The following is a 60948-nucleotide window of genomic DNA, read 5'->3' as shown; positions in this document are numbered from 1 at the left end:
TATGCACAATATTCACATAAGAATGAAATATGAATCAGTGTTCACAAGGCTCTGTATAGGCAAGTATGTATTCATATAATTAAAATTTGGTTTTAACAGTGTGATCTCATTAGTCAAGGTGATTTGGAGGAGAAAGTTGGAAGAATTTACCTGAAATACTTTAATTCATTGTCTCCTCGTTTTAGGATTACATTTTAAAGACGATTTCTGTGATTGAGTTGTCATTTGGAAGATTAAACCCATTTCAAGAGGACGTGGAGCTTGTCCTTGCCTTGAGGAAGCAGTGGCTTGTTTTCAAGAAGCCATTTCTGTTCTAAGGATCTACCCAGCATGTCTAATCAAGGAGAAGACTGCTATTTTTTTTTCTATTCTACATGTACCAAAGTAAGAATTGGCATCTCTAAATCAGTTCTTTCTGTGATTTCCCTAATAAAATTAGATAAAATTTTCACAAAATACTAAGTTGTTTTTATGTTTTGTTTTGCTCATGAATGGGTGGGTTGTATTGTACTTGTAGAAACTGTCATGGGTTGAATTTGACTTTTTTCTTCCAATTTCCTGCTGAGTACTAAAGCCATCTTATTTCTAAATATGCTTTTGTAGCTTTTTATTTTGTCAAAACTTCTTGTTTTTCTGCTTGATTCTCCTGCAGCTGCATTTAGATCTGTCTGCTGTTTTCTGTGACTTTATGACTAATTGTATAAGTGTATATTTTGTTAGAAAAACTTTTCTTAAGTCATCTTGGTACTATGTTTGAAATCAGTAGTTTGAGCAAAGCTCTGATCTCATATAGCAGTTTGCACAACAGTAGCATTTTGTTTCACATTATTACCATTGTATAAAGTATACAGTGAAGCCTGGAAGTATCCTTAAATCCTCATCTATTAATTTACTTTCTTATTTTCCATCAAAAGCTAGTTACACAAGTCGGGATATATGAAACTGTTTTAAAGATAAACTGTAAAACATATTTTTAAATAGTACCTAATACTCCCACTTTTCTTTTTCAGCCCCATCTCCCAGCTTGTGTCACTCATGTTGTCATATCAGATGAAGGGTGCTGTCAAGAAATAGGTTGTAGGAAATTATAAATTTGTTGACCTCAGATTGTTCTTGTCATCCCATCTCAGTTATTTTCTACCTTGCCTGTCTCTCCTTACCCTTTTGTGTTTGTCTAGATGCCAGGAAACTCTTAATAATCAGCATTTTTACCTGGGATCTACTTTGGTACCGTAGTTCTTTTCTGTACTGTTTTTTTTGTTTACAGGGTGACAGCTGTCAATTTCGTCACTGTGAAGCTGCACTAGGAAATGAAACTGTTTGCACATTATGGCAAGAAGGGCGCTGTTTTAGACAGGTGTGCAGGTTTCGGCATATGGAGATCGATGTAAGTTTTCAATTTGTATTACGATAAGTAGTCTGGTGTCATTATGGGCAAATAAAAAACGGGAAAAATGACATTTTATGTAACACGTGGGTTAAATTTTTCTTAATGACCTAGTGAAATTTCTGTGATTATTGTAATGCTCACTTAATATCTAGATGTTATGGGATATGAATTGATATCATTTTTCTGGAAGGCAGTTTGGTAATATATCTAAAGTGTAAAAATTATATATGTATATTTGGAGAGTATTTGTATTTCTGTGTTTATTTTAAAACAGTCTCAAACTTAGAGAAAAGTTGCAAATACAGTATAAAACTTATTTTTCTAAGCCATTTGGGAGTAAATTACTGACATTGTCTATCACCTTCAAATACTGTAGTGAGTATTTCCTGCAAACAAGAAGGACACTCTCCTGCATAACCATAATACAAATGTCAAAATTAGAAAATTAACATTGATATATTACTTTCGTTTAATCCTCAGATCTCATTCAAATTTTGCCATTGTACCAGTAATATCCTTTATTGCAGGAGGAGCGAATCCAGAATCAAGTGTTGCATGTAGTTGTCATGATTCTTCAGTCCCCTTCAATCTAAAACAGTTGCTCAGTCTTTCCTTGCCTTTTGTTGGCATTGACACTTTTGGTAGTTATAGGCCAGTTATTTTGTAGAATGTCCCTCAATTTGTGTTTGTCTGATATTTCCTCATTACTGAATTCAGGTTGTGTATCTTGGGCAGGACTATCACAGAGGTGATATTTTTCTCATTACATACCATTAGGTGGCATACAATTTTAATTATACCATTACTAGTGATGTTAACTTTGATCACTTCATTAAGGTAGTATCTACCAGATTCCTTCACTATAAAGTTATTCTTTTTGTGATTAATAAGTATTTTGTGGAAAGGTACTTTGAGACCTCTGATTATTTCATTTCTCATCAAACTTTTAATTTTTTTCCAGTTATTTGTATTTGTGTGAACTCATGGTTTCCTATTTTATTCAATGTGTTGTACCCCATTACTGTCATTATTTTTTATTATCTTCAAATTGACCCAGATTTGGCCAGCAAGAGCCCTCCAAGCTGGTTTTTTGTATCCTTTTGATGTTTCCGCCATTTTTTAAACACCTCTTAGCTTTCTGGCCAAGAAGATTTTCCAGGCTCATCCTGTACTTTTCCTCCTCCTCCCTTGGAATCAGCCATTTCTCCAAGGAGCCCTGGTTCCTTTTAGTGAAGAATGGTATGTAGAAATAAGATTTGGGCTGCTCCTGGAGTGTCACTGCTTCCAGGCCCACAGTGAACAGAACAAGGGAATATATAAATATGTATACATACACACATTTACATCATTATTTATTACTTTATGTACTGAAAATCATGAGTTCACATAGATGCCTCCAATTCACCAGCACTACAGAGTTTAGTCTGGGCTTCTCCTTTTCCATGCTTGTAACTCTCTTCTCCAAAAGTGAGAAACTCAGTTCCCATTGTCCTTAATATTATTTATTCGATTAGTCCCCTAATTGTGTAAACCAATATTGTATCACAGCCTCTTCCTTCCTCTCAGGCTGTGACATCACACATGAGGCTACCCTTCCATGGGGACATCGTTCTCACCTTGTTTCAATTCCAACACCCTGTGCCAGGCCTATCCCTTTGCTCCACTTTGAGGACTCCTTTCTTACGCTGCTTGGACTCCAACATCCAACTCTGGACTGCTCTTCCCCCCGATGGATGCCCTTTTCACATGCTTTGGTTCTGGTACTCTGTGTTGGGAAGCCCTCCCATGTGAGCTACTTTCTCTCACCCGGCTCATTCTTCAGCTCTGCACCAGGTCCCCACTTCTGCCTTCCTAACCCTGCATTAAGATCCCTTCTGCACAGAAGCCTTGCTCACCCTCCTCAGGCTTCAGCACTGCACTAGGCCACCCTCCTATGCAAATGCCCTGCTAAAACCCCTCATGGGTTCTGACACCTTATGCCGGTTCCACTTTGTCACGTGGACACCTTCCTCATCGCAGTCAGGCTCCAGTACCCTGCTCTCAGCCACATACCCTTTCCTCTCCCGCTGTGAATGCCTTCCTCTCTCAGCCTCACCTAATGACTTCAGACTGAATTGTTTGAGAGGGCGTGGGGAAAGAAGGAAGAGACTAAATATGCAATTTGTATGCCTGGGATCAGACAGCTACTCCAGTTTGGTTCCAGATTGGTAGTTTCTTAACTTCATTCTATGCTGCCTGTCTCCAAATAGCAGGGAATTCGCTAAGTCCATTCAGAGAAAGAAATACTCTGCAACTTTTGGAAATCCTGTTGTAACATTGCTGGCAGAGTGTAAATTGGCACAACCCCTAGGAAAGGTATGTCAGAGTCTCTGAGAACATCTACATTTAAGATTCTCTAGACGAACTCATGGGACTCAGCATATAGTTGTATTATTCATGGTTAAGATTTATTACACTGACATAGTAAGGATACACTGATCATAAGAGAATAAGATACCGGCAGAGTCTGGAGGCATCCATGTGTTGGTTTCTTTATGGTCTTTCCCTCCCACAAGGGGTCACGCAGAGTACACACTACCCCCAACGATGAAAATGCAGCAGCGTGGGTGGGATGTTTCTGCCCAGGGAAACCCATTAGAGATTCAGCATCCAAGGTTTTTATTGGGCTGGTCACATAGGCACTCTCTATTTAACACATACCAAAGCTCCAGACTCCTAGAAGAATGGCAGGTGTTCAGCATAAGCCATATTGCTTGCACAGTGTAGGTACAGTGATCAGTTGACTGACTAGGAACATTCTGAGAGCCAAGTTCCCACATGCCAGCCAAGGACCAACCTTGTAAGGAGGCTGTCTAAGAATAGCAGTCATAAAGCTGCTCTATTAACTCCTTTCTGCACAGGATTATTTGGTTGCATCTTTAAAAACTACTAAATGGTTATGCCTTTGTCTCATCTGTACTCCTATGTGCAGAATGAGATATATGCAGAATTACTAGTTATAGCATAATTTGTAATAGTAAAATATATGGAACAGCCTAACTTTCATTTAAAATAAATTTTACTACATTGATACAGTGGAGTGCTGGGCAACTGTTAACAAAATTTTAAAAGGGAGACTACTTATTAATTGATATGGAAAGATCAGGACATATTGTCCGTGAAAAAGCAAGGGGCAGAATAAGGTGTGTAAATATGCTAACATTTGTGTAAAAAAGAGGGAAAAGAATTTATATTTGTTCTTCACTAGCATATGCATTTTAAAAATCTCTGGAAGTATAAAGGAGAGACTTAAACAATGACTATAGGGCAGTGGGGACAGGAATGGGAAGGAGCCTTTCTACTGCATACTCCTTCTGTATGCAGTTGATTTTCATTATTTGTGGGTTCCACATTTGCAAATTCGCCTAAACTTACTCGCTGAAGTTTATTTATAACCCTCAAGTCAATACTTGCAGTGCTTTCATAGTCATTCACAGACACGTGCAGAGCACGGAAAAATTTGAGTCGCCTGATATACATACACACTCCCAGCTGAGATCTGAGATCAAACAAGGAGACACTGTGCCTTCTTCAGCTCTCATACTGTAAACAAATGTCCTTTTCAAGGTCCAAGTAATGCCATATTTTTTTGCAGTTTTGTGCTTTTTGTTGGTTATTTTGCTGTTTAAAATGGCCCCCAAGTGTAGTGCTGAAGGGCTATGTAATGTTCCTAAGCGCAAGAAAGCTCTTATGTGCCTTATGGAGAAAATACATGTGTTAGATAAGCTTCATTCAGGCGTGAGTTACAGTACTGTTGGCGTTTAGTCTAATGTTAATGAATCAACAATATTTATTAAATGAGCAGTGTTTAAACAAAAACACACAGAAAACAAGGTTATGTAGTGACCAGTTGATGAAAATATTGTGACCAAAAGCTTGCAGGAACCTAGCTCTTGATTTTCCTTAGGAGCAGTCTGGTTCAGCATTCACTAATTCAGTATTCATGGTGACTTTAGAGAACATAACTACTGCAAATAATGAGCATCAACTGTATATCTTTGGACCATGTGCTGTAATACCTATTAAAAGTTTAAAGAAATAATCATGTAGGAGAATGTTAAAGTGAAAGAATTCTATACCAAATAAGTGATTCTCTTTGAATAGTAGCATAACAGGCATTTATTTCCATTTTCCAAGTTGTCTTCATTGCTTGTTTATAACTTTTCATTTAAAAACAAAATCCAGTAAGTATTAAACAGATCAAATAAATGTCATGTGACTCCTGTATATAGAGGCTATTATTATAGAAGTTATCCAAGAATTTGAAATTTACTTCCAGGAAAGAAGTAAAAACTTAAGCAAAGACAGACCCAAGAGCAAGGAAGATAGGCGTTAGGTTGTGCCTTGAGGAAGGAGTAATCAAGGAGTTATTGCTATTCCTATCTTAAAAACAATGGTAGCTGTTATACCTATGTTTTGGGTATGATTAATAAATTCTATATAATTCTTTGGAAGGTAAAGATATTTTGCTGTACTTTTAAAAAATAGATAATCATGCATGTGGCAATAAACTCTGGACATAAAATTTTTAAATAGTTTTTACCAAATTGCCTTTCAGAGATGTTAAGCTAACCCGCATCTCTGTTATATGGGACTGCATGATTCTTCCACACCCCTACCAACACAGTGTATTATCAAATTATCAGTCTCTCAATATAGTAGATTTTGGTCTTTATCCTATTTGATACATTTAAGGATCTTTTTGTGATGGTCATTGTTTCTCTCCTCCATATTTTTAAATTTCTGAAGTAATGCGCTGTTCTTTCCTGAAATTTTAAACTTAGGCTACTTGTTATGATGAGAGATCCAACGTAATGCAGGTTATTAATCAGAGATTAGTTACTTTTTGGAAGTGCTTATCGGGTCTTTTTTTTTTCTTTATTGAACTATTTGTTAAAGTATATATAGAAATGTGCACAAATCATAATCTTACAACTTGAAGAATTTTCACAAAGTGAGTATACTTACTTGACCAGCACCCAGATCAAGAAATAGAGCATTTCCAACGCTCTGTCTTCCCCCTCATCCCTTCATTGTCACTAACCACACCCTGAAAGCTAATTACCATCCTGACTATTCTTTCATAGAGAAGTTTTGCCTGTTTTGATTTTTACATAAATGGAATCATACAGTATATGCTCTCTTGTATCTGGCTTCTTTTACTCTACATCTGTGGTATTAAGTGTAGCAATTGTTTATTCCTTCTCATTACTACGTAGCATTCTATTGTATGAGTACACAAGGATGTATTTATCCAGCCTAGTGTTGATGTACCTTTGGGTTTCCATTTTGGAGCTGTTACAAATAGTATTGCTTTGAACATTCTTTATACACATCTAATGTATATATTAGAACTAATGTGTATATTTGTTGGACATATATCTTATGATCCAGCAGTTTATTCTAGATGTGCAAGTATTCTTTTTTTTTTCTCATTCTCTTTCATAAGAGGTAGCTTGGGAAGGAAAAATACCATCCTCAGTGTGTCGCATGTGCCTTACTTTGAGAAGTCACGAATGGGCAAATTTTTCTCAAAGTCGAACTCTCAGCTTCAAATAGCTACAGTTTATCGGTCCTTTCTGTGTGTTAATAAATGCTTTATGTATATTATTTCATTTAATCCTCATAAGAAACCAATTAGATTGCTACTGTTATTCCCATTTTATAGCTGAGAAAAGTGAGACTCAGAGGCATTAAATTGTTTGTCCAACATCACATGGCCAATAAGTAGCATACTAGAGATTCAAACCCGGTTATCTTTGATTCCATAATTTTAACCAGTGTCTTATCCTGCTTCTTTAAATTAAGTGTAGACATTTAGGGGCTGCAGGATAAGGGCAAGGAGGAAAGAACAGCAGATAAACTACTTCTTTGCTCCCTTTATCTTTCCGTCATGCTAGAGTACGTCACTTTCAGCAGCTCTTCTTCCTCCTGCTCAGAATCATCACACATGCCTCAGATTTTTGAACCCTGTATGAACTTTGCCCAGAAAACAAATCACCACATTAATGCAGGTCACACTTCTTTTTTTTTGGTTAGGAAGATTGGCTCTAAGCTAGCATCTGTTGCCAGTCTTCCTCTTTTTTTTTTTTTGTGAGGAAGATCAGCCCTGAGCTAACATCCATGCCAATCCTCCTCTTTTTGCTGGGGAAGACTGGCCCTGAGCTAACATCCATGCCGATATTCCTCTTTATGTGGGACGCCGCCACAGCATGGCCTGACAAGTGGTGCGTCACTGCGCACCCGGGATCCGAACCTGGGCCGCCAGCAGGCGGAGCGCGCGCACTTAACTGCTACGCCATGGGGCCGGCCTGCCAATCTTCCTCTTTTTGCTTGAGAAGATTCGCCCTGAGCTAATATCTGTACCAGTCGTCTTCTGTTTTTTGTATGTGGGATGCTGCCACAGCATGGCTTGCTAAGCGGTGTGTAGGTAGGTCCACACCCAAGATCCAAACCCACAAACCCTGGGCCGCTGAAGCGGAGTGTGCGAACTTAACCATTGCGCTACCAGGCCAGCCCTACACTTTGTTTTTTTATTTGAAAACAATGTATTTTTCCCTCTTACAGAAAAAACGAAGTGAGATTCCTTGTTATTGGGAAAATCAGCCAATGGGATGTCAAAAACTAAACTGCGCTTTCCATCACAACAGAGGACGTTATGTTGATGGCCTTTTCCTACCTCCAAGCAAAAGTGAGATTCATTTTTAATTTTAAAAGAATATTATATATATAATGAACACATACTATGCACACTGTACAAAGTACTTTATATATATTGCCTTTTTTTAGTCTTGTGAGAGAGTGGTATTATTTCCACTTTACAGATGAGGGAACTGAACTTTATTAGGATTAAATGACTTTTACGTAGTCATAAACCAGTAAGTAGCAGAGTCATGATTAAAACTTTGTTGCCAAAAGCCATACTGCCTCGCAAATGTTTCTTGGCACACAGTTTAGATTATTATAGTTTACTTCATTCCCATTTTCTTATCAGAACCATAGAGGTTTTCAAAAGAAACTTGATTTTTCAGGCCAGGGGTTGGCAAATCTAGTCCTCTGTTTTGTAAAATAAAGTTTTATTGGAATGAAGCCATGCCATTCGTTTATATATTTTCTATGGCCAAATTTTATGCCACTGCTGCAAAGTTGAATAGTTGAGACAGAGATCTGTGAAGCCTAAAATATTTATTATCCAGCTCTTTATAGAAAAAGTTTGTTAACCCTGCTCTAGGCTGTAATTTAAAATAAAACTTACAGTACCAAAAGCTAGTATTTATTTCCTAAGTCCCTTTAAAAGTAATTTCCTAGTGAAATGATCAGCTACTTAAAAGCCACATGTGCCATGTGATAAAATTTGATGGCTACATATTTTCACCTCTAAAGGAAAAAAGTAGGCTCACTCCTTTCTGGTTTGGTTCAAAGTGTTACCTACTATTTCTTAAAAGCCATTTTTTGCTGAGCAGAAAGCCTAGAATTTCAATATTAAAATTAAATGTCTAGAATTTGCGAATAGTTACTATGCATCTAGCCCTCCCGTTTATTCTATGTTTTGAGTGCCCAGTTTGAGTGTGTTTACGTACAGTGAAGTTATTAGCTAAAAAGCCACATTTTCCCTCCCTGGGAGTTTAGAACCTAATTGGGAAAATGGAGAAATTAGGTAAAAAGACAAATGCTCGTAAGGAAAATGCACCAAACTTATCATAGGTAGTTGTGGATTTTTGGTGAATTGAGACTGTATCTTCTATTTTTAATTTATGACTAATTTTGTACGTCTAGCTCTGTTGCCCACTGTGCCTGAGTCACCAGAAGAGGAAGTGAAGGCTAGCCAGCTCACAGTTCAACAGAACAAATTGTCTGTCCAGTCTAATCCCTCCCCTCAGCTGCGAAGTGTTATGAAAGTAGAAAGTTCAGAAAATGTTCCTAGCCCCACACATCCACCAGTTGTAATCAATGCTGCAGATGATGATGAAGATGATGATGGTAAGTTGTAGCTTTTTCTTTAAGGCAAATAAATGATCTGGGTCACTTAGTGAATTAGACAGAGTGAGGATTAAAGCTCTAGTCCTCCTTGTAATTGTAAATTTGCCTTAAATGTTGATAATATAGATCAGTTTTCTGAGGAAGGTGATGAAGCCAAGACACCTACCCTGCAACCAACTCCTGAAGTTCATAATGGATTACGAGTGGCTTCTGCCCGGAAACCTGGCGTCAATTTAAAACAAGGTAAGAAGAGGCAATGTTGATGCTGGTTTTCGCTCATAAATCTTACAGCACTATTGAATGTGTCCAGACTATTTTAAATACTTTCGAAATTTAGTTCACGATCACCAGCACCTCCCTCTTCCCTAGCCCCTTTGTGCGCACGCGCGGGGCGCACACACTCTCCCCCTCCCCTCCCCCTCCCTCTCTCTCTCTCTCTCTCCCCCTCCCTCCCTCCCTCCCTTCCTCCCCCTCTCCCTCTCTCTCTCTCCCTCCCTCCCTCCCTCCCCCTCCCTCTCTCTCCCTCCCTCTCTCCCTCCCTTCCTCCCTCCCTCTCTCTCTAGCATGCTTTCTTTTATTCAGAAAACATTTGAGTGCCTGCTGGGCACAAATAAAATATGAAGGTGAAAAGGTGCTAGTTCCTCATGTGATTTCTATTTGCATTTCTCAGGTGAATGTTTGAATTTTGGAATAAAAACTCTGGAGGAAATTAAGTCAAAGAAAATGAAGGAAAAAAATAAGAAGCAAGGTGGTGGTAAGTCATTAGGAGTTTTGACAAGGATGAATGTTGCTAGAGGAGAATAATAAGGACACTTAGGATAATAAGGACACTTGGCAGTAGCCAAAATAAGCAAATAGATTTTTGACTTCTGTGGCTTGTTTGAAGTAAAACACGGACTTATTTAAATCATACTTTTTTAATTTATTGCAGCTGTTTCAGTCTCTTAACTTCAGAGGCAGGCACATACAATAATCTGAAAAAACTTGTTTATCTTGAAAAATATAACATTACAGAACAGCATATAACACAGCATATAAACTATATTAAAAGAGGGAAAACTTTATTTTGTAGTAGATGAATTCTTCCTCAAGAGGTGCTACGATTTTTTTCTGGAGATTGCCTCAGCCCGGTTGATATATATCTCCAACCCTCAACGTGATAGAGAGAGTATGAAAGGTAGTATTAGAGAGAATCACACTATTGGTTCTAAGTACCCTTTTGCTAAAGCTTGTTCTGTAGGAACCTTGGAGTTGTGTTTTGCAGATGACTGAATATAGATAAAAAGGTTGACTTGAAACACCTGATGGTGGTGTGTTTCTGAGTATTCTAACATTTTAGCATAATGTTAGCCTTATGGGTAAATAAAAGTAGATTGAGTGCTTAAGTCATTCAAAACAATTTTATATTTTATTTTCACATCATGCCTAAGGCAGATAAAAAATAGAGATTATCTCCACTTCCTCCACTTCCCCCACCACACCACATTTTGCTGTAGGCAAACAGGAACAGAAAGACTGATTGGCTTGTAGTTGTGCAGTTGTCTCTGTTGGACTTCCCTGGTCCCCAAAACAAAATTTCTTGATTTGTGATAGCTTTATTTTCCATGAATTATTTACTGTTCTTTGACTTGCTTTATTCAGAAGGTTCTTCAGGAGTTTCCAGTCTTTTACTCCAGCCTCAGCCCATTCCAGGTCCTGAAAAAGAGAATGTCCGGACTGTGGTGAGGACAGTAACTCTGTCCAACAAACAAGGTGAGGTATAGTTAGGTCTTAACAGTTGTCGGGCTACTGCTTTTAAATAACTGGGATAGCAAAATCCTTGGCAGTATTTTACCTTTGGTGGATTTGCTGGAAGACTTCAGTATGTCGATCAGATAGAAGGATGAAAAGACAAGTTAGTGCATTTGACTCTACCATTTAAAAGGTTGAAATTCTTATTCCAGCAGCTCTCACATTTATGTATATCTAATTTTTACATTTACTGTTTATTTGTATCTATTCAGCAAATTATTGACTGTCCATTGTGAGTAAAGAACTGTAAAAACCCTTTGAGTTATAGAAAATGTAAGAGTCTTTTCACTTAATAGTTTTAAATCTAGTAAGGAATATGACACTAGTAATTGTAGTATGCAGATACATTTAAATGTTTGTGCCATTCAAAGAATAAAGAATCAGGAAAGAGCGCACTTCCTGCTGGAGTGGTCTGGGAAGGTTAGCGGTGGAGTAGAGTGTGATTTCATTTAATGTATTGCAGTGCACAAGCAAAAGTAGAGCTTGGCTTTTATTAGCAATTGGTTAGAATACAACCTGTCTGTGTATACTTGGCTACTATTAATAATTAGGACTGTGCTGTTGCTTCCCTCTGGGCTGTGTGCTTGGCTATTTAAATTATTATTTAATAGGTTAATTTTTTTTTTTTTTGTGAGGAAGATCGGCCCTGAGCTAACATCTGCCAATCCTCCTCTTTTTGCTGAGGAAGACTGGCCCTGGGCTAACATCCATGCCCGTCTTCCTCCACTTTATATGGGACGCCGCCACAGCATGGCTTGCCAGACGGTGCATCGGTGTGCGCCCAGGATCCAAACCGGCGAACCTCCGGCCGCCGCAGCGGAGCGTGCGCACTTAACTGCTTGCGCCACGGGGCTGGCCCCTACTTTTTTTTTTTTTTTTTTTTTAATGTTAGTCTTCCTTAATACTGAGATCTGATTTTCAGGAAACTTTCTGGGTGGATGGATTCATTAATTATCTCAGAGCATACTTTGTACCCATTAGTAGTTACCTGAAAACAGAAAAATTGGCTAATGGTAGAGAAATTGTGTTTTTGCCATTTCAGGAGAAGAACCCTTGGTAAGATTGAATCTCGCTGATAGACTGGGGAAACGAAAATTTTCAGTAGGTGAGATAAGTTTTGTGCGTATCCTTTGTTTTCTGCTTATTTGTGTGTTAACATGATACCTCCTCCAAAACTATCAAAATATTGACAAACGCCCTGTCAATATTGATTTGTCAGTCCCCTATATTCTTGGCTGAAAGCACTTATAAAATTTCTTCTGGTTTTTCACATGTGCATTATACATTTTTATTAAAGTCATAGAAATTTATAGTGTTACAATTTAAGTAGATTATGGCCTACTTTTTAGAAGGTACTTGGTTTGAAAGTGTCTATTGACGAAATTTGAGTTTTTAGAGGGAAGATAGTGTCCAGTTATTTTAATTAGGTCCCTGAATTTATTAGTGCTATTTTATATTTAGGAAAGTATTTTACCATATTTCTGAATTGTCATGTACTTACCCTAGTATGTCTGTCTCAAAAGAATTATTTTGAAAATCTTCTCTGACTTCAGAGGTTGTGTACTTGCAAATACGAAATCTGTTTTTTGTTTTAACACCATTCTCACTGCCTGAGAAGTTTTAGGTAAAAAATTTAGAAAGCTTTTAAGCTATTTTAATATCAGCATACGTGTAAACTTTGTGATTTTTGGTTTCGTGTTTAAATCATAAATGAGAGGAGAGAGAAGATTATACTCTGTGTAGGGTCTTTCAGGTTTTTCATGGGACCCTGGAAAGATTATATCTTCAATCAAGCACTCTGAAAAACAGTTTTTAAAAACTTATGACATTTAAACTACTTGTCTTGAACAGATAAATGTAATAAACCAAGAGTCAAGAAGCTTGGTTCAGGTCTTGGCTCTGTCACTAATTGGTGACTTGGGTAAGATACAGAATCTTTCACAGCCTTAGATTTCTTATCTGGAATTGAAGAGAGGGGCTGTTTGGCCTTTGGAATCTTCACATCACAGGAAAATCTAAAATTTTATGATTCTTCTGCTGTTCTCCTATTCATCCCAGGTGCATTTAACCATGAATTTACCTAGAAGTCAACAATTGGCCAGTTAAGATTTTTTTGTACATGAAGATTTTTTTTTAATTTTATTAAGGTCATAATAGTTTATAACATTGTGAAATTCAGTTGTACATTATTATTTGTCAGTCACCATATAAATGTGCCCCTTCACCCCTTGTGCCTACCCGCCAACCCCCTTCCCCTCTGGTAACCACCGAACTGTTCTTTTTGTCCATGTGTTAGTTTATCTTGTACATGAAGATTTTTTTTCACATGTTCCTAATTCTGAATTTCAGCCTTAACCAGGGCTTATAATCCTCCACTTGTAGTTTTAGTCAGTTATTTGGTAAATGTTAATTTGTGCATTCTAATGTTTTGTCCCTTTCCTTACCTCTTCTTTCTGGGACATGTTTATTCCTTCTCTAACATTGAGTTCTAAGGAACCTAGTGAACAGACACACCATACAGATGCAGAAAACTTAAAGAATTATTCTATGTTGTGTGTTTTTGCTTGAATTTCTTGACCTTGCTGAAGATTGACTCGAACTCTTAAACTGAGTTTCTTCTGTTTGAAGGTGGTGACAGCGATCCTCCATTAAAGCGCAGCCTTGCACAGAGGCTAGGGAAGAAAGTGGAAGCTCCAGAAACTAACACTGACAAGACATCAAAGAAAGGTAGCTTTGTTCTGATATACTCTGTGTGCGTGTGTATGAGTAATCCTGAAATTGTCTCTTGTAATGTTAAAAAGTATGGTTTGTCATTCTTTTTCTTCAGGTAAATTAGATTATCACCTTCTGGTGTCTGCTTTAGTATTCATTCAACTCACATTTGAGTGCCTGTTCCGCTAGATTCTAGGTAGACACCATGGATAAAAGAAACACATCACAGTTCCTCAGCGGCTTATAGTATGATGGCAAATAGGAATACTTATATATATTTTGATAAATTCTGTGATAGAGAAAGTACACAGTGTTATGGGAGCACATAGGAAGGACACCTAATTTTTTTTTTCTTTTATTGTTTTTTTTTTCAGTTTTTTTTTGTTGAGGTAACATTGATTTATAACATATAAATTTCAAGTGTACATCATCATATTTCAATTTCTGTGTAGACTACCTCATGTTGAACACCCATAGACTAATTACCATCAAAGGGCACCTAATCTTACCATCTGTCAGGGAAAGGTTCCCAGAGGAAATGATGTTGAAGCTTAGACCTGAAACATGATTTAGGTATTAGCCAGGTGAAGTTGAAGGGCTAGAGGCTGTGTTTTAGGCAGAAAGAATAATACATGCAAAGGTGCAAGCTAAGAAAGCATGATGTGCTCAAGGGACTGAATATGGCTGAAAAGTAGAATTGGAGTGAAGAGCCTGGTGACTGGAGAAGAAAAGGGACTGGATGGTATGGAGCCTTTTAAGCCATGTCAGAGAGTTTCGCCTTATCCGAGGATAGTAGCAAACCATGGAAAGGTTTATAAATAAGGATCAAAGGCTCAGGTTTGCATTTTAGAACCATCATCCTGCCTAAAATATGGCAAAAGGTTAGAAGGGGACAAGAGTACTGTCCGGGATATGAGTTAGCAGGCTGTTAAAATAATCTACACGAGAGGAGTTAGTGGCATAGATTTAGTATTCTAGAGGTTGATACGGAGAATGTGGAGTAAATTGAGAGATATGTGGGAGTTAGAATGGTTTGATAGTTGAAGTTCTATTTATAGAAAGAAGTCAAGGGTTGGATTTTTTTTCCTTGTATCACTTGCAGTGAAATGTTGGTGTTAATTAGCAAAAATAGGTGTTTTTTCCTTCTCATTGTGTTTAGTTTTAACTTCTCTTGAAGATAAGAAACTTTTTCCCAATTTTCCTGTAGTCCAAGAGGCTTTGATGAGTAGACGTTCTTTTTTGGGGGGCTTTCTTGCATTCTCAGAGCAAATAGAAATTACTCTTTTTCTTTGCAGCCAAATTCGCTTACTCCTTGCCTATCATATGGAAGACTCTCATAACTAAAGAGCATGTTTCAAATAGATGTAGGGGAAAAAGACTTTTTGATGCCAATAAGGTTTTAGAAGATTGTACAGTAACAAAATTATTTTCCTAAATTCAGTAGTTTTTGCTTTTCAGATCTAAAGAAAGATTTTTTTTAAGCTTTCCAGAGTGCTCTAGGGAATTCATGATTCGCCTAGAGGTGTACTGTGGAGAAGGAAAGTTTAAGACCTGAAGAGATTTTTTAAAAAAGCATTTGCATTAGAAGACAAGTATAAGCCTAATTTGTGACCTGTGAAAAAGATATTTGACCTATAAAGGGTCTCTGTTCAACTTTTGGTTTTTTAAAATCTTGTTTTTATAGTTCAAGTTTCGAAGTCTCTGAAGGAGCGATTGGGCACGTCAGCTGGTTCAAACAATGAGGAGGCAGCAGGTAGGTAGACTCTAAGACCAGCTTCTCATATTTTTTTTCTTGCTGCAAGAATTTTTCTTGCTGCAAGAATCTTTACTTTTTTTCTGATTTAACTATTGAGTTAGATTAGGGCTTGTGGGGGGGTTTTTTGTGAGTTTTTTTGTTTTTTAAGGAATTGCTTACTTGCTGGTATGTATTCTCTTTTTTGAAGCTGAAGATGGCAAAATGATTGTTCATCATAGCATTAATAGTAGGAAGTTGGAAACAACCTAAATATCCAACAAAAAGAAGTTAAATTAAGGTAGTTATGTACTAAAATAATCGCTGTCATGGAAAGTCATATTCTGAACAATAATGATGTGGAAAACTTCTTGCATTTATTGAATGAAGAAAAGTTACAAAAGAACACATCACTTTTGACTTAGGGCACATAAGAATCTTTTTTTTTTTCTGGATGAAGTTTATTTTATTATAGAAAGTTATTCTCAGGAACAGCATCCATATGAATGAGATGATTCTAGTTTTGTAAAGATAAAAATATATGCCTAGAAAATGCAAAAAAATACACAAAATATTAACGTTGGTTTTATCTGGGTATTGAGGTTTTAAGTAGTTTTAATTTTCTTCTTTGTATTCTTCCTGTACTTTAATTTTTAAACTTCTTTTTTATTGATGTTTTAATAGTTTATAATATTGTGAAATTTTGGGTTGTACATTTTTGTTTGTCCATCACCATATATATGACTCCTCTCACCCCTTGTGCCTACCACCCACGCCCATTGCCCCTGGTAACCACAATACAGTTTTCTCTGTCCATGTGTTGGTTTATATTCCACATATGAGTGAGATCATACAGTGTTTGTCTTTCTCTTTCTGCCTTATTTCACTTAACATAATACCCTCCAGGCCCATCCATGTTGTTGCAAATGGGACAATTTTGTCTTTTTTTTATGGCTGAGTAGTATTCCATTGTATATATATACACCACATCTTCTTGATCCAGTCATCAGTCGAGGGACACTTAGGTTGATTCCACTTCTTGGCTATAGTGAATAATGCTGCAGCGAACACAGGGGTGCATAAGCCTCTTTGGATTGTTGATTTCAGCTTCGTTGGATAGATTCCCAGCAGTGGGATAGCTGGATCATAGGGCATTTCTATTTTTAATTCTTTGTGGAATCTCCATACCGTTTTCCATAGAGGCTGTACCAGTTTGCATTCCCACCAGCTGTGTATGAGGGTTCCTGTTTCTCCACATCCTCTCCAACATTTGTTGTTTTTTGTCTTGGTGATTATAGCCATTCTAACGGGCATGAGGTGATATCTTAGTGTTGTTTTGATTTGCATTTCCCTGATGATTAGTGATGTTGAACATCTTTTCATGTGCCTATTGGCCATCTGTATATTTTCTTTGGAAAAGTGTCTGTTCATTTCCTCTGCCCATTTTTTTTTTTTTTTTTTGAGGAGATCAGCCCTGTGCTAACATCTGCCAATCCTCCTCTTTTTTTGCTGAGGAAGACTGGCCCTGGGCTAACATCCATGCCCATCTTCCTCCACTCTATATGGGACACCGCCACAGCATGGCTTGACAAGCAGTGCATCGGTGCGCACCCGGGATCCAAACCTGCGAACCCCAGGCCGTTGCAGCGGAGGGTGTGCTCTTAACCACTTGCACCACCGGGCAGGCCCTCCTCTGCCCACTTTTTGATCGGGTTGTTTGTTTTTTTGTTGTTCGGTTGTGTGAGTTCTTTATATATTATGGAGATTAACCCCTTGTCAGATATATGTTTTGCAGATATTTTCTCCCAGCTGGTGGGTTGTCTTTTCATCTTGATTCTGGTTTCATTTGTCTTGTAGAAGCTCATAAAGTCCCACTTGCTTATTTTTTCTTTAGTTTCCCTAGTCTCGGTAGGCATGTCATCTGAAAAGATTCCTTTATGACCAATGTCAAGTAGTGTGTTGCCTATATTTTCCTCTGTGAGTTGTGTAGTTTAAGGTCTCACCTTCAGGTCTTTCATCCATTTTGAGTTAATTTTTGTGAATGGCAATAGCAGATGGTCCACTTTCATTGTTTTGCATGTGGCTGTCCAGTTTTCCCAACACCATTTATTGAAGAGACTTTCCTTTCTCCATGGTATGTTCTTAGCTCCTTTGTTGAAAATAGCTGTCCATGTATGTGTGGTTTTATTTCTGGGCTTTCAATTCTGTTCCATTGATCTGTATGTTTGTTTTTGTACCAGTACCATGCTATTTTGATTACTCTTGCTTTGTAGTATGTTTTGAAGTCAGGGATTGTGTTGCCTCCAGCTTTGTTCTTTTTTCTTAGAATTGCTTTAGCTATTCGGGGTCTGTTGTTGCCCCATATGAATTTTAGTATTCTTGTTCTGTTTCCGTGAAGAATGTCATTGGGATCCTGATTTGGATTGCATTGAACCTGTAGATTGCTTTAGGTAATATAGACATTTTAACTATGTTTATTCTTCCAATCCATGTGCATGGGATGTCTTTCCATTTCTTCATGTCATCATCGATTTCTTTCAATAATGTCTTGTAGTTTTCATTGTATAGGTCTTTCACCTCCTTGGTAAGATATATTCCTAGGTATTTTATTCTTTTTGATGCAGTTGTGAATGGTATTATCTTTTTGAGCTCTCTTTCTGTTAGTTCGTTATTAACATACAGAAATGCAACTGATTTTTGTAGATTGAATTTGTACCCTGCGACTTTACTGTAGTTGTTGATTATTTCTAACAGTTTTCCAATGGATTCTTTAGGGTTTTCTATATATAAAATCATGTCATCTGCAGATAGTGAGAGTTTCACTTCTTCGTTGCCTATTTGGATTCCTTTTATTCCTTTTTCTTGCCTAAGTGCTCTGGCCAAAACCTCCAGTTCTGTGTTGAGTAAGAGTGGTGAGAGTGGGCAGCCCTGCCTCGTTCCTGTTCTCAGAAGAATGGCTTTCAGTCTTTCTCCGTTGAGTATGATGTTGGCTGTGGGTTTGTCATAAATAGCCTTTATTATGTTGAGGTACTTTCCTTCTATACCCATTTTGTTGAGAGTTTTTATCATAAATGGATGTTGTATCTTGTCAAATGCCTTCTCTGCGTCTATTGAGATGACCATGTGGTTTTTATTCTTTGTTTTGTTGATATGGTGTATCACGTTGATTGATTTGCGGATGTTGAACCATCCCTGCATCCCTGGTATAAATCCCACTTGATCATGCTGTATGATCTTTTTAATGTATTGCTGTATTTGGTTTGCCAATATTTTGTTGAGGATTTTTGCATCTATGTTCATCAGTGATATTGGTCTGTAGTTTTCCTTCTTTGTATTGTCTTTGTCTGGCTTTGGTATCAGGGTGATGTTGGCCTCGTAGAATGTGTTGGGAAGTGTTCCATCTTCCTCTGTTCTTTGGAATAGTTTGAGAAGGATGGGTATTAAATCTTCTTTGAATGTTTGGTAAAATTCACCAGAGAAGCCATCTGGTCCTGGACTTTTATTTTTTGGGAGGTTTTTGATTACTATTTCAATCTCTTTACTTGTGATTGGTCTATTCAGATTCTCCATTTATTCTTTTTTTTTTTTTTTAATAATTTTATTTATTTATTTATTTTTCCGCCAAAGCCCCAGTAGATAGTTGTATGTCATTGCTGCACATCCTTCTGGTTGCTGTATGTGGGACGCGGCCTCAGCATGGCCGGAGAAGCGGTGCGTCGGTGTGCACCCGGAATCCGAACCTGGGCCGCCAGCAGCGGAGCGCGCGCACTTAAACGCTAAGCCAGGGGGCTGGCCCTCTCCATTTATTCTTGATTCAGTTTTGGGAGGATGTATGAGTCTAAGAATTTATGCATTTCTTCTAGATTGTTCAATTTGTTGGCATATAATTTCTCATAGTATTCTCTTATAATCCTTTGTATTTCTGTGGTATCCATTGTAATTTTTCCTCTTTCATTTCTAATTTTATTTACTTGATCCTTTTCTCTTTTTTTCTTAGTAAGTCTGGCTAAGGGTTTGTCAATTTTATTTTCTCAAAGAACCAACTCTTTGTTTCATTAATCCTTTCTACTGTTTTTTTGGTCTCAATTTCATTTATTTCTGCTCTGATTTTTATTATTTCTCTCCTTCTGCTGACTTTGGGCTTTGTTTGTTCTTCTTTTTCTAGTTCTGTTAGGTGTAATTTAAGGTTGCTTATTTGGCCTTTTTCTTGTTTGTTAAGGTGGGCTTGTATTGCTATGAGTTTCCCTCTCAGGACCGCTTTTGTTGCATCCCATGTGGTTTGTTATGGCATATTTTCATTTTCGTTTGTTTCCATATATTTTTTGATTTCTCCTTTAATTTCATTGATGATCCATTGGTTGTTCAGTAGCATGTTGTTTAATCTCCACATTTTTGTCACTTTCCCAGTTTTTTTTTTTTGTGGTTGATTTCCAGTTTCATAGCATTATGGTCTGAAAAGATGCTTGTTATGATTTCAATCTTCTTAAATTTATTGAGGCTTGCTTTGTTTCCCAGCATATGGTCTATCCTTGAGAATGTTCCATGTGCGCTTGAGAAGAATGTGTAGTCAATGGAGAAGAATGTGTAGTCAGCTGTTTTTGGATGGAGTGCTCTGTATATGTCTACTAGGTCCATCTCATCCAGTTTTTCATTTAAGTCCACTGTTTCTTTTCTTTTTTTTTTTTTTTTAAGTCCACTGTTTCTTTATTGACTTTTTGTCTGGATGATCTATCCATTGATGTAAGTGGGGTATTAAGATCCCCTACTATTATTGTGTTGTTGTTAATGTCTCCTTTTAGGTTTGTTATTAGTTGCTTTATGTACTTTGGTGCTCCTGTGTTGGGTGCATATATGTTTATAATTGGTATGTCTTCTTCGTGGAGTGTCCCTTTTATCATTATATATTTCCCTTCTTTGTCTCTCTTAACCTGTTTTATCTTGAAGTCTACTTTGTCTGATATGAGTATGGCAACACCTGCTTTCTTTTGTTTGCCATTAGCTTGGAGTATTGTCTTCCATCCTTTCATTCTGAGCCTGTGTGTGTCTTGAGAGCTGAGATGTGTTTCCTGCAGGCAGCATATTGTTGGGTCTTGCTTTTTAATCCATCCTGCCACTCTGTATCTTTTGATTGGAGAATTTGATCCATTTACATTTAGGGTAATTATTGATATATGAGGGCTTAATGTTGCTGTTTTGTCATTTATTTTCCGGTTCTTTTGCATTTCCTTTGTTTCTTGTCCCGTTTGTTTTGGACTGCCAATTCAGTTTGGTGGTTCTGTCTTATGACTCTTCTGGTTTTCTCTTTGTTTATCATATGTGATTTTGTTTTGATTATTTGTTTAGTGGTTACCTTGAGGTTTGTACAAAAAATCTTGTGTATGAGATAGTCCATTAATCGATGGCCTCTTATTTCCTTATACTAAGTCAATTCAATCTCTTTCCTCTTCCCCTTGTAAGTCGTTCTTGTTATACCTTATTCTATCTTGTGTTGTGGGTGTGTGTTTACAGTGATGAGGTTATATTTATTTTTGGTGAATTCCTTCCTTTGATCTTTGATTTTGATATTTATGTTGTTGCTAACCTATTCCAGTAAAGATCTGCCATTTTTCTGATTTTGTCTACCTATTTTTCTCCTTGTTCCAAGCTTTGTATTTCCTTTCTCTTCTTTTTTTCAGGCCTGAGTGTCTTCTTGAGTATTTCTTGTAGTGGGGGTCTCGTGGCCATAAACTCTCTTAGCTTTTGTTTATCTGGAAAAGTTGCTATTTCTCATCATATTTGAAGGATATTTTTGCTGGATAAGAGTATTCTTGGCTGAAAGTTTTTGTTTCAGTATTTTGAATATATCATTCCAGTCTCTCCTAGCCTGTCAAGTTTCTGTTGAGAAATCCGCTGAGAGCCTGATGGGAGTTCCTTTGTACATTATTTTTTGTTTTTGTCTAGCTGCCCTTAATATTGTTTCTTTGTCATTGACTTTAGCTAGCCTTACCACTGTATGTCGTGGAGTGGTTCTGTGCCTGTTGACGTATTTAGGCGACCTATTGGCTTCACTTACTGGTACTTCCTGCCCCTTCCCCAGATTTGGGAAGTTCTCAGCTATTATTTTCTTGAATATGCTCTCTGTTCCTCTTTCCCTCTCTTCTCCCTCAGGAATGCCTATAATTCTTATGTTACATTTCCTAATAGAGTCAGATATTTCTTGGAGACTTTCTTCATTTCTTTTTAGTCTTAGTTCTCTCTCTTCCATCTGGAGCATATCTGTATTCCTATCCTCTATAATGCTAATTCTTTCCTCCATATTGTCAGCTCTGTTCTTTAAAGATTCCAGATTCTCCTTTATCTCCTCCATTGTGTTCTTCATCTCCATCAGTACTGATTGGTTTTTCTTTATGATTTCAATCTCTTTTGTGAAGAAACTCCTAATCTCATTGAATTGTTTGTCTGTGTTATCTTGTATTTTGTTGAGTTTTTTTATGATAGCTATTTTGAAATCTCTGTCGTTTAGGTTATGGATTTCTGTCTGCAGGGTTGGTTTCTTGTCATTTTCCTTCTGGTGTGGTGATTTCATGTACCTTTGCATTGTGGTTCCTATATGTGCTTTGTTTTTCCTCATCCTGGAAATATCTGGTTGCGATTTCCACCTGCTGTCACTGTGTGGGGGTTAAGGGCTGTGTAATCTGAGCCCCCTGCGCTCTGCCCCGGCTGCTTGCTGCGATCGGCCGGCCACTTGGTCTGGGCTGGTCAGCTGAGTTGCAGTGTCCGGCATGCGGAGAGGACTCTCTCTTTTGCCTGCTGGGTCCCTGGTGTGGGGGGCTTCTTGCTCGCTCCTCGTTATCCACTCTGCTGGGATGCTCAGGTGTTGATGTAGCAGTTCTGAGTCCTCTGTGTGGGAGTTTCCCACTGGCCAGAGAGCCCCAAGAGCTGCGGTTTCCCTGCAGAGGGCCGCCACTCCCCCATCTCTGGGAGCCCAGCAGACCGGGATCGCTGATCTGATGGGGAGGGAGAGGAGTTCTCCTTAGCTCTCCTCACCTCCTCCAGGTGCCCCAGCACAGTCCACTCTCAGATGTGTGGCAGTATGGATCTTTCTGATCTTCCTTTTCACTGTCTAGGAGTCCGTTGTTGGTCTGTGACTGTTCCTTTTGTTGTATCTTATCGGGGGAAGAGTTTATGGGAAAGCTCACTCCGCCATGACACTCATGTCACTCCCAATTTTTAAACTTTTTAAATTGCGAAATATAACCCCATAAGTGTATATATACGTATATATACGTATATATATATATTAGAATTTAAAGACTAATAAAATGAATATCCATGTACTCAGCCACTCAGCTTTTTTACACATTGCTGGGTTCATGTATAATGATGCTTTTTAATTTGTATATCTATATTCATGAATGGTGTTAATCTTGTGCTTTTCCTTTTTCAGCCTATCCTTATCTAATTTAGATATTAAGATTTTACCAGCATCATAAAAAGGGAATCTGATGTCAAACATTCTTATTCTTTTGTAAACAACCTGGATTTATTCTTTAGAAACTTTCTGGATTTTCTCTTACCCCTCTCTAGTATGCCCTGACTTACTATGGTAGATCTAAACATAGATCTTTTTGTTCATTCTGCTCGTAGTCAGTGGTTCCTTTGAATCTAAGAACTTAACCTTTTGTAGTTCTAGAAAACATTCCTCTAATTTCTTTGAGTATATCTTCCCCACCCTTCTTTTTGTTTTCTCTTTGTGGAATTCTTATTACACAGGTGTTGGACTTTTTGAACATATTCTCCACATGTCTTTTTAACCTTGCCTTCATACTTTCCATCCCTTTGTTTTTTTGCCTTACCTGCTAAGATCTTTGCTTGGCTTTATTTTCTAGATTAGGAATTGACAAACTTTTTCTGTTAAAAGGTCAGATAGTAAATATTTTAGGCTTTGCAGTCCCCAGTGTCTGTCGCAGCTACTGAACTTTGCCATAGTAGTGTGAGAGTAGCCCTTTGCAATATGTAAATGAGTGAGCGTGGCTGTGTTCCAGTAAAGCTTTATTTATAAAATTTAGAGGGTGGCAGATTTGGCCCATGGACTGTAGTTTGCTGACCTTGTTTTAGATGGCTGATTTACTACCAGCCTTGTCTTTTTTTTATTATTTAGTCCTTCAGTTGGATTTATTTGGGCACTCGTATTTTTATTTTCCAAGTATTTTTTTTCGTTCTCTGATTTTTCATTTGTCACAGCCTGATTTCAGGCTGCTGTGAGGTTTCTACTTTGAATCTTTTTTGAAAAAATGTGTGTGTATATTATGTTGTCTTCTCATCACTTCTCTTTGTTTATTTTGGGTCATTTTTAATGTTGTTGCTTTTCCATAGTTGTAAGAACCTGGCCTAGGTTTCCTCTGTGAGTCTGAAGGTCTTTTTCCCAAGTGGTCCTTTCTCCTGGCCAGGAGAACTGACTTAAAATGTCTGCCTAAGTGGAGAGGGTACACTGAAAGGCAGCTTGTGTGGGTTGCAGGCTAAAGGCTGGGGGCCCATACCGTTGCCACAGTAAGAAAGACATTCTTTACTTTCACAGTGCAACTAACTTTTTTCCTTTTCTAGCTTTGCTTTTGACTTTTCTCCCCCACTCTACTTTTTCTCCTTGGTGTTTGTGAAAGCCTGAAGTTTTCATGCTCTACTTCTCTCCAGCCCTAACACCCTCATAATGTGCTTGCTTCCCTGGCAGAGTCTCCTCTTTGTAGGGAGCAGTTCTCAGAAGGTCATGACTGGCCCAGCTGTTCTATAGGCCATCCTTAAATTTCTACCCACTGTTGCTTTTCATACTAGTATGGCAGTTTTCTTTGGCTTTGTTTGGAAGAACAGATCTTACTTCTGCAGTTCTGTCTGTTCTTTTTCTATTCGTTATAAATTCAGACATCTGCTTTCTGTCTCAGAAATTCCTCAAGATTTATGCTCTGCCAGTGGCATCCTTCGTTTTCCATTGCTAGTATGGATTTATTCTACTTTTAATGTCTTCATTTTGATGAAATTTTGGTAGGGAAGGGAAAAAGGGTCTCCATGTCACCATTCATGTTGTACTTTCTTGGAGTGGTAATTTTGAGATCAGTCTACCATCTTGAAATGGAAGAATTTTTATTTTAAAAACCTAAAGAAATAATTCAGTAAGTGTTTGAGTGCTTCCTCTGTAACAGGTACTATATTAAAATACTGCAGATAACTATAGTCAGTGTTCTCATGAAGTGTATCTAGTATGGTTGGAAATAGAGGCAATTACAGTACTGTGTGATAGGTGCTGTGATTGGAAAAACAGATTAGATTGGAGGGTGTCAGGTTCTAGGCTGAACTCAGTTAAAACTAACTAGGCAGCAAGAGAAATGAGACCACTAGGGAATATTCCGAGTAGAAGGGACAGCATATTCAAAGGTTCAGAAGGTGAGACAGAGTATAATGTGTTTAAGGTTGTAAAAGGATGTTTTTTGTTTGTTTTTGATCTTTCATTAAGAGCTGTTATTCAGTGACTAGATATGTGTGTGTATAATCTCCAAATTATTCTTGTGTTTTCTGCATCACTTCATTATTTCTTTCTTTAGCCCTCCAGTAATGAGGACAGGCATATCTGTCAAGTGTGAAATTCACTCTTTAGTTTAAACAGATCTAGAAAGATTAATGTAAACAGATGTAGCAAGATTAATGTATCATTAAAAATAGCTCTTCAGTGGCATGCCCATCTCTGGGCCCTTCCCATTTTTCTTCTGTCTTGTCACCTGTTTTACCTCCTTTTCATCCTTTAAATATCATTTAAATATTACCTCCTTTGAAAAGCTTCCCTTATCCAATTCCTAGACAAAGGTTGGTGTTCTTGCTGTATGCTCCTGTATAGCATTATACGTCTTTATCAAAGCTGTTATCGTTACCATACTTTGTTGTTGCTTAATTATTGGTCTGTCTGTCAGACTATAAACTACATGTGGGCAGGGGTTGTATTTTGCTTATCATCATATTTCTAGCACAGTGTCCAGCACATGTTTATATCTATGAGTGAATGGAAGAGTTAATTTATTGCTATTTTTATTGGTAAGATTTGTAATGACAAGTTTCTCCAATTAGTAAATGGCTTTCAGGTTCCTCAAGAATAAGCTTTTGAATAGAAATTCAAATCAGCAGTTTTTGCCTCCTGAGAGTTTTCCTTGAGGGCAACTACCTGAAACGTGCAATATTCTAATTGAGATTGAAATTAATTTACTTTTGATCATTTTAAATGCCTGCCTAAATGATACCACTTTATTGGACTCTGTCCTGATCCAAGAATAGAGAGATCATAAGTTGTTAAGAGATGAACTCCAAGTACAGTGACCTGTTTTTCCCCCATGAAAACAGACAGAGTTACTAAAGTTGGTGAGATCCACGTGAAGACATTAGAAGAAATTCTTCTTGAAAGAGCCAGTCAAAAACGTGGAGAATTGCAAACTAAACTCAAGACAGAAGGACCTTCAAAAGTTGATGATTCTACTTCTGGAACAAGAAGCTCCTCCACTGTCCGAATCAAAACTTTCTCTGAGGTCCTGGCTGAAAAGAAGCATCGGCAGCAGGAAGCAGAGAGACAAAAAAGCAAAAAGGATGTAACCTGCATCAAGCTAAAGATTGACAGTGAAGTGAAAAAAACAGTAGTTTTGCCACCTATCGTTGCCAGCAAAGGACAGTCGGAGGAGCCCGCAGGTAGATGCAAGTCTATACAGGAGGTGCATATCAAGACGCTGGAGGAGATTAAACTGGAGAAGGCGCTGAGAGTGCAGCAGAGCTCTGAGAGCAGCACCAGCTCCCAGCCTCAGCCTGAGGCCGCCCCGGGGGCAAGGCGGCTTCTCCGGATCACCAAAAAAACAGGTAACAAAAGAGCTTGCTCTGTAGTACCACTTACCTAAATCATAGTTCAAGGGGCACTGTTCCATGGGATATTCATAAGAGTTCTGTGAGAACGTGTCTTCACATAGATAACTTTGAAAACCACTGGATTAAATGAAGTTAGGCTGTTTCTTTACAGCAGCGCTATGTAATATTTAGACCTTTAATATTTTAACGTGCATTTTGAAACTATGAGGACTAGTGGGCTTTATCTACAATTTTATTTGTCCTATCTTTCTTACCATTACTTTCATTAAGAAAAGTTTTGTTTAACTTCATCTGTCATGAAGTTGCAGCCTAAATGAAATAACTAATGATTTGTTTAATGCGAGTATAGGTATAAAAGAAGAGAAGAAACTTCAAGAAGGAAGTGAAGTTGCTTCTCAGAGCAGTGTTACTAGAACAGAGGCTAAAGAGGTGAGTTTATTCAAAATCATTTTATAGTTTTGTTCATGGCAAGCAAAGCCTAGATGAATGGTAAAATGTGCTTTTTAAGTTTTAGCTTATAATAGATTTCTGTTTAACACTTCACTGATCTATAAGGGTAAACAGTCTTTCAGTATCGTTATCATTTTCCAAGAGAGTTTTCTATACTATGTATATCAGTGTTCTCTGCCCTTGTAAAGTTGTTTTTAATTGGCCATTAATATTTTTTAAATTGTTTTTTTTCTTGCCTTTGGGAATAACGCCACTGATTGTACAAAACTTGGGAATTGTTATTTACAACCTAGATATAACCACTATTAGTTTTTTTCATGGATGTCCTTCAAGCCTTTTGTTTATATACACATGTATGTGAATTTGTTTAATGTTTAACTCATATTTAGAACATAACTGAGAACTCTACAGTGTATCATTTTGCAGCCTGTTTTGTTTTTTTTTTTTTTTGACTTTTTTTATTGTTTTTTAATTTTTTTAATTTTTTGTGAGGAGGACCAGCCCTGAGCTAACATCCAATGCCAATCCTCCTCTTTTTTGCTGAGGAAGACTGGCCCTGGGCTAACATCCATGCCCATCTTCCTCTACTTTATATGGGATGCCGCCACAGCATGGCTTAACAAGCAGTGTGTCGGTGTGTGCCCGGGATCCGAACCTGCGAACCTCAGGCCACCGCAGCGGAGCACACGCACTTAACTGCTTGCACCACCGGGCCGGCCCCTGCAATCTGCTTTTAACTTTACCATATTAATAATTCTTCAAGACATTTGTTTTTACTGGCCATATTGTGTTCTGTTATACAAATATAGTCTGTTTCTGAACATTTGTTTTACACAATTGTTTACACAGTTAAGATAATGAACATATGTATACATAAATCTTTGTGCAAGTGTCTGATTATTTAGGAATCATTTGTATTAGACTTAGGGTCGTCGTTGTCTAGCCTATAGACTCTGATTTTTTTATTGTTCCACACATCTTTAATCTTTCATCTTTAGCTTAATGTTTTCTGTTTAATGTCAAATAAAGAGCAAAAGGTCTTGTGTTCTGGATCACATGAAACTCTGCTTGACTTAGATGTTAGCCTGGTAACTTATAAATAGTAATTATCATACAGGTTGTTAGAATTACTTGGTTTTAATTCTGTCATTTAAATTTATTCATAGGCTTCAGATGAGACCACAGGAGTTGGCATCACTAAAATTCAAGTCAAGAGATGTGAGACCGTGAGAGAGAAGCCCATGCAGAAACAGCCGGAGAGGGGAACCTCACAGAAGGAAAAATCAGTTTTGACACCCCTTCGGGGAGATGTAGACTCTTGCAATACCCAGATAGCAGAGAAACCAGTGCTTGCTTCTGTGGCAGGCGTCACACGGCACCTGACAAAGCGGCTTCCCACAAAGTCATCCCAGAAGGTAGAAGTAGAAACCTCAGGGATTGGAGACTCAATACTAAATGTGAAATGTGCAGCACAGACTTTGGAAAAAAGGGGTAAAGGTGAGTGTGTTTTCTACTGTGTCTTTCTTTAGGATCTCAAAATTACCAAGTTTCAGTAACTTCCTGGCAGCAGTTGAGTTGAATTTCATTTGCCTTGTATTCTGGTCACGCAGATGTAATATTTCTGGTAATTCTATTTAAAAAGACAAAACTAGATGAGCTCTTCTCTCAGAATTTAAAATTTCTGTTTAAAAAGCTTTGTCTAGGGGCTGGCCCGGTGGTGTAGTGGTTAAGTGCATGTGCTCTGCTGTGGTGGCCCGAGGTTCGCAAGTTCGGATCCCGGGCGTGCACCAACGCACCGCTTGTCAAGCCATGCTGTGACAGCGTCCCATATAAAGTAGAGGAAGATGGACACGGATGTTAGCTCAGGGCTAGTCTTCCTCCCAAAAAAAAAAAAAAAGGCTTTGTCTAAAACTTTCTGTGGTGCATTTTTTCTCTGGTTTTGAAGAAGAAAATCACCAGGGAATAGAAGAACGGTAGCAAATTCAGGAGCCACTGAAAGGAACCATTTGAGTAAATATCTACATTCTGGCCACTTGTAGTACAGACTGCTTATGGATCATTTTCAGTCTTTTTCTTTTTAATTATTTGTGGTATTTCTAGTAGTGTGAAGGAATTTTGACATTCTGACTTATTCTCCATGTAAAAGAGACATTATTCTAGCTATTAATCAGATATTTTCTGTCCCTTGTAGCTAAACCCAAAGTGAATGTGAAGCCATCTGTGGTTAAAGTTGTCTCATCTCCCAAATTGGCCCCAAAACGCAAGGCAGTGGAGGTCCACCCTGCTGTCATTGCAGCTGTGAAGCCCCTCAGCTCCAGCAGTGTCCTGCAGGAAAGCCCGGCCAAAAAAGCAGCTGTGGTAAGAAGTAGATCCAACTCGATGGTGCTGTAGTCTGTGTGGTAGGAAAGAAGGGGATTCAGTCTCTACTGTTTGGATCTGTGTGTAATCCTTCCTGCCATTTCCTAAGCATTTTAGTTGTTTAGGTTGTTCCTGTGTTTTACATTTACGGAGTGGCAAGAGGGGATTTTTTTAAAAGCTTATTTTTGGATGGTAAGATATTTTGCTTATTCGTGCATTCAGCCTTTAAATTATTTATTCTTGGATTCCCAGGCTTAAAAAAAATGGTAGCCATGATTCTAAGAAGGCAGCAAAAGAAAATGAATATGCTCAAATGAAAAAGCCTGACTCTCCCACTGAATTACCTTACTCTTACTTTTGTAGGCTGTTGTCCCACTCCTCTCTGAGGACAAATCAGTCACTGTGCCCGAGACAGAAAAACCTAGAGACAGGTAACACCTTGCAATTCTTTTTGACCAAACTTTAGGCCACTGTTTATGCTCTCTAGAGAATAACACTGCTAAATAACTTTAAATAGTGACAATTTAGCCACATCTAAATAAATCGGCTAAACTTCAAATTAATTGCAAGAAAACATGATACTCAGAATTGCTATGCTCTTTTGGTGCCATTGTTTATATTTTGCCTCTATTATTTAAAAAATGTTTGTAACACCTGTCTGAATTCTGCTTTAAAGGAGGAAGATACTTAGTGCCAAATCAATCAAACAATTCTTTGTTTATGTGTGTCCTCAGAAACAACTCTTTGCTAATAACTCTTTATGTTCCTGAGACTAGGTAGTCCAACCAGTCATTGACAAAGGGCTGTTTTCTAATCATCTTTTGGGTGTTTTTTTTCTTACAGTCTTCTGCTGCCTCCAACCCAGTCCTCTTCAGATCCCTCCCCACTGGAAGCATCTGGCCCTTCCTCATCCCAGATGGCCACGAAAACTCGCCGACTCAGCTCTGCCTCAACAGGAAAACCCCCACTCTCTGTGGAGGATGATTTTGAGAAACTAATATGGGAGATTTCAGGAGGCAAATTAGAAGCTGAGATCGACCTGGATCCTGGGAAGGATGAAGATGACCTTCTGCTTGAGCTATCAGAAATGATTGATAGCTGAAGGTGATAGTAGAACATTTAAAACAAACAAAAACAAAAAACTCGCCAAAAAACTGGACTTAGTTTCATCTATTATAATATTTACCCAAGATGATCATTTCTTTAGTCTAGAATTTGCCCCAAATCATAAGTATACCTCTGAATTACCTGTATGTGTCTTGGATTTCTTTGGGTCAGATTTTTAAAGTCCCTTAATAACCATTTTGTCCATTTGATGCCATTCTTTAGCATCTTTGAGAAAGAAGTCTGTCTTACCCCTCTCTCCACAAAAAGACTGAGAGGGAGATCCAAGTGAAAGGTTGCCAGAGAACCTAGTGACTCCTTGAGGTGTTTGTCAATTTTGGCTTTTTTCTCCTTCGTTATATTATTTATGTATTGTCTTAATGTACGTAATATTACCTGAGTTTGAAAAGGATGAAGACAGCTGCTACCATTGAGGACCAAATTTCATGCTACCACTAAACAACAACAACAGATCCACTCAGTCTGTGTTAAATTGTATGTCTTTTTAAAGGTATTTGGAGATTCAACTAAGCTTTAGAGAGGGCTGAGCAGCTCAGGAAGCCTGTAATCTGGACATAACTTTTTGGACCTGATTTTCATGCTTCTGCTGCTCTGTAAGCCTCTGAAGAGCAATAGCTAATTTATTATTACTGTAATTTTTTAAGGCTTTAAAGTGCCTCAGGGGTCCTCTGAAACTAATTTTCCATTTCTGGGATTCCCTGGATTCTTAATAAGAGATGGTGACCTAATGATTAGAGGAATTCTTTTTAAATATGAAAGTCGTCCCTTCTCTTCTTCAGTACTTGCCTCCTTATCACAGGGATAAAAATTGGTTAATTTTTATTTCTAACTCTCCCTGCACACTCTTCTTGCCCAGTATTTATTTGATGCCCTTTAAGCACATGAGGGGAAAAAAATGAACTTATTCAAGCTGCCAATATTTATCTATGGACTGTAGCAGTACACTGAATTGTACTGTAGTAGGGATTATTGAGATGCTCTGGGGGTGTATTGTATACCTTCCAGTTTTCTTCATTTCTGAATTGAATTTTCTTTTCTTGATGTTAGTCTCCTTCATATCACCTCAAGGTTTAGACTTGTGAAGGAATAAGTATGATGGGGATAATAGTCTTGAAAGGAGACATATTGTACATAGCCGGAAGGAAGAGGAAAGAAGGACTTTTCCATTTTTATATTTTGCTTTAGGTGGCCAGTTTTGTTTCTCATAGGGAAATCTGACCCACCTGTCATGTTGGCTCCTAAGGAACTGCTGTTGTAAGCGGCTCATCAAGAGTTGAACTTCATGTAGCCTTTTTGGGAATATGGAAAAGGAAGAAAGCCACAGGACTGCCCATTCAGTCTTGGAAAGATCTGGATGATTCTGCACAAACAAAAATGACTTGAAATTTATGTATAGACGCCTCTCTACCAATCCATCTTCAGCTGACTGAGTGTTGTATTATAGCCCTTCTCCAAAGCAGGGGTGGAATGTTCTGGTTTCACCACAGATTTTCTACTTACTTCATTTATGGAATTGGCTTATAGATTCCAGGTCCCTTTTGTATATAACCTTTATTCTTTTGCTTTTTTAAAAATAATTTTGTTTGATATTTAAAGCTCTTGTATTAGTCAATGATTCGTGTTCAGCATTATTTGAACCATTTGCCATTACAGAAAGAGAAATACTTATTTGTGTTTTAAATAAAACTGGTGTAGGAAAGTCTTGATGTTGTAAGTTAAATAGCCGCCCATCACTTTAGCCTAGGATCTGCCTCAGTAGAGGCCAGTGTTGTTGGCCGTTTGTGTAAATGCCCCAATTTCACAGATATTTGGCTTTAGAAACCTTTCACAAGGACATATTGCCAAAATTACCCACAAGTATGCTCAGTTTTAGCCACAGGTTCTTTCGGTAAGTGAATATTATTATAAGTGAGGATTTTTTCTGACACTGATACTTAGCTATTATCATTGTAACTCAAGTAATGCCTTTAATTTTTTAAAAGGAGAGAGGGTTTAGAAGTGATCTTAGATGTATTCAACAATTTAGAATTCTCATGCATGAAGCATATAAAAAATTTAATTCAGGAAAGTCCAGGTTTTTCCAGTAGTGCACCCATTTTTTTTTATGGGAATACATATAAATTTGTTAGCGACCAAAGAACTTAGATTTTTCCAAATGATAGTCTAAGAAGTACAGTCATGCATTGCTTAACACTGGAGATACGTTCTGAGAAATGCATTGTTAGGAGATTTCGTCGTCGTGCGAACATCATAGAGTACACTTACACAAACCTAGACGGCATAGCCTACCACACACCTAGGCTACAAGGTACTAATCTTATGGGACCACCATCGTATATGTAGTCTGTCATTGACAGAAACGTCGTTAGGTGACATGACCATAGTCCCAACAAGTTGAATCAGGTTTTCACGAAAAGCAAAACAAATTGTGTATTCAGTTTTGAGTGATGACAGTTTTTAATTTTAACAGTAAGAAAAGGGGCCAAATGTTGCGGAGTTTAGCCATAGCCAGAAGTTTCAAGATAGTTTGCAACTCATGCGTTTGTCTCAAGATAACAATCCCTAAAGTTCTGACCTTAATCTCAAATTCCAATGGGTGCTCTCTTTGATGTGGCCAGAGCTAGTTCATTTTCATCTCAACCAATCTTTGAAACCACCATAGAGATAAGACTGATGTTTAATAATTACAGTTTCAGAAATAAAGCCTGTTCTATGTTGGTCAGAGTTCTATGATCCTTTTCTAAAATAGTGGCTTCATTTTGCCAGAATATTTCTGTAATTCTTTAAAATATTTGCTTTGAATTTGTCAATTTAGTGATAGGAACTGTGTGATCTCCAGTTGCTGTTTAATAGGTAACACTATTTTAAAGTGGCTAACATTGAGTGCTTATTATTGTACCTCTTAATTCACATATCTATTTTCACACTAAATCCTACACTGCATTGGAAGATCACTGCTTTTTATCTCCAATGTAGTGTCACAGTGTGTTCAGATTTAACAGAGTATATAGTCTTATGTGCAGTTGGATTTGATTCATTGAACCTTTCAAGAGCTCTTTTTCGTTAAATCTGATCTTCAGAAGCTGCTCAACAAATCTATGAAAGCTTCCACAACCCACACATCTGATTATGTTAATTTATTCTCCAAACTGCTTCAATTTCTTTCAATTTGCAAAATGATGTTAGTTAAGGGCAGGAACACAAAAAAAATACTTGACCATTTTCTTAACCTTGTATAATAAAATGGGCAAGGAATAAGCAATGACCCTAAATAGGAACAGAAGTCTGGGATTTATATTTTAAAAAATGAGTCACAAGATTTACTGAGTGAACCTATTAATAAAATATTTAGATTTAGTTGGATTTAACTGCTAAGATGTTGCAGAGTCTGAGTCCATGGCGATGAGTAAAAAGTGGATTAAAACTTGGTATTGCCCGTCTCGGGGTTTTTTGGTCTTTAGACTGTGATTTGTCCTCATTAGGAGTAAAGTGACAGCCTGTAAAGAGTAAGGGTAAACAGAACCAAGATTCAGACTCTGAAGAAGGCAGAAAAGGAAAAATGCTCAAATTTGTTGAATGAGTGAAATAGGGAATTAGATGGATCAAGAACACTCAAAGGAGGAGGAGGAATTTCAAGGGGGAAAGAAAAGCAAAATGGATGGTGTGTATGGTTATTGAGGTCACTGATTTGGGTTGGGAGCTCAAGGATGGTGGTCAAGAAAAAGCTGTGAGGAGAAGCCATTGGCATAGCAGCCACAAAATATTTTGGACTCTCATCCCTTGAAGAGGCTCAGATTAGAACATCATGAATTCTAACCATCATTAAACACTACTGGCTACGAGAGAGATGGGTTTAAGGCAAACCCTGCCCTTGAAATACTTAGAAAACATTTTTAAGAGAAAACTAACAAAAATGAAGTAGGTGCAAGTATTAAGTGGATGGTGCTATAGAAGGAATGAGTGAGCAATCAGTGAGTTTGAGACTGGTTAGGGAAGGATTCCTTGAGGTGTCAGAGCTGGAGTTTTGTGTAGCTTAGCAAAGGAGATAATCTGAGCTGCAAACAAGGCCAAATTGAACAGATAAAGTTTGTTTTTAATGACCTCTGACCATCCCATTGGTACTCCCTCCGGGTCTCTGCCTTGTCTCATTCTTGCTCTCAACTATTCGTGGCTGAGGTATAACTGATCTTTTAAAAAAGAAAGAAGGATCTATTCTAAATGCAAATCTGAATCACTTTGCTTCGTAAGACTCTCCAGTGCCGTTCCCTTCCCTCCAAAATTAAATTCAAGACCCTTAGCATAGCATGTAAGCCCTGCCTACCAGCCTCCTGTCTGGCCACTGACGCTTCATGCTCTTCACTCCAGCAAAACTACTGGCTGTTGACTTCCCTCATACGCTAATCTCTAGCCCTTTGCCTTTGTTAATGCTGTCTTCTACCTAAAAATCTCTTTCTTTTCCTCTTTTCTTTTGGCTAACTCCTACACATTCTGTGACTTCCAAGCTACCTCTCCCTACACCCTGCAATCCCTCTCCTCAAACAGGTTTGGTGCCTGTCAGCTAGGCATGTAATTTCTGTTTACTCTCATTGTTTGAAAATTGTTTATCTGTCCATCTTCCTCAGCAGAGTATCAACTCCTTGAGACAGAGACTCTTACTAAGTTATATAGTCAGCACCTAGTACAGGCCTGGCACATGGAAGGTGTATGAGTCTGCTAGGGCTGCCATAACAAAATACCACAGATTGGGTGGCTTAAACAACAGAAACTTAGTTTCCTACAGTTCTGGTGGCTAGAAGTCCAAGATCCAGGTGTTGGCAAGTTTGGTTTCTTTTGAGGCCTCTCTGGCTTGCAGATGGCTGCCTTCTCAATATCCTCAAATGGTCTTTCCTCTGCATGCATGTATCTGTGTTTTAATCTTCTATAAGGATACCAATCACCTTGGATTAGGGTCCACCCATATGACCTCATTTAACCTTAATTACCTCTTTAAGGGCGTATCTCCAAATACAGTCACATTCTAAGGTACTGGGGGGTTAGAGCTTCAACATATGAGTTTGGGGGGGTACAATTCAGCCCATAACACAAGGTATTCAATAAACATTTGCTGAGTGAATGAAAAAGTTCTTGACCCATTTCAGGGGCTGCTGATCTTTGCTACACTGCCCCTGTCTTCCCAGCCCCATTCTTTGGTGTGCTTCTAATCAATCACAGCCATTCAGCAAGTTGTGAGGCTTCTGGATGAGACGGAAGGAACTTCAAGCTGAAAGGAAGGATGTTCTTCAATATTTGGGAGGTCTGGAGGTGACTCTTATCGCAGGGTGTACCTCTTTGGACCAGTGATTCTCCAGCCTATTTTGCAGAGACCTTGGGAGTGTCATGAAAATCTCAAATTTTACAAGAACATTATGATTAGTTGCAATAAAAAAAGGAAACAAATATTTCATAGTACTTTCCACTATTTCATGAATTTATTCAATTGGTGCTATATTCATCCACATTTCAAAATTCAAAATGTACATGAGGCTTTAGTAAAAATCCTCCCTCCTACTCCTGCCCCAGCTACTGAGTTCTCCAAAACCAATGTTGTTAGTTTCTCAGGGATTCTTCCAGAGATACTTCAGGCATATATAAGCAAGTATACTTCCATACAATATCATGTATAAAACACATGATATTCTGCACCTTTTTTATTATGAATAGTTTTAAATTATGAATTACAAATTTACGACAAATCCTGTTTCATCTAAACCCACACCAACTGTCCATCCCCTACTCTGGGCCCCATGGCTGGGACCAGGGTGAGGTAAGCCAGATGCCTGAGCACAATTTAAGGAGGTGCTCACTCGGGGTTGTACTTGCACATGTGAGTGTGATTCCTCAAATTTTGCTCCTTAGGCTTGCCCCATCCCCTGCTGGCTCCACTGGATTATTTGGAAGTAAATCTCAGATGCATCACAGCTTGTTTTTTCTTACTATATATTGGATATCATATCAGGAGACAAAGAGCTTCTTAATCTTGATTATAGTTGCATAGTATTACACTATATGAATATGCAGTAATTGAGCCAGTCCCTGTTGATAGACATTTAGGTTGTTTCCTGTCTTGGTATTTTAAACAATGCTGCGATGATTACATTATGTCACACATGTAAGTTTATCTGTAGGATTAAATACCTAGAAGTGGAGTTTAATAATTTACATTACCACCACTTTTTGATCTTTGCCAACCTAATGGGGGAAAATGGTTTCTCAGCATAGTGTAGTTTGCATTTCTCTTTTAATGAGAGCAGTTGGGCATCTTTTTGTATGTTTGAGGACTATTTTATTTCCTTTGCTATAAACTGATTGTTCACAACCATTGCCAATTTTTATTTTCAGTCTTTATGTCAGATTAAAAATATATCATGTACTTAGATTAAAAAAACTAACCTAAGTTGTTCTAGAGTTTAATGTAATCACAGTAAAAATACCAAAAGTTTTTTAAATTAGATAAACTAATTCTAAAGTTTGTAAGAAAAATAAGAATAGCTAGGAAAATTCTACCTACTTCTAGTCCTACCAAATAAGAAAACTAATTATAAAGATACAATACTGTACTCATAACAGTGATACTGGTCCACAGACACAAAGATCAATTGAACAAAATATAAACTATGTACATACACATACACTGGTATATTATAAACGTGGAATTTTAAATTGAATGGGGAACAATGGGTTATTTTTTTGTAATGGTGACGGACAACTGGGTAGCCATCTAGAAATCATAAAGTTGTATCAGTTCTAGGATACATTGGGATCAATTCTGGATGGATCAAAGATTTAAATTTAAAAGATTAAATTTAAAATCATTAAAAAAAAAAGCAAATCACTTCTCATGAGTTGTATATATGACCTATCAGTCAAATGATTGGTTATAGGGATCAATCCCCAAAAGTTTAGGAATCACGACTTCAGAAACAGACAGGAAAACGCAAAAACGAGTAGCAAGGTCTTCACACCTGCGATGGGCTGGGCAGGGCAGTGTGCGATCCGAGCTGTCTGAACCCTGCACATCTCCAGTTCACTCTGGCCCCACACTCTCCACTGGGTTTGGGGCGGGGGACTTTTTTTGAGAAATAATTACTCCACTGTCTCCTAGCTCTTCATAGGTTAAAAATCACGTTCGTACGCTTTGACCTCAACCCCTTCACGAGGTCGGCATCCCTCTTTCCTCACTGAACGTCCGCCCCTCCTCTAAGGGGCGCCCTGAGCCAGGGCCTCAGCTCTGAGCGAGCGTCTTCATCCATGAAACGCGGGTTCCAGCTGACCAGGACCCCGCCTCCCGCCGGCCCCCGGACGCGGTGTGCGGACCACGCACGCGCGCTCCCGCTGCCCCGACTCGCCCGGGGCGAGTGTCCGCCCGTCTGGGGACAGCTGGGCTGAGGCCGGCGGGCCGAGGGACCCGCCCGTGTCCTCCCGGTCGGGGCGGGTGGAGCCCGGAGTCAGGGTCCGGGCCCCCACGCACACGGCCGCGCCCCTCGTCCCCCCACCTCACGGGGCCCACGACGGCGCAGCCACGGCGTCCGCCTCCGGACAGTGCCAGGTGCGCCCCGAGCCCGCCGCCCGCCCCTCCGCACCACAGCGCGGCCGTCACCTTCGGTTCCAGGCGGACAGGCCTAGGAAAGCACAAACCAACCCATTCCACAGGCGGAGGGCCGCCTGGGCCGCCTACCTCTCTCGGCCGACTCAAACCGAGCCGCCGCCTCCAGGTGGCGCTGTAGGACCGGCCCACGTTCCAAAGCGCCATTCCCCTCAGTCGGGCCTCCCCCGGATGCTGTAGAGCACCGAGAAAAGCGAGCCCCCCGGCTAGAGAGGCATTTCCCAGGAGCCTCCCCGGTCGCCGCGCGGGGACCATACACTTGCTTTTCCGGTTCCTTATTCCGGAAGTTGCTCTGAGGCGGCGTGCGCGTTCGTGTGGCCTTTGTCCGCTTTCACCATGGCGTACCGCGGCCAGGGCCAGAAGGTGCAGAAGGTGATGGTGCAGCCCATCGTATCCTCCGCGGACGGCAGGGCTGGGGGGTCGGGCCGGAAAACGGGGCGAAGAGCGGACGGCAGGCCGGAGGGCGCGGGCCGCGGCCACCTCCCGTGAGCCCGCGGGCGGGCGGCCGAGCCGGAGGAGGCGCGGGAGTCGAGCACCGTGCCGGGGGAGCGGGAGCCGCGGGGAGACGGCTGCGGGAGTCCTGGTGAGGGCGGGGGCCGGCGTCCCGCGGAGTGAGAGGGCGCGCCTTCGAGGGCCGGGGGCGGCGCCTGTGTCGTGCAGGCGGCAGAGCTCGCGCTCGGAAGACGACCAGGGGACGGTGGGCTAGGGTTGACTCGCTCAGGGGCCAGAGCCTGTGCTGTGCGTGTACTTCTTCCTTAACCGCGGGTGCAGAACCTCATCTTCAGATACTTGCAAAACGTACGTAAGTCGTTAGTTTCGTAGTTTTCTTTGAGTAAAGAGTGAATTTATTTGGCTGTGTCATTCTGTCTGATCACTGTGTTCTAGAGTTAAAAATAGGTGGAAACTGTGGAGATTGGAGGGGCATTTGAGGGGAAAGGGTACAGGGAAAGCTCTAATGTAGTAAAATGGTGTGTAGCCATGCCAGCTCCAAGCATCAGAGAATCGTGTCATCGTTACTTTGCAAGACCGAGATTACTAATTTCAAAAAGTAATTATTGGCAGACGTGTCAGTGGTATTTGGATATTGGTAGTGGTTATGGCCAGGGCATTGGAACCTTTCCCTCTTCTTTCCCCTAGGGTGAGACGTCGGAAGAAAACTCCAGTCAGCTTTAAACCACGTCATAAGGTGGTGTGTTTAGTACCTGGAGGAAAACTTAAACATAAAAAAGACAGTAAAAAAAGAGAGAGGAGGGATAGATTCAGGCGGTTTAGTGGCAGCCTGCTTTCTTTTGGGAGGATTTTTAGCACCTCAGATTTTGAGTTGGCAGGGCAGAGTGTTTAAATTATTTCTGAGGGAAAATGTAGTTCCTGTTGCTCTTACAAATTTTAGCGTGACAATACAATTGGAAAACATTAATTTCAAGCCATTGTAATTTTTAATCACCAGAATTGAGAGTCCCTCCCTTGATTGTTAGGTGTAAGGCATGGAAAACCAAGAACCTAGAGAAAGCTGTTTTGGAGCTGGATTTTCTTATAGCAGGTGAGAAAGAAGCACTTGGTCATTAGAAATTCCTGCTTTGTGCGATACTGTCACCAACTTTCAATTGAAATGTATTGAGAATAGAAGCAGTAAGAAATGTGATTGAGTTCCAAGATCACAGGGAAATTATTAACTTAGTCCCAATGCAGCATTTATTAAGTGAGAATGTTTTTTGGCAAGTAACTAGTCTTAGTTACCAGTTCTTAGGTATGTGTTAAGTGGTTAAAACTCTTGACTTGAAATTTTTGAAGTTTCTTTAGGAGCCTTGTTTCTCTGTTGTTTGACCAAAGTGATTGGATTATGTTTATTTTTTAACATTTTTATTTTTATGATTATTTCAGAGATCTCGGATTCAGGTGTGGCTTTACGAGCAAGTGAATATGCGGATAGAGGGCTGTATCATTGTGAGTACCCAGGACATTTACTACCCAGTTAGTTCACAGAAAAAGATTTTGCAGAAAAGGCCAGCCAGAGCAATGTACAGAAAGTCCAAGACCCAACCCAAGGAAAGTTTTTTAGGGCCCACTATCCTTGTCTCATTGTTCTACTCATTGTTAGGAATTGGGTAATTCAAAAAAGAGAGGGAAAATTAATTTTTAAAATTAATTTTATTTTAAAAATTTAAAATAATTTTAAAAATTATTTAAACAACAGTGTTAGTATTCAAAGGAGAGGACAAAAGAAATAAAATTGAGGGGGGCGGTGAGGATTAATGGAGTGTTAGTTTTGGGTTAGGTGATACCTCAATAGAGCTTGGTGGGGTTAGTTAAATAAGACTCCCAGGATGGCAGAGTACCCTAAATAATGTTTTAAAGAAGGGTAAAATATGGTTGAAAGTATTATGTTCAGACACTTTGGTTTTCCGTTTAGACTTGTAGATTCCATCAATATAATCTCCCCTTCCCTGTTTACTAGTTGGAAAGCAGGCGTGGTGGTTAGTGGTGTTAGTGTTTTGTGGGGAGCATGGGAAGAACGGTGCAGTAGATGTTAATTCACATATGTAGGCGTGTACTCGACCTTGGGCAGCTTATAAAAGGTAGAGAGAATGGCTCTTTGGCATAACTAATGAGATCTTAGTCCAAAAGGTTACAGAAGTAACTTGGAGTACATGCTGGCTTTCTTTGTTATTTAAGGAGAGGCTTAGGGTGGGAGGTGGTGTTCAGCTGAAAGATCAGTGTAGCGGTGAATTTCTGAAGTTGGTTGGCATTTCTGTACCTCCATAAGTGTGTTCTTGTAGAATGGTTTGGATGTGATCTTACTTGAAGATGACAGTCATCAATTGGCTTATTTTTCTAGGGTTTTGATGAGTATATGAACCTCGTATTAGATGATGCAGAAGAGATTCATTCTAAAACAAAGTCAAGAAAACAACTCGGTAAGAATATAGATGCCTTATAGAATTGTAGAAATTTGTATTCACTGGTACAGTTGAATGACTTGCAACTCAGTTCATGTTTAAATTTAGTTTGTATTTGAGAAGTTATTATTTGGGGGAGTAGTACACACTTGGAATCATGCTCTGCCACTTATTCCTTACCCCACTCCATTTCTCCTGCCTGTCCACTCAGTTCTCACCAAGGTCACCGAAGACTAATGGTGTTTAATGGTCAATATTAGTCCTTATGTTATTGAATTCTAAACAGCATTTGGCACTGTTGGCCACTCCCTCCTTAAAAACTGTTCCCTTGGCATTATGATACTATGCTTAGGTTTTCAGTGTTCATCTCTAGTTACTCCTTTTCAGACTTTTGTATATTCAGTCTTTGGGACCCAGCCATTCAGTGTTTTAGTTGCTCAAGTCTTGGTTCTAGGCCCTCCTGTCACTCAGTGTTATTTTCTAAGGCACTCAACTATGCCTTCAATTACCGTCTGTATTGACTCCCAAATTTACGTTGGTAGCTGTAGACCTCTCTGAGCCTATTGAGTGTTTCTACTTGAGTGTCTCAAAGGCTTCTCAACATTAGCATATCAGAAATCAAACTCAGTTCCCATCCCTAACACACTAGAGCTATTTTAGTGTTCCCTGCCACACTGAGTGGCACGAGTTTCCATTCGGTTTACTAATTTCTCTGGAGCTACCTCATCCCCCTCCAGTTTGCTCTGCAGCCTGCAGTCATCTTTTAAAAACACCAGTCTGACCTTGTCCCTTTGCTTGAAATCCTTCGGTGGCTTCCTGGTGCTCATAGGGTAAGAAGGTCTTTAATGTGTTCTGCAGAGTCCTTCATGATCTGGCCTTATCTCCCTCTGCTTGTTTTGTATCACTCTCTGCTTCGTTATCTGAGTTTCATCCTCACTTCTTTCAGTTCTTTGAGTCTGCACATTTGCCACACCATAAATCTTTGTGTATGCTGTTAGTGTGTCTTTAGGACTCAGATCAAGTATCATTTTCTCCCAGGGTTTGGTTTGGTTTTGCTTGGGGTGGGCATGGGGGAGGCAGGGTGTGCTGTGCTCTCTGAATTTGTGGTAAAACATTCATTAGTGGGATTATTTTAATGTCTCTCCCACTGGTCCAGTGTTCTTTTTGCTCCCTAATGTGCTCAGTGCCTGCCATGTGGTAGAAATTCAAAAATGATTGAATAATGAACGCAGTTTCTTAACCCAGTTAACAAAGGGTCTTTAGGATTCATGGCTTCATCAAGACAAACTGAATCATTTCTGTGAATATCCCATTAACTTGAGGTGTGTATAAGCATCTTGTCTTTGTTTAATGCCCCAGTTCACAGCTCACTAGTACTTTTATCAATGGTGGGTTTCAGGTATCTTTTTTTTCCAGACTCTGAGGATTCTTTTGAACCTATACTACATGTGCAAAAAATAGATTCTGAGAAGTAGTATGATGTTTTGCTATGCTTCCTGCTTAGGCTATTTTTGTGAAAGCCTGGATTTTTCACATTTAAAAATGTCTTGCCAGGAAGGGTAAGCTAGCCTTATTGACATCATATTATTTATAAATTACTTGCAAAGTGTTGAATTCCCATGGTACTACCCATCCTGTAGAATAGATTAATATCACCTGTGGTAGAAGCCTGGGAGAGTGGAACAATTTAATCACTATTGGGGTCGATTAGCATTTCTCAAACTGTTACTAAACACCCGTGTTCCTGAAGACGTTTCTCAGGAAAAAAATATTCTCTGCTCAAATAAGTTTAGGAAACATTGGCTAAAACTTAAACAGGTTTGTTTATTTTAGGATGAAGTCTTTAATATACTAAGAGCTCTAAGAATGGGGTTATAGTACATTGCATTTCCTAAACTTGGCAGACATACAACTCATTTCCCAGCTTCTACAAACTCAGAGCAGTGAGACTTTGACTTGATTCAATTGCCTTAGACTACAGAAACCGTACTTTTTATAAGATAACGTTTCTCTACCTTGTTTAGGCTATTGTTGACAATAATATGCACAGTCTTTCAATGTATAGTTATTTGAAAATGTTGGAATACCTTCATAAGAGAGAGAGCATTTTCAGAATTGCTCGAGAATGATTAGAAATTCTGAGGCTACAAGGTGGTTATACAGTTGTCTGAGTGGCTGTTAATAGCTTTTTTTTTAATTTTGTGTTGCAGGTCGGATCATGCTAAAAGGAGATAATATTACTCTGCTCCAAAGTGTCTCCAACTAGAAATGATCAATGAAGTGAGAAATTATTGAGAAGGCAATACAGTTTGTTTTTAGGTGTCCTTTTTTGGAGTGTAGTTCTAAAACATTGGTTCATATTGTTTTTATTACTCGTATGTTATTACCAGATGACAATAAATGCTTTGGGATTGTTTTTATTAAAAAAGTTACATTGCTTTCTTTCTATCCAGTGGTAGAGACCTTTTACACAATGGCACCACTAGCTGTTGATATTTATTTTCAAGTTTTCTGAAGGGTGGCCGTTGCCCTGGGCATTTGCTTTTCACAGAGCCTGGATCTGTAGATTCTTAAGGCAAAGACTAGGAATTCTCCCTGACAAGTAAGCTTCTGATATTGGGTGGTGGAGAAGGGGAGGGTTCACAAAAATAAGCAAAGGTTATTGTGCTAATATATATCTTCACTATCAATTCTAATTCTGGATGCTGGAGTGCTAGTTTCTAACTACAGTAGGTTGGGGACATTATAATAGCTTCAGTATTTGCTTAGCACTGTCATAGAGTCTCTGTGTGAGGTCTTTGTGAATTCTTTTTTCACTAAGATCAGAATCTGAGAGGTATTGGGGTATAGGCAAAGAATGAAGTGTGTGAAAAGTACATTAAAATTAAAAATGAGCTATGTTAAGAGTTAACAGGAGGGAGACTTTGTGAGATTGATAACCTGAGAAAGACCACAAGTGGCACTAGTAAGTTGTTAGGCAGAATAGTATGTTAATTGGAGAAACACCTGTCTCTTATCCTTATCTCTCAGGATTTTGGTTTCTTCCCCAGTTACTGCCTTTTTCCTAATTGAATAATGTGGACAAATCTCTCCTACCCCAATATCTTGGAGTGGTTCTAGTTAGAATTCTGTTAAATTGTTAGCATCTGCTGTTAGATAGGCACAAAGTTGAATAAATACAGTGAAACAGACTGGCAAACAAATAGCTTCAGTACCACATTCTAAGTGCTCTTGAAATTGGATCTTGAAAGATGAATAAGGCCTACCTTAAATTCTGGTAAGGGGCAGTATCAGTAAGGGTGGGTGAGGAAGGACCAAGAAGCCCCAGTTCCTGCTTTTCCAGGTACCTGTGAGGAGCCATAGAACCTTTTTTTGAACTGAGTGAAGGAAACCCTTCATGAGATGTAGGTGAGTGTAGAAATCAGTCCAGCTTAGAACTTGGCATTCTAGCTGTTCCTCTCCTATTTGAACTTGTGCTTTTTTGGTCACATTTCAAATAAAGGGCTGCTGTGGCTCTTCTAACATTTGAGTTTGAAATTCATTGAACCTGCTACTGCATGCAAAGAAAACATTGGGCAGCAGAGGGAGTTGCAGCCCTGAGACTGCTTTAACCTTTCTGGTAAAAAGCTTTTTCAGAGCAGAGCAAAGACCTCCCTACAACTTTCTTGGCACCAAAATAGCTGGGAAGAAGGATAAAAGCTGGAGCAGTATAATCCCTAAGAAATCCTGCTGACTGTTTTTTCCTTTTCCCCGTGTGGCCTTTCTGACCTGGCTGCCCTCTGTAAGCAAAGCTCTGCTTGCTGTGGGTTATTCTGAATGGGTCAAGACGTGAAAGCTGCTTTTTTTTTTTTTTATAATTTTATTTATTTATTTATTTTTTCCCCAAAGCCGCAGTAGATAGTTGTATGTCATAGCTGCACATCCTTCTAGTTGCTGGATGTGGGACGCGGCCTCAGCATGGCCGGAGAAGCGGTGCGTCGGTGCGCGGGCCGGCAGCAGTGGAGCGCAAGCACTTAACCACTAAGCCACCGGGCCGGGCCGGAAGCTTCTATTTTTGACAGCAAACGATGATAGTGAGAAATAAGGTACAGTGAACTCCTACAATTGAGCTCTGTATTTAGAAATCTTTGCTTTCCTGTTCTGCTGGATCCTGTGGTGTTTGCTTTTTAAGTGGTACTTTTCCACCATCTGTAAATCTTTTCTTCCAACCAGAATTTGTATTACCACTGGAGGCATTGCTCTCTGCTTCATTAAGGTTATTAAAACGTGCTGCTGGGAAGCTGCTCTTATTGACAGCCCTTGGTATGTGAGCAGTTATTTTTCTGGAATGGCTGTTGCTGTCCGAGGGGGTCTTGCTAACCACCCACTAACTTTCTTGTAACATTCTTGAAGAGGAGGTGGGAAGAGAATCAGGCTCTGAAAAAGTAAGTGCTGATGTAGGCCTGCTGTTCTATTAGTAGTACGTAGGGAGAAGGAAGGATAAGAATAGTTTGAAAACCCTAGGATTTTGTGTTTGCAGGCACCAGCTGTTTTCATTGTATCACAGTTGTCAGTTTCAAGATTAGAAAGTAGATCTCTAATTTGGGTTAAGGCGTTATTGGTCAGGAAGTGTCATGGGAAGTTCCTCGGGGCCTAATATGCAGCATCTCATGTTAACTGGATGACACAGGAGCTTTTCCTTAGTTAGTCCTTTTAGAACTAATCATAACCACCCACTCATGGTGTGCTTTTGTGAGGAGATGCTTGGTAAAACTTAAGGTGGCATGAGAACGTAAGTCTGTTAGTACCTAGAGTTTAATTTTACCTTAAAAGTTATATTCAGTGGAATTTTTAACAATTGAATTAAAAAATATTAGCTCAGTACATGTTTATGATCAAAATGCAAACAGTACGGAAAGATACAAAGTAGAAAAGTCCCTCCTTTCTCCATCGGTATTCTCCATAGGTAACCACTATTAAGAGTTAGGTGCCTATCCTTCTAAACTCTTTACAATATGTATAGTATGATTTGTTTCTCATTTGATATTTTTACATGTTTTTTAAAAATTTTTTTAATTTTGGTAAAAATACACATAATATTTACTGTCTTAATCATTTTTAAGTGTACAGCTCAGTAGTGTTAAGTAGATTCAGATTGTTGTGCAACCAATCTCTAGAACTTTTTCATCATGCAAAAATGAAACTGTACCCATTAAACAACAACTTCCCGTCCCTCCCTTCTCCCAGCCCCTGGCACTCACCGTTCTACTTTCTGTTTCTATGAGTTTGACTCCCCTAGGTACTTCATAAAAATGGAGTTATACAGTATTTGTCTTTTTGTGACTAGCTTATTTCATTTAGCATAATGTCCTCAAGGTCCGTCTATGTTATAGAATGTGTCAGAACTTCCTTCCATTTTGAGGCGGAATAATATTCCATTGTGTGGAGATATATACATATATATACGCTACATTTTGTTTGTACATTCAACTGTCAGTAGACATCTGAGTTGATTCCGCCTTTTGGCTGTTGTGAATACTGCTGCTATGAACATGGGTGTACAGATATCTCTTTGAGACCCTGCTTTCAATTCTTTTGAGTATATATCCAGAAGTTTTTTTGAAGAACCATCATACTATTTTCCACAGTGGCTGCACCATTTTACATTCTTACCAACAGTGCACAAGGATTTGCACAAGGATTCTCCGCATCCTTGGCAAAACTTATTTTCTCTGTTTGATAGCAGCCATCCTCATGGTTGTGAGGTGGTATCTCATTGTGGTTTTGATTTGCATGTCCATAATGATTAGTGGTGTTGAGCATCTTTTTTATGTTTATTGGTCATTTGTATATCTTTGGAGAAATGTCTATTCAAGTCTTTTGCCCATTTTTGAACAGGTTATTGTTGTTGAGTAGAAGTTCTTTACGTATTCTAGATACTAACCCCTTATATATATGCAAATATTTTCTCCCGTTCTGTGGGTTGCCTTTTCACTCTGTTGATTGTGTCTTTTGACACACAGGAATTTTTAATTTTGATGTAATCTGGTTTAGTAAAAATAGCTGTGATGTATTTCATTGTGTGAGTCTTTCAATTCAAGTAATAACTACCTGTTGGTGGATATTTTAGGCTGTTTTTAATTTTTTGCTGTTAAAAAGAGTTTTGTAGTGAACATCTTTATACCTGTTTTTGTCCACTTAAATGGGTTTGTGAGATGAAGTCTTAGAAGTGGAATTGCTAGATCAAAGGATATGCACATTTTTTAAAAATTCTATAGGTACTTTTAAATTGCCTTCCAAAGTGCTTATGAGAAAATTATCTTCTTCATACCACCCAGCCATCAGGCAGCAGTTTGAATGGAACTCACAGGCTTACTGTAAGGCTACTATGAAATAACTGCCAACATCCTAAGGATGCCAGAGCAGAAAAATGGAAAAATACTGGTCATTGATGACTTTTGAGGCACTGGATTAATCAACTCTGGAACTTCTCTACCACCAAACTTGTTATGTGAGAGAATAAATTTTGTGGTTGGGTTTTCTGTTACTTACAACTAAAGCTTTGTAACTGAGAACAATGTCAGAATAGGGCCACCTGTCTTCAGTACCTCTGAAGCTTGGAAGGGGATCAGTTGTTCAGTGAAGAATTGTTAAATGCCATAGTTGAGAAAGTTGGCAATTGAAGTGATGATCTTGGGCTTATGTGGGGGAATACAGATGAAATGATGTGGCTGATTTTATTCAATAAAACAGTAAATTTTACTTCCTTCCCTAGTTAAGAAAAAAATCCTGAGAAAGATGATCTTGAATCATCACTCCATGTCCATAGAAACTTCTCTCTTTGGAGTATTACAGATTAGCCTCGTCCCCAGGGCCGTCCTGAGTTAGAGATGTTTTGCTGGGCTGAGAAATTGCAGAGGGGAACTGGGGAAAATAAATGCCTCTTCCTGATGGACTGTACTGCTAAACCAGAGATTAAGGTGGATGGTGGGATGGAGTGAGTAAGGGAGTATTTTCTCCAGAAAAGCAGCCTTCTTTAGATCCTGTGCTTGATAAGGTACTCGGTTTGAAAAGGTGTTTCTTCTTTTTCACCAATGTCAGCTTTTATTGCATATTATATGCTAGACATAGGGAAGAATTTAAAGTGTAGTTCTTGTCTTTGGAGATTTGGGGAAGCAGTTGGGTATAGAGAGATGACCTTGAGAATCCATATAGCTGGGTTTAAATTCCAACTTTAGAATTACCCAAACCTCTCAACCTCAGTTTCATAGGGTTATTGGAATAATTTAGTGAGATAATACTTATAAAGTACCTTTTCAGGCCTTGGCAATGCTGAAGAAGTATTATTTATCTAGTTCCAAATGAGGATACTTTGTAGTTTAAAAGATTTGTCTAGGAATATGTGCGGGGGAAAGGTAAACTCATTCCACATAGAGCAAGACAGATAATTCTGCGAATCCGTTTTGTTTTGGCTTTTTTAGTCAAGTTTGTTGAGGTATAATTTACAGATACCAAAATTCACACTTTACACATAAAACACTTTGGTGATGTTTGACAAATGTATACAGTCATGTAACCAGTATCACGATCAAAACATAATATTTCCATGATCCAGAATGTTGCCTCAGGCCACTTCAGTCAGTCCACTTCATTCATCCTAGCACCTGGCAACCACTGATCTGATTTCTGTCCTTAAAGTTTTGCCTTTTCAGAATGTCATATAAATGGAATCTTACAGTATGTAGACTTTTATATCTGGCTTCCTTCATATAATATGCTTTTGAGACTCATCCATGTTCCGTGTATCAGTAGTTTGTTCCTTTTTATTGCTGAGTAGTGTTCCATTGTATGGATATACCACAATTTGTTTATTCATTAACTAGTTAATGGACATTTGGATTATTTCCAGTTTTTGGCAATTATGCATCAACTGCTGTGAAATTCATGTGCAGTCCTTTGTGTGGACATAAGTTTTTACTTTCTTGGATAAATATCTAGGAGTGGGATGGCTAGGTCAAATGATAAGTATGTGTTTAATTTTATAAGAGACTGTCAGACTTTTGAAAGTGGCTCTACCATTTTGTGTTTCCATTAGAGTTCCATGTTGTATTTATGTATGAGAGTTCCAGTTGCTCTGCATCCTCACCAGCAGTTGGTATTGTCAGATTTTTTTCCTGTGTTCTAGTAGATGAGTAATGGTTATCTGATTGTTTTAATTTGCACTTCCATAATATTGAACAATTTTGAGCGTCTTTTCATGTGCTTGTTTGGCATTTATATCTCTTTTTTGGTGAAATGTCTCTTCAAACCTTTTGCTGTTTTAAAAATTGGATTGTCTTTTCCTCTTTTTGTGTTGGGAGGGTTCTTTATATATTCTGCATAAAAAGTTCCTTATCAGATAGAGGTTTTGTGAATATTTTTCCCCAGTCTGAGGCTTTCTTTTCATTTCTCTACAGTGTCTTTAAAGAACACAAATTTTTCGTTTTTTCAATTTTCAGGTTTTCATTTATCAAAAATTTTATTGTTCATGCTTTTTATGTCCTAAGAATTTGCCAAACCAAAAGTCACCAAGATTTTTTCTGATGCTTATTCTAGAATTCTTAGATTTTACATTTTAGATCTCTGATAAATTTCAAGTTACTTTTATGATATAAGATGTAGATTGAGGTTCTTTTTTTTGCAGATGAATGATCAATATTCCAGGACCATTTGTTCAAAAGACTGTCATTTTCCATTGATTTACCTTATTAGCACCTTGTTGAAAATCAATTGACCATATACGTGGGTCACTTTTTCTGGATTCTGTTTTGTTCCGTTGCTCTGTAGGTCTGTCTTTTCACCAGTACCACGTTGTCTTCATTACTATAGCTTTATAGTAAGCTTTGAAATCAGGTACTGGGAATCCTCCAGCTTTGTTCTTTCTTTCAAAGTAGTTTGTCTCTTCTAGGACCTTTGCTTTTCCATATAGATTTTAGAATCAGCTTGTCAATTTCTGCAAAAACTGCCTGCTGGGATTTTGGTTGAGATTGCTTGACTCTATAGATCATTTTGGTAAGAATTGACACCTTAATATTGTGTTCCATTGATAAACATGGTATATCTCTCCGTTTGGTTAGGTTTTCTTTTTATTCCTCTCATCAGTGTTTTGCAGTTTTCAGCATGTAATTCTTACACAATTGTTAGATTTATCCCTTCCTAAGAATTTCATGTTTTTTGATGCTATTTCTTATTTGATTTCCAGTTGTTTATATCTAGTATATAGAAACACAACTGAGTTTTATAAGTTGACCTTGTATCCTGTGACCTTGCTAAACTCAGTTACTAAGTCTAGTAGCTTTTTTGTGGATTGCTTTGGATTTTCTATATAGATGATCATTTTGTCTGCAAATGAAAATGCAAGCAATAAAAAAATGCAAATAAAAAATTTTATTTCTTTCTCTCCAGACTAAGCCTTCTATTTCTTTTTCTTGCCTTATTTCAGTGGCTAGGACCACTGTAGTATGAGTGATAGGAGCAGACATCTTTGTCTTGTTCTGATCTTAGGAGGAAAGCTAAGGAGGAAAGCATACCGTTAAGAAGAAAACATACTATGAAGTATGATATACTTGTAGGTTTTTTTTGTTTTTTTTGTGTGTGTGTGTGAGGAAGATCAGCCCTGAGCTAACATCCGATGCCAATCCTCCTCTTTTTGCGGAGGAATATTGGCCCTGGGCTAACATCCCTGCCCATCTTCCTCTACTTTATATGGGACGCCACCACAGCATGGCTTGACAAACAGTGTGTTGGTGCGCTCCTGGGATCCGAACCTGCAAACCCTCGGGCTGCCAAAGCGGAGCACATGCACTTAACCGCTACGCCACCAGGCCCACCCCTGGTATTAGTTCTTTAAATGTTTGGTAGAATTTACCAATGAGCCATCAGGTCCAGGGTTTTTCTTTGTTGGAAGATTTTTGATTACTGATTCAATCTCCTTCCTAGTTATAGGTCTATTCAGATTTTCTATTTCTTCATGGTTTAGTGTTTTTTTGTGTGTGAGGAAGATCAGCCTTGAGCTAGCATCCATGCCAATCCTCCTCTTTTTGCTGAGGAAGACCGACCGTGAGCTAACATCTATTGCCAATCCTTCTTTTTTTCCCCCTTTTCCCCCCCAAAGCCCCAGTAGATAGTTGTATGTCATAGTTGCACATCCTAGTTGCTGTATGTGGGACACTGCCTCAGCATGGCCCGACAAGCCAGTGTGTCGGTGCACGCCCGGGATCCGAACCCAGGCCGCCAGTAGCAGAGCGCGTGCGCTTAACCGCTAAGCCACAGGGCCAGCCCCCATGATTTAGTTTTGGTAGGCTTTGTGTTTCTAGGAATTTGTCCATTTCATCTAGGTTATCAAGTTTGTTGGCATATAGTTGCTCTTAGTGTTCTTATAATTCTTTTTGTTTCTGTAGAATCAGTAGTATTGTCCTCACTTTCGTTTCTGTTTTTAGTAATGTGAGTCTTCTCTCTTTTTTTCTGAGTCCGTCTAGCTAAAGGTGTGTCGATTTTGTTGATCTTTTCAAAGAACCAACTTTTGGTTTTGTTGATTTTCTCTATTTTTCTGTTCTCTGTTGATCTCTACTCTAATCTTGATTATTTTCTTCCTCTTGCTAGTTTTGGGTTTAAGTTGTTCTTCTTTTTCTAGTTCCTTAATTGTAAAATTAGATTGTTGTTTTGAGATTTTTTTTTTTAATGTAAGCATTTATAGCTATAAATTTCCCTCTTGACACTGCTTTCATGGCATCCCACGTGTTTTGGTATATTGTGTTTTTGTTTTTATTCATCTCTAAGTATTGTCTAATTTCCTTTGTGATTTCTTCTTTGATCCATTGGTTGTTTAAGAGTATGTTTAATTTCTACAAATTTGTGAATTTTTAAAATTTTACTTTTGTCGTTGATTTCTTTTTTTTTTTTTTTTTTAAGATTTTATTTATTCGTTTTTTCCCCCCAAAGCCCCAGTAGATAGTTGCATGTCATAGGTTCACATCCTTCTAGTTGCTGTACGTGGGACTCGGCCTCGGGTTGGACGGAGAAGTGGTGCCTCAGGATGCGCCCGGGATCCAAACCCGGGCCGCCAGCATCAGAGCGCGCGCACTTAACCGCCAAGCCACGGAGCCGGCCTTGTCGTTGATTTCTAACTTTATCCTGTGGTCAGAGAAAATACAGTCAAGCACCACATAGTGTTGTTTCGGTTGATGACAGACTACATATATGATCGTGGTCTCTTAAGATTATAATGGAGCTGAAAAATTCCTGTCACCTAGTGTTGTCATAGCCATCTTAACATCATGGCACAACACATTACTCACATGTTTGTGGTGATGCCGGTGTAAACAAACCTACTGTGCTGCCAGGTGTATAAAGTATAGCACGTACAATTATGTACAGTACATAATACTTGATAATAAACAGCTATGTTACTGGTTTATGTATTTACTATACTTTTTATCGTTTTAGAGTACTATTTCTACTTATAAAAAAAGTTTACTGTAAAACAGTATGCTGTGTTAGACCGGCAGCAGCCTCTTACATCTCATGTTTACCAGATCTCTTGCTTGCACCATTTCCTCTTGTCCTTGATTTGATCTCACGTTGTATTGTACGTCATGGCCCTAAGCATAGAAAATCCACTGCTAATGTTGCCAGGAATAGGCCACATTGAGCGGTTGACTTGGAAATGAAATTAAAAGTGATTAAGGACTACGAAAATGGAAAAGCGGGGATAGTTATTGCTTGCCAGTCAGGTATGTCCCATTTCACCACAGCTATGATTTTGAAGAACAAAGTGACAGAAGCTGTTAAAGAATCTGCTTCATTGAAGGTGACAAGACTCACAAAAATTCGAGAAGGGTCTATATCAGACATGGAGAAACTTCTGATGACCTAGATTAAAGACCAGACATAGAAGCATATGCCTCTCAGCGCCACAACAATCATGGCCAAAGCAAAAAGTTTGTGATGTTGAAAGAAAAGGTTGGACCCAACTATGATGTTGAGTTTACTGCTACCTCTGGGTGGTTTAAACGATTCAAAAATCGTTATTCATTACATAATGTGAAAGTGAGTGGCGAGCCTGTGAATGCTGATGTGAAGGAAGCTGGAGAATTTTTGGAAACACTAGATAAGCTGATTGTGGAGGAAAATTACTTGCCAGAGCAAATGTTCAGTGTGGATGAAACCTCCCTATTCTGGAAGTGGATGCCTGAAAGGACTTTCATCCATAAGGAGGCCAAGTCAATGCCAGGTTTCAAGGCTTTTAAGAACAGGATAACAGTCTTGCTTGGGGGCAGTGTTGCAGGCTACAGACTGAAGCCCTTTGTGATATGACACAGAACCCCAGGGCCTTCAAGCATATCAGTCAGCACACACTGTCAGTGTGCTCCAGGAGCAGTAAGAAGTTGTGGATGACCCAGCTCCTCTTCCAAGATACTCTCCTGAATGCTCTGTGAGTGACTTGGAGAAGTACTGTTTGGAGAATAACATATCTTTCAAGATTTTGCTTATTGTTTATAATACTCCCATACAGCCTCCTTTTATTTGTGATCTTCTTCCAAATATCAAAGTGGTGTTTCTCCCTGCAAATACCACCTCTTTGATCCAACCCATGGATCAAGGAGTAAAAGCAGCTTTTAAGGCCTACTACCTGAGGAGGACTTTTGCTCAGGCTATTAGTGCAACTGAAGCAGACACTGAGAAGACACTGATGCAATTCTGGAAGGATTACAACATTTATGACTGCATCAAGAACCTTGCTTGGGCCTAGGGTGATGTCATGAAGTGTATTAGTGGCATTTGAAAGAAGACACTCAAGAAAAAAAAAAAGCAAAAGCTTTTGCAGACTTTAACATGCTCCTTCAAAGATTTGAAAACATGGACCCCAACACCTAAGGGTTTTCATTAATAGAGAGGAATGTTCCTGGTGCATTATCTGCTTACAGGCAAATCTATGATAAAAAAAAGAAACAAACCAAACAAACTACCATGGACACAGTTGTGAAAAGAGTGACACCTCCTCAAGAAGAGCCTCAGGCAGGTCCTTCAGGAGGTTTTCCAGAAGAAAGCATTGTTATCATAGGAGATGACAGCTCCATGTGTGTTATTGCCCCTGAAGACCTGCCAGTAGGACAAGATGTGGAGGTGGAAGACAGCGATATTGATGATACTGACCCTGTGTTTTTTTTGTCTTGGTGTTTACCAAAAAAGTTAAAAAAGTAAAAAAAAATATTAAAAATAGAACAAAGCTTATAGAATAAGGATATAAAGAAAATGTTTTTGTACAGCTTTACATTGTGTTTGTGTTTTAAGCTAAGTGTTCTTACAAGAGTCCAAAAGTTTAAAAAATTAGGGGCTGGCCCCATGGTGTAGTGCTTAAGTCCAGCACACTCCACTTCAGTGGCCCAATTTCACGGGTTCGGATCCCGGGTGTGGATCTATCCCACTTGTCAAGCCATACTGCGCTGGCAACCCACATACAAAATAGAGGAAGATTGGCACAGATGTTAGCTCAGGGCTAATCGTCCTCAAGCAAAAAAAGAGGAAGATTGGGAACAGATGTTAGCTGAGAGCAAATCTTCCTCACAAAAAAAAAGTTTGAAAAATGTAAAAGATTATAAAGTTACAGTACACTAAGGTTAATTTGTTATTGAAGAAAGAAAAGTTTTCTAAATAAATTTAGTATGGCCTAAATGTACAGTGTTTATAAAGTCTACAGTAGTATGCAGTAATGTCCTAGGCCTTCACATTCACTGACTACTCAATCCTGTAACTTCAATCCTGTAAGCTCCATTCATGGTAAATGCCCTATACAGGTAACACCATTTTTTTATCTTTTACAGTCTATTTTTACTGTATGTTTTCTATGTTTAGGTATCTTTAGATACACGAATACTTACCGTTGTGTTACAGTTGCCTATAGTGTTCAGTACAGTAACATGCTATACAGATTTGTAGCCTAGGAGTAATAGGCTATACCATATAGCCTAGGTATGTAGTAGGCTACACCATCTAGCTTATTTAAGTATACTCGATGATCCCACAATGATGAAATTGCCTGAGACTCATTTCTCAGAATGTATCCCCATCATTAAGCAGTGCATGACTGTACTTTGTATGATATCTATCTTTTTGAATCTGTTGAGACTTAATTTGTGGCCTAACATAAAGTCTATTGTGTAAAATGTCTTATGTGCACTTGAGAAGAATATGTATGCTGTTGTTGTTCAGTAGAGCGCTGTGTATATGTCTATTAGATCTAGGTTTTTTGTGTAAGTCCTCTATCTCTTAGAAATGTTTGGATGTTCTATCCATTATTGAGAGTGGGGTATTGAAGTCTCCAACTATTATTGTAGAGCTGTCTAGTTCTCCTTTCACTGCCGTTTTCACTTCATATATTTTGCTGGTATATTATTAGTGCCTAAATGTTTATAATTTTCATATCTTCTTGCTGTATTGTACTTTTTATTAATATATATTGTCTCTTGTAGCTTTTTTTGATTTAAAGTCTATTTTTCTGATATTAGTGTAGCCACCCCTGCTCACTTTTCGTTATTATTTGCATGGAATATCTTTTTCCATCCTTTTACTTTCAATCTATTTGTGTTTTTGGATCTAAAGTGAGTCTCTTGTAGGCAGCATATTTTTTTCATCATGTGTTTTTATCCATTCTGCCAATCTTTGTCTTTTAATTGGAGAGTTTAATCCATTTACATTTAAAGTAATTACTGATAAGAAGGGACATAGTTCTGTCATTTTGCTGTTTGTTTTCTGTATGTTATAGCTTTTTTTGTCTGTTATTTTCTGTGTTCCTGTCTTTTGTGTCTAGCTGAATTTTTGGTAGTGAAATGTTTAAATGCCTTTCTCATTTTCTGTTGTGTATATTCTATAAGTATCTTTGTAGTTACCTTGGGGATTACATTTAATAGCCTATAGTTACAACACTCTAATTTGAATTTATACCAACTTAGTTTCAGTAACATACAAAAACTCTGTTCCTTTACAACTGTGTGCCCACTCCTTTCAGGTGTTAATGTCACAAGATTGAATCTTCATACACTATGCCCCAAAACATAAACTAACAACTTTTAAATGTATTAGTCTCTTAAAATATGTATGTTTTACATACATATTTTATGTGGAGTTACATGTGCGACATGTGGAGTTACAAACTGTTGTTAAAATAATACTAGCTTCCATAATTTCCCACGAATTTACCTTTGTTAAGATCTTTATTTCTTCATATGGCTTTGAGTCACTGTCTAGTGTCCTTTCATTTCACCCTTGAGCATTTCTTGCAGGACAGGCCTAGTGGTTACAAACTCTCTCAGCTTTTATTTGTCTGAGAATGTCTTAATTTCTCCCTCACTCTTGAAGGTTAGTTTTGCCAGATATAGGATCCTCGGTTGACAGTTTTTTTCTTTTAACACTTTGAATGTATCAGCCCACTGCCTTCTGGCCTCCAAATTTTCTGATAAGAAATCTGTTGGGGGCTGGCCCAGTGGCATAGCGGTGAAGTTCACATGCTCTGCTTCAGTGGCCTGGAGTTTGCTGGTTCGGATCCTTGGCGTGGACCTACACTCTGCTCATCAAGCTATGCTGCGGTGGCATCCCACATAGAGCAACTAGAGAGATGTACAACTGTGACATACAACTATCTACTGGGGCTTTGGGATAAAAGAGCAAGGTTGGCAACAGATGTTAGCTCAGGGCCAATCTTCCTCAGGAAAAAAAAAAACCTTTAAAAAAATCTGATTATCTTACTGAGGATCCCTTCCTTGTGACAAGTTACTTTTCTCTTGCTGCTTTCAAGATTCTTCCTTTATCTTTGGCTTTCAAACATTTGATTGTAATGTGTCTCAGGGTGGGTCTCCTTGAGTTCATCTTACTTGGAGTTTATTGAGCTGCTTAGATGCTTATATTCATGTCTTTCATCAAATTTGGTAAGTTTTCAGCCATTATTTCTTCAAATATTCTCTCTGCCTCTTTTTCTCTTCTCCTCCTGGGATTCCCACAATGTGTATGTTGGTCCACTTGATGGTATCCCACAGGTCCCTTAGGCTCTGTTTACTTTTCTTCAATCCTTTTTCTTTCTGTTCCTCAGACTTGATAATTTCCATTCTCCTGTCTTCTTGGAGTTTGGTGAGTCTTTCTTCTGCCTGCTCAATCTTCCTTTGAATCCCTCTAGTGAATTTTTCCTTTTAGTTATACTTTTTAGCTCCAGAATTTCTTTTTGGTTTCTTTTTAGGTTTCCTATCTCTTTATTGATATTTTTATTTTGTTCATGCATCATTTTCTTGACTTTCTCCAAATCTTCCTTTAATTCTTTAGCCACATTAAGATGATTCTTTTAAAGTCTTTGGCTGGTAGATCTGCTATCAGGTCTTTTTCAGGGACAGTTGCTGTTGATTGAGTTTTTTCCTTTGAATGGGCCATACTTTCCTGTTTCTTTGTGAGCCTTATGATTTTTTTGTTGAAAACTGGACATTTGAGTCTGATAATGTTATCTCTAGAAATCAGATTCCCTTCCTTCCCTGGGGTTTTCTGCTTTTTGTTTTTTATGTATATATTTTTTATTATGGGCTGTCCCTGTGCCAAGGATCAACCTGAGGTGTAACTTTAAAGTCTTCTCAGGTTCTTTTTGAAATTATGCCTTTCCCTGGGCATGTGTTGTCACTTTCTAATTTTTCCTGTATATGCAGTTGGTTTTGAATGACCTAGTCTTTTAATTTCTGGCTCCCAGATGAGGAAAAAGGGAGAAAAATGAAAGAGAGGGAGAAAACGGTGCTGGCCCTTTAAATCCCCTGGAAGTCACTTCAGGCTGGAGGTGAAGGGGCTTGCAACAATGGGAGCGGCAACAACAATGGCTGCCCTGCTCTTTGCACCTCTCTGATCAGAAGCAGCAATCACCAATCAGAGCACAACTCCAATATTTGGAGGACAACGTCCTTTTTTGCCCACCCTGGGTATGTATAAGCTGCTCCAGGAACATGTGCACAACTGCCTGCTGTGTGGATGAGGATGGAAGATGAAACTGTGCTAAGAGCTGAAATTGACCAAAATTAACTGCAATTTACCTTCCAAGCCTTTCTTTGGAGGTTGCAAACCTTCAATAGACTCCAGAGTTCCAAAGTAGTTATGTTAGAGGGGTTTTGCTGGTGTGGTTGCTGTCTAGGTAGGAAGAGATTCCTGGTGCTTCTTACTCTGCCATCTTCTCAGAATCTCCTCTCTTATTTTTTAAAAGCAGTATGGTTGTTTTTTAAAGGCAATAAAAAGGCAGTATGTGTGAGTTCATTCCTGAGTTGAAATTCTGACATACCCCTTACTGTTGTGAAATCTATTTACAAAGATTTGGCCAATGTTTTTATTTCAAGTGTGTGTGTATGTAGAGATAGAGAACAGAAGTACCATGGAAATTAAGGGCCTAGACCTGTGCTCTCCGATAGTGTAGCCTCTAACCATATGTGGCTACTAAGCACTTGAAATGCAGCTGCTATGAACCAACTTTTTAATTTAGAAAACTTTTATATATGTGTGTTTGGAACAACTTTGGTTTGGGAATCCACTTTTTCAGCTATACATTTAATGAAACCTAAATACAGATCAAGTATTTCTGATGAAAATTTAGCATCCCAATCGAATGTACTATGAGTGTAAAATACACCCAGATATTGAAGACTAAGTGCCAGAAAAAGAAAGTAAAGTATCTCATTAGCAATTTTTATATTTATTACATGTTTTTGGAAATAATGGGTTAAATAAAATACATTATTAAAGTTAATTTCACTTTTTACTTTTTTTTGACAACTAGGAAATTTTAAATTACATATATGGCTCACATTGTATTTCTATTAGACAGCACTGGCCTGGATTTTATGTGCCATGAGTTAAAAAACACTGTTCCCACAGTTCTGCAGTGTTGCAAACACAGATAAAAGTGGTAGAGTTATGGAGTTATTGAGATTAGAGGATTTAATATTAGGGATGTGGGAAAGGGATCCTGGAGGGCCAATGCAGGACCAACCGGTTGGAAGCAAAAGGTGGGCATTGGCAGGGTTTGTTACTTAAAAATAACTATTGTCCCATTTAAAATATGCACTGACTACAGAGTTATCACCACATAGCCCTGCTTTCTGCCTTCAATCTATAATCCAAGAAGTTCGTTTTTAAAAAAAGAATAAACATGAAGGTTGAAAAAACAATAAAAAGGATAAAATTAATGAAACAAAAGTAAAAATGAAACAGAAGGATAGAATTAACAGAAAGACAACTCAAAATTCAAAAGGAAAACATACTGCTCTAAGCCAAGAGTTTTAAACATCATATCCATGTACCTCCCCCCTCCCCTGTGGCCCATACTAGATACAGGAGCTAGTGAACCTACCTAAAATTATATTAAAAATTTGTGGAAACATTCATTTTTTAGGGAAATATAGTTAGTAGCTTTCATCAGATTTATAGAAGAGTGTATGTTCTCCTCCCACAACAGGTTCATAATTATAGCTGTAAAAGATAAAGCAGTAGACTTCTGATCAAGATGGAATAAGAGGGATCATATTTGCCCTCTCACTAGAAACAGCTAAAAATCTGGACAAATATATGAAATAGTGGATTTCAGACATTGGACATCAGGCATTCCAGCACAGTGGTCTGTGAGAGAGGGGAACCAAATGAGGCAAGCCATACAATTGGCCCAACTTATCGTTAGGAGAGATTTTTCTTCAGGCCTCGGTGCAGTGGGCAGGTACCCAGGTGGAGTCCAGGAGTCTCAAGCTGAGAAAATGGAGTCAAGAAAGCTGGATAGGCTGAGGTAAATACAGTTTTCAGGGCAGAGTCCCGAAGAGGAGAGTGCTGGAGATATGCAGACTTTCTCCAAGTCTTCTGCTGAGTATTGATCGCACATGCCTGTAAGGTAACAACCCAAGGCAAGGGAAATAAACACCAAAAAGGAGCAGAGTAAACACTCCACATATCTCACACAGGGCTGGGGACAGTTTCTATCCCCACCAGCCACAGAAGAAAGGCCTTCTACTTCACAGGGCATCAAATAGCATACTTAAAAGGGCATTATATTAGTATTGGGACAAAATTAGCCCTAGATTAAGATTGTTCTGATCTCACCTAACAAAGCTTAATGCAAGCTTTAAAAGGAAGAAACTATTTGCCACTAGCTTACCTGAATCCCAGGAGAAAGCTCAAGAATATTATAAGAATACAAAAATATCTGGTACACAACGTTGTGAAATTTACAATGTCTGGCATTCAATTGGAAATTATCAGGCATGCAAAGATGCAGGAAAATGCAACCTATAATGAGAAAATCAATAGAAACACACTTGGAAATAACACAAATGATAAAATTTAGTTTACAAGGACATTAAGACAGTTATAACTATATTCTATACATCCAAGGAAGTAGAAAATTCTTGAACATTGAAAGATTAAATAAACAGACCCAAATCAAACCTCAAGGAATGCAAACTCCATTGTCTGAGATGAAAAACACACTAGATAGGATTAACAGCAGATTTCACATTGCAGAATAAAAGATTAATAAACTTGAAGACATGGCATAGAAATTATCCAAAATGAAACATTAAAAAATACTGAAAAGGGGCCGGCCCGGTGGCGCAAGCGGTTAAGTGCGCGCGCTCCGCTGCGGCGGCCCGGGGTTCGCTGGTTCGGGTCCCGGGCGCGCACCGACGCACTGCTTGGTAAGCCATGCTGTGGCGGCGTCCCATATAGAGTGGAGGAAGATAGGCACAGATGTTAGTCCAGGGCCGTCTTCCTCAGCAAAAAAAGAGGAGGATTGGCGGATGTTGGCTCAGGGCTGATCTCCTCACAAAAAAAAAAAAAAAAAAAAAAAAATACTGAAAAAAATGAACAACTCTTCAGTGAACTGTAGAATTGTAGGACAGCTTCAGGTGATCTAATTTGTGTGTAACTGAAGTCCCCAAAGGAGAGC

The 60948-nt window shown here is 38.7% G+C and overlaps 2 protein-coding genes across 3 annotated transcripts; both read left to right on the top strand.

Moving 5' to 3' along the window:
- The first annotated feature begins 301 nt into the window (after window positions 1-301).
- ZC3H11A (zinc finger CCCH-type containing 11A) lies at window positions 302-32148 on the top strand. Its single transcript, XM_058540292.1, has 16 exons — window positions 302-384; window positions 1268-1387; window positions 7997-8120; window positions 9206-9409; window positions 9536-9652; window positions 10080-10163; window positions 11051-11161; window positions 12243-12305; window positions 13829-13927; window positions 15597-15665; window positions 26004-26507; window positions 26863-26942; window positions 28130-28460; window positions 29155-29321; window positions 29685-29752; window positions 30165-32148. The coding sequence occupies exons 1-16, from the start codon at window positions 331-333 to the stop codon at window positions 30421-30423; spliced, it is 2454 nt and encodes an 817-aa protein (XP_058396275.1). The 5' UTR covers window positions 302-330; the 3' UTR covers window positions 30424-32148.
- Window positions 32149-38374: 6226 nt separating this feature from the next.
- SNRPE (small nuclear ribonucleoprotein polypeptide E) lies at window positions 38375-43433 on the top strand. Of its 2 annotated transcripts, XM_058540289.1 has the most exons (5): window positions 38375-38478; window positions 38860-38886; window positions 39970-40032; window positions 40925-41003; window positions 43196-43433. In XM_058540289.1, the coding sequence occupies exons 1-5, from the start codon at window positions 38425-38427 to the stop codon at window positions 43249-43251; spliced, it is 279 nt and encodes a 92-aa protein (XP_058396272.1). In that variant the 5' UTR covers window positions 38375-38424; the 3' UTR covers window positions 43252-43433. The 2 variants fall into 2 exon arrangements, with proteins under 2 accessions (XP_058396272.1, XP_058396273.1); XM_058540290.1 differs by lacking the exon at window positions 38860-38886 and having other exon boundaries at window positions 38396-38460.
- The last annotated feature ends 17515 nt before the right edge of the window (window positions 43434-60948 follow it).

This window comes from Diceros bicornis, chromosome 4 (genome assembly GCF_020826845.1).
Source record: "Diceros bicornis minor isolate mBicDic1 chromosome 4, mDicBic1.mat.cur, whole genome shotgun sequence".
Taxonomy (NCBI): domain Eukaryota; kingdom Metazoa; phylum Chordata; class Mammalia; order Perissodactyla; family Rhinocerotidae; genus Diceros; species Diceros bicornis.
This window is presented reverse-complemented; position numbering and strand designations above follow the sequence as displayed.

What these genes read in the sequence shown, in the direction of transcription:
- ZC3H11A (XM_058540292.1), top strand. Translation starts at nt 331, where the DNA reads ATGTCTAATCAAGGAGAAGACTGCTATTTTTTTTTCTATTCTACATGT. An exon ending in TTTCCTACCTCCAAGCAAAA is followed by an intron (nt 8,121 to 9,205) that starts GTGAGATTCATT and finishes TTGTACGTCTAG; the next exon opens with CTCTGTTGCCCACTGTGCCT. An exon ending in AAATAAGAAGCAAGGTGGTG is followed by an intron (nt 10,164 to 11,050) that starts GTAAGTCATTAG and finishes TGCTTTATTCAG; the next exon opens with AAGGTTCTTCAGGAGTTTCC.
- SNRPE (XM_058540289.1), top strand. Translation starts at nt 38,425, where the DNA reads ATGGCGTACCGCGGCCAGGGCCAGAAGGTGCAGAAGGTGATGGTGCAG. An exon ending in AGGTGATGGTGCAGCCCATC is followed by an intron (nt 38,479 to 38,859) that starts GTATCCTCCGCG and finishes CCGCGGGTGCAG; the next exon opens with AACCTCATCTTCAGATACTT. An exon ending in TCTTCAGATACTTGCAAAAC is followed by an intron (nt 38,887 to 39,969) that starts GTACGTAAGTCG and finishes TGATTATTTCAG; the next exon opens with AGATCTCGGATTCAGGTGTG.